Below are 57,792 nucleotides of genomic sequence, written 5' to 3' on the forward strand. Positions count from 1 at the left end.
TAAGTGTGCAAGGTTTGGTATCACTTTCTTAATTTATTTGGTGTGGTGCAGTGTTTGCCTAACTCGATCAAGGTTTTGGTGGAGAGTCAGCTTCACTGGGGAAGGTTTTTCACCAAGGCAAAATGGATTCTTTGGGATTTAGTTTCCTTTGCAGTATGTTGGTCGATGTGGAAGGAGAGAAATCGGCGCATCTTCGAGAATACAGCAAAGGAAGATCAGGATGTGGTTATGGAGGTCTTAGCGTTGCTATTTTTCTGGTGTAAAAGATTTAAAGAGTTTAGGGGTATTTTCTTTGAAGACGTCTTAGTTAGGTGGGAGTGGGAGAGGGTTTGTACATTGGATATGGGGTAATTTTTTCTGTTTTCTCGACAGCATGCCCATCCTCTCGACCTCCTTTTGTTTTATGAATTGAAATTATCTTTACCTATCAAAAAAATTTTGGAGATGCTATTCATTTTGCTACCTAACTACCTATACTATCGAACTTGAATTTTTAAAAACTCACCTGAGAGGGAAGTTGTAAGAGAACATGAAGTCTCTTTTCTAATATGAAGCAAAGGTGTATCCTCTGCAGTTCCATCAAGAACCAAGGTCTCCACAGCTGAACTTGGATGGTTGATATTCATTGGCTCTTCCAGGGAACCAACGGAATAATTGCCCATGTCGTTCTTAGTACCAGTGCTTGAACCCAAGAGTCCAACCAATATACTTGGTTGATGAGTTGACGCTTGTGTATTGGCATCAGAGGCAACCGTTGACCTTGATACACTAGACTTCTCAATAGGCATATCCTCACTAGAAATTGCATTGGTTTGAGGTTTCAAAAATGGAGATGGAATGTCGTGCACTAGAAAGTCACCCTCTAAATCAATAGCAATGGCATTCATATCCTTCTTGCAAGTGCTTACATCCAAAGCTTTGTGAAAGTCAGAGTCACTTGCTTTTGTAAACTGAAATGGATGATTGTTTGAGCTTGGCACAGGTTCAACAGAATGCTCCATTTGATCTTCTGATATACCTTTGGTACTTGCAATATAATTAGATTTGACACTATTCAAACCAACCCCCTCACCAGAAGTTTTTTTGGAAGCTTTCAAAGCCCTTAAGACTTTATTATCTTTTTCTTCAAGAGCCAACTCCAATTCGCGCACTCTTGTCTGAGACAGTCCATAAAAAAGAACACTTTTTGGATCAAATTGGGAATCAAAAAAATATAAGATACATTGAAGGAACTCAAAATGGACTAACCTTCAGTTTCTTCATCTTCTCTTTAGCCTTCTCGAGCTTTTTAAGAGAGCGGCTCTCCCCTCTTCCAAGAAGGTTGCACTGGGCCATCAATTCTTTGTAACTCCTGTGGAAAGCCATGCAAATAAAAATAATGCTACTGCCAGAATGCAATGCAACCAGGAGAGGGATGTGTATCAGTGTCTGAAATGGCTAAGAAGTATCTGTCATGGCAAGGTTAACACATATGTATACATGTATTATGATATAATAGTTTTCTGTATTAACTCAAAATGTTTGTTTTAAATAATAATACAAAAATAAATACATGGAAAGTAAAAGAAAACTATTTTCATACACCATAGCTTAATAAAAGTAGAGGCCAAATAATAAAGCATGGTTGTATTTAAGTACTTAACAAATCAGTGTGTTGGATGGATCACATTGACCCTCTTTCAGTCATTTTTTATGATTGAGGGTGAAACTACCTTACATGTTAGGAAGTGCTTGGATTTTTGAGCGCCATTCATGTTCCACAGCAAAATACCCAAAAGTATAGTGTCCTTATAAAGAAATAATGATTTCCTACAATGCTAGATATTTGTAACCAAGAAAAGCAACATGAAAAAATTAATCATAACTCAAAAATGAACTGAAACCTCAAATTAAATGAAAGCATGTCAACCTCTTCTCCCTCTTCAAATTGGGAATGGGTCTTGCCTTGATAGAGGACCAACAGTTTTCTAATAACTTGGAGAAAACGAACCCCTAAGACATTGTGATAACTTTGGAGGCTGGAGAAGATCAAATCTTGTACCCAGTTTCATCAAAGCAGATAAGGTTGCAGGTTATTCTTGTAAAATATCACATACAATTCAATTAGTAATCCTAATCTATCTCTAACTGTGGTCCTATACAACAGTACTTTGTACTAAAACTGGAATTTTAAGTAGCCTTATAAATGAGTGGATTAAGGAAGTATATCTCAATTAGGAGTGTGATCAATTTAATTTCCAAAGGATCTAATGGCTCCCTGGCACGGACATCCCTATCTAATAGTGTAGCTCTCATAATCCTCTAGACTCTATGATGGGTTTGAAGTCTAGGTGGCATTCTCTATTTAAAGAAAGTGAGGGACATCCCTCTCCTCACCCTCATACACTAAGTCTCATAAAATCAAATCAGGTCTGATTCGAAACTTTTATCAGATTCATTTGATGATTCAGAATACTCAAAAAGGTATGTAGTTTACATTTCTAACAGATTGATGGTTAGATTATGCTTTTTATTTAACATAAAAAATTTAAAAACTTTAGTCTAGGTGGCATTCTCTATTTAAAGGAAGTGAGGGACATCCCTCTCCTCACCCTCATACACTCAGTCTCATAAATTCAAATCAGATCTGATGCAAAACTTTGATCAGATTGATTTGAATACATTTCTAACAGATTGATGGTTAGATTATGTCTTTTTATTTAACATAAAAGCTTTAGATCTAAAGTATACATGTGATAAGAGTTGTAAAACAATTGGTATCAAAGCATAGGTTAGACCCTAGATCAAGTCAAATTGTTCATGAATGTGGATTAACATAATGGATTGGATTAAAATATGATGTTTATCATGTTTAGAACATATTATTGATCTTCATGTTTAGGGCCATTAAATTGGAAATCAATTGTGTATAATTCTAATAAAAAGAACTGAAGGGATGGTTAAGATCAATGTTATCAAACTGCACATGCTATATCAACGTATGCTTGTGCATAAGCAGTCACATATCAGAAAATCTATTTTTTTTTTTTAATAGAAAAAGAAAGATTTTGAGGACTTCATTGTCCGTTGGGATGGTATTTGTAACATTTTGGAGTAGTTGCTCTTTGTTTTTCTGTCTTTTCTTTTCTTGGGTTGGTCACCTCGACCTTTCCCTTTCTTTTGTATTTCCCTTTCCATTATCTATCCACACAAAAAAAAAGAGAGAATTTTTTTTAGTAAAGAGAAAATTCATTAGACAAGCTGGTTGAGATAATCAGCCAAAAATACAACCAAAGAAAGAAAGAAAAAACACTCACCCAACAAGCCAATCACTACCCATTAAATTACATGCCAAGTCCCACCTGAACATGAGACCCTCAAAGAAAATTCCTCTTGCTTCTTTAAACACTTGACACCAAAAGAACAGAAAAAATAAATTTGACATGATAAGATCTTCCGAGGATCAGGTTGACCACTATTATGATACATTCCCGAAACATTAAATGTTTTGCATCGGCCAATACATTCCAATATAATACAATATTATTATTATTATTTATTATTATTTATTTATTGGCATTTATAATGATTTTATGTTTAAATTTCAAGAAAAACCTTCCTTCACATTAAAAATCAATCAAACACAGAAGAAAAAAATATGCAACAATTGTTTCCTTCACATTCAAAGTAAATTGAAGCAAGCAATTAGAAAGCTTACTTGTTACGTAGGACGAGAGACTTCTTTAGAACATCTATAGTATCTTTGTTGTTATGTCCATTACCAAATGAAGCAAGCTTCAACATCTCTTCTTCCTCGAGATTCAAATCTGATACCCTACAACATTAGTCCCAATGACATAGTAAGCGTAAATCGAATAAAAATAAATAAAATTATGATATCATCACTCCCTATCACAATTTTTTCCTTACAGTTTGAGTGCAGCAAGTTCTTTAGCCAATGCCATACTCCTTTCTTGAAGTCTGGAGCATTCCAACGATGTTTTATTGAGTTCCTACAACACGTAATAAACTAAAACTAACTAACCAAAAAAAATTCCAATATTTTCAAATCAGCTAACATTCAGGGAAAAATTATTCACCTCGGATTTCAATCGAAGCAATTGTTGAGCTGATGCTTTCTGCTGCAATGCTGTGTCCTTCAACACTGCCTCTTTCTTCACATTCTCCTTGCAGAGACAAAGCTGAAATAAAAAATTCAAATAAAAGATTAATGCCCTAAAATTCCAAATAAAATCTTCGATTATTCTAGTAATTCGATTCCAAATCTAAGTACCTCTTCACTGAGATCCTTCAATTCCTTCTGTTGGTGCTCGAAGGAAGTACTCAGTCCTGAAATCTTCAGCTGTAACTTCCTCACTTCTTTACGCAAGACCACAGGGTTTTCTTCTTCATCATCTCCACCATCCGATTGCTTTTGCGAGAGATTAAACTCGTTCGGATCACCGATTGATTGAAAATAAAGTCTACAGATGTTCTCTTGAGAACATCTCTGCTTGCAAACAGGGCAAGTGCACTTCTTCTTCGTCTTCAAGCAACACTCGAGCCACTGTTGAAGACTATTCCACATAGAAACAAACCAGATTAAATTAAACATGGTTTTTTGATCGAAGAGAGAGAGACAGAGACAGACAAAGAGAGAGAGAGAGAGAGAGATGAACCAGAGCTCGTGCAAGACATGACCGCAAATGGAGATGGACTGCAGGTCTTCGATGAGAGGCTTCAGATCTTCATAGCAGATGGGGCAGATAGTCTTCCCGAAGGCGTTGCTCGCACTCATTCTTCTTCAGAGAGAAATCTCTCAGCGTTTCAGAGAGATATCCTCTCTTCTATTTCACCTCTAATTTGAGGTCATGGCGCCAATTTGAAAAAACAGAGGAGTGTTTCAGCGGGAGAGAACGAAAAGACGCACGAACGTGTGATATAAACGTGTTACCTAGTGATCCTCTACTCCAGTAGTTTCCTAACATTATTAGGTCCAAGTTCTCCTTGGTACACGTGGACATTCCTTTTGTGAGATTTACTGGGCAGACGTAGCCCCATCTGTCAAAATTTTATTACAAAAATTCCCTTACTTTATCAAGTTTGTTACGTAACAAACCTTCTTTTTATAAAAATCAGGCTAGCATGACTAACTTAATAAGATTATAAATATTACTAAGAATCTTTGGGCCCACATGAATTATCAAATTAGCAATTCAACACCACATCCTTCTAAATCTCATGAAAAAATTATATTAAACAAAAAAAAAAATTCAAAAAGAAATCATTTTTGAACTTGATATGTGATATTAAAAATGGATGGCTACCAAATTTCTAAATTTAAAATTAAAATTCAACCGTGAAAATTAACCCTTTTTTTCTTTTCCAAATTCTTGAATTTTGTCCTTTACAATACTATAGCATCAAATCATGTTTTTGGATGCCATAAATTGACGCACCTAATCCACTCCAAGGTAACAATTTAATCTCATCAATTTGAATTTTATGACGTGGATCCACACTCCAAGGTTTCATGATTAACAAACTTGATTAAGTAAGATTTGGAGGATCACAACCTCCTCGCCTAAGTCATAGAATAATTAGAAGATGAGAGGTGTGCCCATAATAATTTTTCGATTTTTAGAGTCGACCTTAAAAATTGGAGTGCCCTTAGAGTTTCTTCGAGTGTCAATAAAATTTTCCCTTGTTCTGTTCTTACTTTTTAAGCAGAACAAACCAATGAGCCAAGGACATTTGGTAAGAGGGAGAATACATGTTACTTAGATATATATATATTTTTTTATGGGCAAGTGAAATACTGGTCAGTAAATAGTGGGTGAAGGTTGGTTTTAAGCTTGGATCATGATATCAACCATCACAAATCTTACCCATTAAACAAGCTCAAAGCTTCAGTTCTTCTTATACAATCTCCCAACTGATGTACCTGAGATGATCAAATCAATCGTGATTTTTGCATAGTAACAGTAAGATTGTTGAGAATTACATATGTTTCTAAATTCAAATTTATCTCTTAATTGTTAGTTTCCTTTTAAATTACAAGTTTTGGATGTGTGCATGATCTCACTCTTGATTTTCAAGTGGGGTACGTTCTCGTTCTGAATTATATGACGATATTTGATCGGGATTGTAGGTTCGACCTGTCTTAGGAGTTGAGGTGATTTTTAACAGGGATGCCGGCCGATACAATCATTCAATAAGGATTATTGTACCCAGATTTGGGATTATTTTATCCTGCCCCTAAAACTCTAAATTAATAAATTCAAATCTTTGTATTGGGTTCTGTTAATGTCATCCCTAAACATATAAAGATGGATTTAATACACCTCCAAAATAATCTTTTAGGGGTATTTTAGGTAGTAAAGAAAACTTTTGAGGGTGATTTAGGTAGTAAATCAATTTTGGAGGTGCATTTAATTCATCTTAAAGTCTACCCTTAGGGCACAACCACGCAAGTTAACAACCCCCTTTTATATTAGATTTATTTTCTATATCTTTATTGATGTTTTCTAGACACTAATTATTATTCTTCAATTTTAATTTTCAACCTCAATGGTCAAGAAAAGTAAGTCCAAATGTGAGAGAAAATAGACAGAATAAATATCACCAAACCAATTTTAAACTAAGCGAAGAAAAGAGACCAAACAACTTAAGCTGAATGACAATAAACGAAGAGATGATACAAGAACAAAAGTGATGGTATTACATTTTTAAACCACATGCATGAGGATCTTTTACAAAAAAAAATATTTGGCAACAATAAACAAAGAAAGAACAGTAACATGAATTAGATGTGCACGAATTGCAATTCAAAAATATTCATTTTAAGGGAATCTATGCCGATAAATTACATGCATTTTAGGGTAGGGATTTGGGGTTAGAATTCTTTAATAGTAGAAATGTATGATAGAACTTGTGCAGAGTTCTCATTTCCCCCTTCCAGGCACATGTGGGCATGCGGTGGGGAAGGTTCTTCAGGCATTTCGGCTCCATTCTTGATCAATAACTGTTTGCAGATCAAACATGTTTTTTGGTTCGATCGGTAACAATTTCTGCTAAATTTGGTCGTTAGCGCCTGAAAGAATACTTAAGACAAACTGAAATGCAGAATGCAACAGTGTCATAATTCCTTCTGGTGAACTGCTTGCCACTTTTGCTGCTTGTGGTGAATCAATGGGGACATTAGATCGTGAAGTTGTCTCTCAGCACTATACTCTGAAGTGGCCTGCAATACAATATAATCTTTAAGTTCTTCTGCACTCTTAGTTTTGAGGATATTACAAGCGACAAGCTCTACTGATAACAAAAGTTTGGAGGTTATTTGGTCAAGTCAGGATTAACTTGAATCAGTTGGTTTCAATCCTGGTTGAGTAATCCTCTGAAATGGTGTCAAACGGTGTCTTTGAGAGCATATATTGCAACCGCAAAGAACATTTTTACCGTGTGTTACTCCAGAGTATTTCACCTCATAAGCCATACACTAGAAAGTCAACAACTCTCTACAACCATAGCTTTCTTTTTTAATAAGTGAAATATTATAGGACACGTCATTAATGTGCCAGAAGCATCCCTCTTGCACACTAATACTAGCAATCCTACATTTCCTACTAAGTATTGTAATCACAGATGCAACTATTGTTTGGGTTGTTCCAAAGCATATTTAATATCAAGAATCAAGGTGCATACAGCATTTCTTATTCGTCTATGCAAAAAAGGTCAGAGAAATTGATATTGGTAGGTGAAATTTGCAGAGCCCAAATATAAACTAAAACATATAATTAGATGCTAGACAAAACCATCACCAAGAACAATTATGACATACCCTTTTATTAAATGCGAACCGCAATGTTTGGACTTGAATTCCTGAGCAAACTCTCAAGTCAAAACCAAGGCAATCTACACCAATGAGTTTTGCCTCCTGTAAGAATATGAAAACAAAGATTAGAAATCAGATCTATCACCTAAGAAAGCTCACATACCTAAACAGGAGTAATAGGAAAAGTTTGAAAGATATAATAGACTTCCCATATGCAACTTTACCAGCGACGTACATGCCACACATGACTATGTACGCAAATACCAAAATTAGATTTCTTATTAATTAGTCCTGGTTCCCAAATGGATTCACAGCATATCATAGCATGATTATTCTTTTCATAGATTAAAGAAGTCAAATTGTTTGCATAGAGACACCATATTCCAAAACAGACAAGTTCTAAACCTCTCAAGATTAGAGAACAAATCATCTTTATATGTTTGGGAAGCAACATTTTATTACATGAATATCCACACACAAAAATTGGACAAAGAGGCCTCAAATGAAATAAAGTATGCATGTTTCATAATACATGCAACAAAAAGCATAATCAAAATCCTAATGATCTAGAAACAAATCGATTGAATTTTTGCTGCTTTCTGTCCTCGGGGAGAGGTCTCAACCTTCACAGTTGGCCCAAAATTGGCTTATGGCTCCTAGACTCTTCCATAAGAGTGATCACTAAGAGCACCGGCTGCACCGAAAATGCTTGCACGAACAAGCAAGATGACTCATAGAACATGCCTTGCAAGGCCCATGAAATTAAAATATTCCTGACCATGAAATATATTTGCATACAGTGATACAAATTTCAGGAACTAATAGCATATACCAACATACAAAAACCCAAGTAAACACGAACACCACCAAACAGCATAAGCAGGATCCAGGAATGATTTAATATCCAATCTGTAATAGAAGTCACATCATTTCCAACTTCCAAGAACTGCAAGGTGAGTTACACTTCAATGTTCCTTTGTTTTTTGTGTAAAATCATTCAGACTATTACAACAAGGGACACAAAAGCTTATTGACAAGTGTGATAGTGTATTACCTCTACTTGAATCCCCTTGACTCTACAACAGAGAGACTTGAGGGCTTGTGTGGTCTTCTCTCCTCCAGCTTTCAGGCGAGATATAATTTTGGCTGCCGAATGTGCAATGGCATCTGGTCGAGCTTTCTGAAAATCTTCTTCTTCCACAACAATCTGTAGATAATGGAAACATTAAAATAAAATAAAAATTAAAAACCAAAAAGCACAGCAGGAACCATAAGTGAATAGTGTGTGTGAAGAAGTGCTACTTGGCGAAGTAGTAAGACGTGTGGAGGGATCCTAGGTCCAAACCCCCTTGAATCCATACTTTTTATGCTAACCACTAGCTATATTACCTGTCCTAACCAAGCATTTACCTATCCAAAAAAATAAAAAATAAACAGTGTGTGTGTGACAAGACTAATAAATCCTGGTCCATGAATAAGCACTTCAGCTGCCACAAGAGTTGAGTTTCAGCTAGCCTCTAGGAAGGCTTTGCCTCATGTGGTGAGTGGAGATATCAGGCTTTAGGCCCATGAAAACCCATCCTTTCTCTGTTCTGGTATTGTGGAACTAATATTTTGTGCTTTTTCACTTATGCTACCACACACACACACATGAGGATGGCGAGGTAATATTTAACCCTCTGAGTCAGATGAAAATTAAAAAGGTTTCTGATGTTGAGGTTCTGGCCTCCTGAATGGAAGCAAACTTATTTCAATTTTTTTTTTTTTTTTTTTGGTGGAAAATAAGCTTATTTTAGTAGATCATCAGATCAAGGAGACTCCAACTTCCATCACATACTTAAAAGCTGGAACCTTGTCCCTTGGTAACTGCATTCAGAATTTTAGGAGATCTAGCAATTGCTTCCACAGTAACAAACTAACAATGGGAAAAGTGTTGGACATCAAGAAGCCAAACCTAGGGATTGGGTTTAATATTCTAATGATTCCAGATTGCTTTTCCAGATTCTATATAGGCGTTGGTAGATGTTAATTAATATATTTTTCCACCCAACCAGTCGAGATAATTTGAAAAGTTAAAGGAATGCACGTCACTACAAGTTTTTACTATTTTATAATTAGGAGATTTGTTTGGATGATGCAATTCAAATCCTAATTCAAGTGAAACTAACAATGCCATTTATGGACAAGTAGTTGCAAGATCGAAAGGTAGAAAAATTAAAAATAACACTGGCGTATTGAAAAGAGATCATTTCTATCATGCAAAGGTGTCAGATTGTTCCATTCCCTAGAAAAACAGGGAATTTCTAAAAGCCAAGCCTATCGCCTCCATTGGACCAACATAGATTAAGAAAGGATCAGGTCTGTTGTGAACTGGGCAGAATTATTTGTGAATTTAATATGAATGACTCACCAAGAAAGCCACAATACAAACCTAATGGAAGAGGAATACAATTAAAACAAGGTACACACTAATCATGGAAAGATAAGGTGTTCCAATGCCAAAGGAGTGGATGAAAGCAATCAGCTAATTTCACAAAAGAACTAAGAAAACTCAGAACATACCTGACTTCCGTGTGCAGAAACCAACTGAATCTTAATCATCTCTAGCTTGTAAAATGAAGTCACAGTTCTGCGGCTTTCGCCTTTATCCACTCCCTCTACCCATTTAGAACCATCTTTAGATGAGGCTCTGAAATCTGACTTATGTTCATGACCATTAATGCCAAGATCCTCAACATTGTCTTCCACAATTTTCCCAACCTGATTTGAGTCATCTTTACTGGACTGATGTTCTGATATATACTTCCGTATAACAGAATGCTCTTGAATAAAGGCAGGTCGTAAAAGGCCCAGGATTGCAAGGCCAGCCGAAGGTTGATCCATCGAATCCATAGGATCATCCGATGTGACCTGAACAATCAGAACTAAATTCAACCCAATAGCATGAACCATGAGAAAAGCATTGTTATATTGTTACTATGTTACCCAGGACGGCCATGATACTAATTGACCCGACATTTACACTTAAAAATGCAGTCTCCAGCACAGATACAACACTCATTTTAATTAAAGGGTAGAAGTGAAGATTACATAGTAAAAATGATATTTTTGTAATTTTAAAAACTAAAGGGAAATAGGATTGCAATTTTCTTGGTTTTTGACCCAAATGACCCTGAATATATTAAGTTTAAATGTTTAAGGAGAGGGCATCTTTGAAATCCAAATTTTGGTGTTGAACCACTTCTACTCCACCTTCTCTCATTGCAATAGTAAAGATGATGCATAATTTGATCAACATACCACAAGTTCATGCCATATTTCCAAGAACATTACTATCATGTAACCATTTACCTCAACCATTTTTTTGGCGAAGTACAATGGATGAGAAGAACGCATCGTCTCCAATTTTGCCCAATCCCCAACAGTATCATCAGAATCCACCTCATCTTCTTCATCTCCAAGAATGGCAACCCAGTCCTGCAAACAAATATGTAAAAATAAAATGTAGAATCCCCAAATACTTGAGGTCTCCCTCGTCTACAAAGTCTAAACGAGTTTTCCGCAAAATTTAATCAGACAAAAGAATCTACACCTCAATATCATCACCATCAATATCTTCATCTCCAATCTCTTCAATGCCGAAATCAATTTCAGATGGTCCTAGTTCCATCGCACTAAGCATTTCGGTAGTATTCAAGCCTATCATTACTTGCTGCATTTTATTTTATTTTTTTTTAAAACTATTATTATTAAAGCACAATCGAACCCCCAAGACAACAATAACAAGCTTTACCACATAGTTATTCCCAGAAGTTAGAGATTGCAGAATGTCTTGATCCTCCTTCACCTCGAAGTGAATATCTGAAAGAGAAGAGTATCAATTTCAATTTCAAATTTCCAATTTCCAATATCAGATAAAACCAAACATGAAGATCTGACTTACTTCCATGTTCATCAGTTATGTAAGGCAAATCTGGCCAAAATATGTTATCGTGAACTAGATCATCAATCAATCCAGAAAACATAAGCGTCGCTTTGCTGTTAACCTGTAAAAATTGCAACAAAAAAAAAATTATAATTTTCATCTATGGAGACGCTTAAACCTAGAATCAACGAAAGATGACTCTGATAGCTTTGGTACCTCGATTAAGGTTCTAGTTGTTTCCGCAGCAGTGAGTTTGGCATCTTTGTGGTCTAGCGTTGTAGATTCTCCAATCTCCTCAAAGGGATGGTAACTCGGTTTTCCACTCAGTCGAGGAGGATCTGCAGATGTAGCTGAAGCTCGAATTCTGCTTTTCAGGTTCTTGGATTTGGATTTTGTAGCTGAAGAACACTGGGAAGTGAAGAGGATGCCATTAGCATCGTTGGAGATCCACCATGGTTGATAACCTGCGATGATTTGTAGAAAAATGAAATAAAATCAGATTGTTAAAGAAATTTGAAGAAGTTAGATGAGAGAGATATAGTTACTTGTGACGAGGGAGGAAGATGAGCAACCAGCGTTGGTGTTGGTGGCGCGAAATCCGACGGCTAGAGCTGACTCGACCATCATCATCATTGTGAACCCTGAGAAGAACTTCGTGTATCAGTGGCGCGCGCGCGTCTCGTCCATTAACTTGAGCAGGCAATATGCCTTATCGGTATCGGATGGGGGAGCAACGAAAGATCCGAGTACTAATCTATTAAAATATTCCCACCATGGTTTTTAAACTCGGTATTTTGTCTCGTCTCGTTCACCTCTGATACCGAGTTGACTCGGACGATACGTCTCGTCTCGTCGAGTCGTCTCGTTCAACATTAAAACAATGGTTTTTAACCATTTAAAAAATCTGAAAAAATCAGGAAAAATTCAGAATTGATTCCTATTAAAAAAATGAACACCTCAAAAAATATAAAATTAAAAAAAAATTATAATATACCTATCAATCAAATTCAAGGTAATTAAATAAGGGTCCCGTTCAATGGCTAACTTTTTGGCAAAACATTTTTCAAAACATGAGTTAGAAGTTTTGGAATGGGCTGATTTTTGGTGAAGATGATCTCTACGGTGAGGAGATTATCATCACCAAAAATCAGTCCAATCCAAAACTTCTAACCCCATAAAAAATAGTTTACAAAAAATGGACGGTCCACGAATTTTCAACTTGTAAACATGGGTTAGAAGTTTTGGAATGGGCTGATTTTTTGTGAGGATGATCTCCTCACCATAGAGATCATCCTCACCAAAAATCAGCCCATTCCAAAACTTCTAACTCATGTTTTGAAAAATGTTTTGCCAAAAAGTTAGTCATTGAATGCTACCCATTAAATAAAACACATGTTTCCTAAAGATTAGTATAAATTTCTATTGAAATTTTCATCAAAAAATTTTTAAAGAAAAAATAAAACAAATTATCAAAAATACATTTAAGTATTTATCATAAGAAAGTAATAATATCACTCAATAGCTATTGCTTGTAAAAATAAAATAGAAATTTTCATTTTTAACTTTTTTTTTCACAAAACTCGGTTGTCTCGGTTAACTCGGACGAGATTTTGAAAATCTCGTCCGATACAACTCGTTTGTCTCGCGAGTTAATGTAAAATCTGTAATATCTCGGATATCTCGTTTGTCTCGGACGAGTTTTGCGAAAATATCGTCCGAGACGACTCGCATAACTCACGAGACGCGTTCGTCTCATAACTCATTGTGAGTTGGTCTCGTTCACCGCTGATACCGAGTTAACTCGGGCGATACGTCTCGGTCTCGGACGAGTTTTAAAACCATGATTCCCACCAATTAAATATACATAGGAAAATGCTTGAATGACACAAACGGAGACACCAAGGTGAAAAAAATAAAAAAAAATTTGATATGGTGGCGCACACATAATCGTAGATGCTTTTTACTCGTATCTCGCGGAAATGTATCTATGGCAATGTGCACGACACCACATCATTTTGTCTCCATTGTGTCTCCGTTTATGATTGCACATGGAAATGGAAATTCATTTTCCACCTTAACCAAAAAATCTACAAAAATATGGATTTCACTTTCCCACCCATATTTTTTATCTCCAATTTTTTCACACTCACATCTTCTTCTTCACCACTACCACCACCACCACCACCATCATTACACTAACATCGTCATCTTTACCATCACCGTTGCCGTTGCCTTTGCCGTCGTCGTCACCGTCATCACCATCTCCGACCACTTTTCCTTTCTCTCTCTCTCTCTTCTTCTCCTTCTCCATCTCTCACCTCCACCACTACCACCACCATGTTCTCCCCTCATCTTCTTTCCCATTTACCTCCTTAGTCATCGCCACCGCCACCATCACCGTCGTCACCACCATCGCCGCCACCGCTACTATCGCCACCGTCGCTATCGCCTCCGTCGCCACCACCACCGCCACTTATCTTCTTCCTCTCCCCCTTCTCTTATCTTTCTTTCTCCTCCTCCTCTCCTTTTTTTTTTTTTTTCTCATTTAATTTTCTCATGATTTTATCCAAGTAAAATCAAACAATAGAATTTGATTTTCCAACCCTACCTATTTTTCATCACAATTTTTCCATGGATTTCAAATTCCATGGAAAGTCACTTTCCATGCAATCAAACATACCCTAAGTTTCACGCGCTTGATTTTTCTAAGAAGGTTATTGCCGCGCCAATTTTTACTGATGCCATACCAACTGTGTGCACTTCTATGGTTGGGGCATTAGTAAAAGTTGGTAGGGGCAATAGTAGCTCTCTCTTTTTTCTTTTTTTTCAATGACAAGGTGTCCAAAGCATGGTTTTAAAACTCGTTTTGACGGATGGTCTTCTTGTTTATGAATGAGATCAAGTCATCTAATTTATTTGAGTCCTCGGGATGAGATTTGAAATAAGAATAATGCTGAAGTGACCTCAGATTGGACCTCACATCGCACACTCTAACGTGAAAGTGTATGAGAACCATATATACTTTTCTTGAGATGTGAGTGAAAAAGTATCTATGATTCCTATCCACTTTCACGTCAAGATGTGGGATATGAGGTCCAATCTTGAGGTCACTCCAGCATGATTCTTAAAATAATGTTGTGGAGGGAGAATAAACCATGCCTTCAAGATGACCCGTCAACCCGTCTTGTCAGCCCAATGTTTGACCACTTTAACATATCCTTTGTTAGGCCATCTCTTTTAAATTTAATTGTTGTCATTAGGAAGAAAATGTGGTACTGGAACTTTGTGGGTATTCGCACATTCTATGATTCCAATATACTTTTTGTGTTCCCCATAGAGTATATTCTGTTGTTTGCTTAGTCTAGGTTTTGTGACATAGAAGTGTTGGCTTATACTATGCTCTTGTTTGATTTTCATTTTTGTGGAAGCTGAGATTAATTCAGTATTATTATTGGGTTTCCTTTCCTCATGAGGTATCTTTTATCTTATGAAACTACTGTTCAAGTGGAGCGATTGTTGTCTGCCGAACAGAAGGCAACAAATTATCGATCACCAGATGATGGAAATGCTCCATACATCGGCCAACAAATGCCTGCAAAAGGTAAAATTGGTTTACCATGTCAGAACGTACATACATTATGATTATTTAAGGTAACCAGAGTAGTCGCTTACCTTTCCCGTGTACTTGAGGTTGCATTCACCGCACTGGAAGGTCTAAACAAACAAGCTTTTCTGACTGAATTGGTACAGTAGTTCATTTCTCTAGAATCTCTGATGTGGCTTTAAATGAATGTTTCTTTGACTGCCATTAATAAGACTCTCACTTAATTGCTCCTGGTAATGCGTGCATGGGCATATATTTGTAAATTGATGTGTGCTATGCATGTTCATATGCAAGTCTGCAAAGCTTCGGAGCTATTGTGGCATTTACACAGACAGACGTATGTTCCCACATATTTCCAATAAGAGATGAAGAATTTCGTTGTGCCAATGCACATGCAACTTTCACGACAGGCAAATATGCCCTATCCCATGTTATTGTAGAATGTTATGGATCTTTTATAATTGCAATCTTGTTTTGAGGAGTCTATATTGTATTTACTGCTTTCCCCATCCATATGTTGACACGTATGCTGTCTTATTTTTTTCACTGATAATGAGATTACCTCTCTTGTTCTAGGGAAACCGTTTGCACAAAGGGCTACTTAACCATTGGCAGAAGTACACCTTTAACCCCAGGTAACCATCCGTTCTCATGTTTCAGAGCTGTGTGGTTGGTCATGCTTTGAATTATTTATTCTCATGTCCTCTTGAGCTATTTTTTATTGTTCTTTTTTCCCCCTATAGCTGTACATTTTCCATGTTTGTTGATCTTGAAATTGTGTCTCTAATTCCAAAGTTTGACCTCCATCCATGATTCATCCATAATTAGTAGAAGCAGTAAGAAGCAATGATAGGTGCAAGCACGTGTTAAAAACTCATCTTTGGAGAAAATTTATTGGTACAGTGGTAGTAATTTTAGGATCCGCTGTGTCTACTAACAAAAAGATTTCATTCAGAACAGGACCTATGCATCTCTATTGTTTGTGTTTTAGTTGTTAGCTGGGCCATATCTTTTCTGGATAGTGAAAGACTTCAAGAGAAAATATTCATCGTTGAGCAGTTCTGTTCAGTAAGAAAAGTAGTTGTAAGACAAAAACGTTATAGGGTAGTTGGCTTTAGGAAAGTGAAGTATCTCAAGGAACGAGCTTTCCTTCTTGTTCTTGTTTTTGTTCACGTTCTCTTGCTAACTAAGCTTGATTTGCAATTTTTAACTTGCCTTCATCCTCAGTCTCCAAAAACTCATTGATTTACTGTTGAAATCTGCAAGGTTTAGCCAACCTCTCTGGACACCGACGTGGTATTCTTCTGTATCGCAGCTAAATTGAATAATAGCTCGACCTTTTCTTGTAAAGAATCAGTAGGCTTTACATTGCCTTGACCAAGTTAAATCCAGAAAATTGACAGACTAACTCCAGTAGCTTAAGCCAGCTTTCTGTGAAACAATTTGATAATGAGGGGATTTAAAGTTTCAAGGGTTGGAATTACATTCTGCATTAAGCAGAGTTTAATCATGTTAGTCTGCGTACAATGGTCTGGTAACATCCACGCTATTTTGTTTAATATCTTAACTAACAAACCCTCTTTATCAAGTTTATAACAATGCACTAGCTAAGATGAGTCCCGTAAACAACACCGTCTTAATTACCAAGTTAAGAAAAATTATCGAACAAAATTTCTTGCATTTTCTTCAACAATGATTAGTGGAGATTGGGTTTTTTCCATGTTCTGTTTTATGTACTTATCTGTGTTCTTTTCTACAGTGGTGGGCTGCGGCTGAAGCATGACATCACTGAGTATGGGGAGTTTGTATGCAGCTTTTATGCTCCTTCAATCGATGAGAATTTGAAATGTTGTGCATGTAAGTGGCAGGATATATGTATTGCTTCTTTATTCTTTCTTAATTATTTTATCGAATCTCAACTTTCTAGTGTTATACATGTTTCAGCATGGCCAATGTCTTTATTGTTGCACGTAAAAGCCTTTCCTCTTCATTCGAGGGAACCTCGAGTATCCAAAAAGATGCACAGAAGTATAAATGATTATATTATTTGGGTGTTTTTTGTTTTTTATGGTTTTTTTTTTTACTTCTTACACAAGTTCTTTTGTGATAAATAATTGATTCAAATTGGCCTCCAATTCAGGTTTATTCAACTTAGAGAAGATTACAAATCTGCAAAGCTTGCAGCCACACTCAGCTCTTTGTGGCCAAGTTCCAGTTAATAAGAACCACTGACACAAGTAAAGAAGATAATACACCATTCTCTTGGTTATCTGAGTACTCGGAGAATCAAGGAGTTACAGAGTTGAGCAAGCTTCCCTTATTGTCTGAAGAAGATTTTGATGGGCACGAGACCAAAGTATGTAGCTTTTTCCTATTTTAAATTGGACAGAAAACCATGTAGTGTTCTTTCTTCATTTGAGTGTATATGTTTAGCAAGTACAAATCGATAACCGACAGATCTATACCTTTAATGCTTTGATTTATACTCTGAGATTCTTATTGTTGCTTCAGTTACAACCAAAAAATGATTTAGTCATTGTGTGTGTAGAGAGAAAGACAAGTCCCATGTGAATTATTGACGATATCAATGGGGGTGTTTGATGTATGTGTCAATTGTTTATCTTCAAGAAGAAATTTTCTTTGATGATCTTTTCCCAAATGGATCGAGGAATACTCAATCCCCAGAAGTTTTCTTTGTTTAAGTACGCGATGATCAACTTGAAACCATTCATGTCAGCAGGGGCAGATTTAGAGTGGGGGCACTTGCCCCCACAAGAGTTTTCAAATTTTATGGATTAATGTGCTATTGAGACAGATTTTAGTGGCGGATAAAGAAATCTGTCACTATTGCCCCCCACATATTTTTTTTTCCACTTGTAGTTGCCCCCACAACTATTTTTTTCACTCTTAATTGTCCCCACAAAATTTTTTCTACTCTTGGTTACCCCACAAGAGCAAAATCCTGGCTCCGCTCTTGCATGTCAGAATTTGTTCTTCAATCTTTTATTAAAAAGTGAGAAGCAAAGCTTGGGTTGGTAGAATATCAAAATCTGGAAATATAAGGGCCTGCGATGCCACAGTTTACCTTCTCGGCCAACGTAAAAAATCAAGTGTCATTCGAGAACTAAAATTTAACTATTGTATGATTAGAAGTATTGGATTTGTCAAGAGTGAAAACAGAGCCATTTCAATCAAAATTACCTTTTTACCCTTTGATGAGAACTTGTTGTTTTCATTAAGCTTGTGTTATGATAGATAAGCTCAAATCCAATTCATATTCATGAGTGTGCTCACTAAGAGAGAAGGCAAAGTTTTCTTGGGCCGACGGGTAGGGGAGTGGGGCATTGAATCATCCTCCCATGCAACAAATGAAAGGTGATGAGACCCCAATTGGTTTAAGAGATCCCATCAAGAATGATTCTGTTGTGCTGAGAACCAACTTGATTGGATTCCCATAATCACTGCATCATGATGAATGCATACCTCTCATATGAAGAAACATCAAAGTTTTACAATAAAATCACTTATAATATTTGTTTATAACATAATGGTGTGCTAATATTAAAGCCCTTATAAAATAAATAAATCTATTAGGGGGCGATTGATTGCGCTTCTAAACGCAGATTTATCTGCGTTTGCGTCAAAAAACGGCGGTTTGCAATTTTTTGTGTGTTTGATAGAGCTTTTAAAATTTGCGTTTCGCGCGTTTTAACGCAATTTACCAATTTTTACCGCTGTTTTGAAAAGCGGACGAGAGACGCTTCGCGCAACAGCGTTTAAACGCAATTAAGTGAAATGACTATTATACCCTTCGACATTATTAAAAATTCCATCGTCTGTCCGCGATAATAACTTCGTTCACCGAATGGGTTTCCTCAACCATCGATTTCGACAGCACCAGCCGACTGAACTCATCGACGACGACCACCACCACAGCACCGATCTAACCTATCGACGACGACGACGCTAACTTCGTTCAAGCAAAACTCATCGACGGCGACGCGCGGTAAACCCATTTGAAATGCAAAAACCCATCGATTGACACCCTTCATCGTTGAACTTAACCCCGATCAAGACATCGACGAAGATCGCTGCCATTGACGACCCCGTTTGCGATCGACGACATTGAAGACGACGATTCGAAGTCCGATTGAAATCAGAAACTTCGTTTGACCCCTTTTTCGATCGACTCATTTTTCCCATCTCTGTGAGCTCTCTCTCTTTCTCTCTCCAATTGATTTCAATTTTTGTGCATTATTCTTGACGAAATTGCTGGGAATTTGTTGGATTAACAGAAATTGCATATTTCTGTTGGATTAACAGAAATTTTATTCTGTTAGGGTTGATTGTAATTTCTTGGTATATTTTTATTTAAATAAAATCATAGAAGAAATTTCTATAGAACTTGAACAATTGTGAATGATTCTTGATGAAATTGTTGGGAATTTGTTGGATTAACATAATTTTTTTTTTATGTTAGGGTCGATAAGTGTTCTTCGCTAAGTACGCTATAATTCGAACCTACCATCTCTTAATTTCCTATTTTTTAAAGACTCATTTCATTAATTCATTCAGATCTTATTTAGTCTGTAATTCATTCTTTTTTTTTTCTTTTTTGATAAAAAAAAGAGGGCATTTTTGTTGGTTTTGTTTTGAATTTGGATTTGGATTTGACTAATGATATGGGTTGGGTCAATTTGATTTTATTGGTTTGGAATTGCAATTTGAAGAATATAGAAGAATGTTGCCATCTACTACAACATTGCAATTTGAAAGGGACAATAAGGCCCCATTGTTGCTAATGATCATCCACATTCTATGATCACTTTGTCTTATTTTGGATCCCTACCATAAACTTGTTTTTCACTGTCATGTAGAAAGTGCCTTCTTTGATGCATTACAATATGCATTCTTCGGTAAGGATGTTTCTAATATTACAATCTAGTGGGGGATTGTAAGATGTATAATAATATTTGAAAGTGACATTTTTTGTTTCAAATGTTGTGTACCATATTGAAGAGTTGCAATAATTACCTTTTGAAAAGTTGTGATCCAAAAAACATTGAAAAATTGTTAGTTCAATAGTAATTGAAATGAGCAGTCCTAGGTCAATGACTACCGTGAGACTAAAAACACACACACACACACACAACACACATACAACAATTATCTATATTTAGTGTAATTATATATTTATAAGGGTATTTTAGTAATTTTTGATGCATTCTGCGTACATTATGTTGGATTGTGTATTATGCAGGTATTTTGTTTATCAGGAAAATTTTATATGTCTATTTTTAAGAGCAGATGCTGCCGAAATTTCTATAGAATTATAAATTTTTCTATAATTTTTTTTAGAATTATAAACATTTTAAAATTAAAATAATTATTTTTTTAATTTTTTATATAATTTTATTATATTTATATATATTTAGTGTAATTATATATGTATAGGGGTATTCTGATAATTTTTATGCGTTCTAGTTGCATTATCAACCTTAAGGGCATTCTGGTCATTTTACCCTACTACAGCAGATTTTAGAAACTGTATCAAACAGTAATTACCAGATTCTAGTCAACAGCACAGCAGTTTTAAAAAGCTCTATCAAACAAGTTTTTCAGCTTTTCAGATTCTGACAGTAGATTCTGACAGCAGAAGCTGACAACAGTTTTAAGAAGCTGAATCAATCAGCACCTTAGTAATTTTATTTTGAGTGGGGATAATCTGACTCCTCCCAACACAAAACCGTAGATCAGTTGCCTCAGGATACCAAGAAAAAGATTAATGATTCTACATATCCCAAGGCAAATGAGATACGATTATGTGGGGTGGGGTCAGAATATCAATTTTAGAGTAGCGTTCAATGGCCAACAGTTTGACAAACATTTTGGCAAACACATTTTTCAAAACATGGGTTAGAGGTCTTGGAATGGGCTGATTTTTGGTGAGGATGATCTCTATGGTGAGGAGATCATCATCACCAAAAATCAGCCCATTCCAAAACTTCTAACCTCATCAAAAATGGTTTACAAAAAATGGACGGTTCACGATTTTTCAACTTGTAAAATGGGGCTAGAAGTTTTGGAATGGGCTGATTTTTGGTGAGGATGATCTCCTCACCGTAGAGATCATCCTCACCAAAAATCAGCCTATTCCAAGACCTCTAACCCATGTTTTGAAAAAGTGTTTGCCAAACTGTTGGCCACGGATAGGGACCCCATTTTTATTATAGATTCAAATTATATAAAATGAAATTTTTATAACAAAACAACATTTTGGATTTATTTATATTAATTGGTGTGGTACCAATAAAATACAAATGAGGCTGATGAATAGAGTATTTTTAATGATTTTGAATAAATCGTTAGTCTCTAGTCAAAGGGTTATGTAATCAGTTTGAAAATTATAAAGGGGTTCGTAAAATTTGCTATTGAAGCAGACAATAGAAAGATTAGACACGTGGCGTTTTAATACAGGGAGATTGAATTTCAATGACCTCAAAAACATAGCTTCTAATTATTTAGAGATTTAGAGAGAGAGAGAGAGAGAGAGAGTGAGAGGTCCACCAGCACTGTAAGTCTGTAATCCGTCTTCCCCTCCTCTCTCTCATGTAAGCCTAACCATGGCGGCCTCAGCTGCAAAGTCTCATCACCATAACGACAGCCGAAACATCTCTCGTTTCATGCAATCTTCTTCATCGAATTTCTTCTCTCTGTTAACAACCCTAAACCACAACAACAACAACAAAACCTCCTTCTCTATCTCTTCTCCTCCATCCATCGATGTTCCACCACCAATACTTCCCCTTTCAACCTCTGTTTCATCGTCTCCCTTCTCCTCATCAAAGCAGCCGAACCAGAGCGACTCATTATCCTCGGAATCTGCAATTAAGAATATGTCCTCGAGATCTGGACCAGGATTCCCTTCGACGGTGAGGATTGCTGGTCTCAATTCTAGCCCCAAAGGGGGTGGACCTGCTTTTGTAGGGCAAGTCTTTAGCATGTGTGATCTTTCTGGAACTGGTCTCATGGCGGTCTCTACTCACATTGAAATCCCCTTTCTTACCAAAAGGTCATTTCCACCTTTTTTTTTGTACCAAAGATTTATCTCTCTATTTGGTTGATGAATTACTGTTCTTAAGTTTCAAATTGTGGATAAACATCAGTTGTTCGAGGTTTAAATCGATTGCTTATGTTGTTTCTTGATTGACCACATTCTGCATCGTTTTAGGTGTTTGGCTTATTTAATTCCATAAACCCTAGAAGCACATCTCCACTTTAGAAATCAATTCGAATTGGAGAGCCATTTTAGGCAGTTATGGTGGTCGTCCATTTTTTTATTCAGTTATCGTGGATTTTAGAGACGAGTTTCAGATGATCTGTTTAATGTTGCACTAGATGTTGTCTTATTTTGGAGATTTTTTTTTTTTTTTTTGCTGATAATTGAATTTGCAGATTTTAAAATGACTACTTTAATTTTTCAAAAAGAGGGGAAAAAACACATTCACGAGCTATGTTGGACTAGATATTGAATATGATATGGAGTGTTTTATTTGGAAAAATTTGAAAAAAATGGGATTCTTGGCTTCATCAGAATATATTTAATAATTTAAAACAAATAAATTATCGTTGTATAAAAATAAGCATAATGTCATCTTTTGATTAAAGATGCAATCCAGAGATGTTATACTGGAAACCATGGGCTGTCAAAATCTGATGTGTCTAACTTGGATACTTCAGTAGTTTATTAGAATCCATGCATCATAGGCAATCGTCTTCACCATCATCATCATTTTGATCTCTGATCAAATCACTGAGTTAAATTCTTCTTCTCCCATCTTTACGTTTCTGCCTCCCCCATTATCCTCCTTTTCTTTGGGAGTATCATCTGTCCTTTCTCATGTGCAGTCTTTAATTTAAAATAAGGACCTAATTTTTAGCAAATGGGATTTACGTATTTTAGTTAACAATAACCTCAACTTCTCAAGGTATTTGTTTAGTGAAATTCGTCATATTGATTTGAATAAAGCTTACCAAAAGTTTCTTTCTGAACTTTGATGTGTTATATTGAGATTATTGTCCATAATACCTCTCAAAACATAAAAAACAAGGAAACATCTTACAATAACAGCCACCCAAGGATAATAGTTGATGAAACATTAATCAGATGTTGAGTGTAAGTACTGTGCATGCAATGTCATTTGTCCACTTTTTATTTTATTTTATACTTTTGAGATATTCTATGTTGAACCGATTCTCTCTCTCTTTTTTCTTCTTCTTTAGAACACCTGAGTGGATTAAAAAGATGTTTGCAATGGTCACCAAGAGTGATAAGAATGGCCCTGTATTTCGGTTTTTCATGGATCTAGGTGATGCAGGTATGTTATCACAAAACCTTTGTCACCTCTTATTTTGAGCCTTTGTATAGTCAGAGTAACCAAGTTTGGATTGGGGGCTGAGGGTGTTAATTTGAATAAATCTGGGAAAATTTCAGAATTTTTTTGGGCAGAGAGGTAGGTCAAAGAAATCGGCCATTTTTTAGGCTGATTTTGGTGATTTTTTTTCTGAGTACAGATTTTTGACAGAGTGTATAGCTAGGATATAACTCCATCAGGCTCAAATGCCTTTATGTACATCTGGGAGACAACTGGTTTCTAGTGGTTTGGTCAAACTAGATGTATATAAATGCCCTTAATGGGATATTGCAATTTCCACAGATGCTGCCCAAACCATAGTCCTTGCTCTTCGAATATGATTTTAACTCTCTCTCTCGTTTTCTTATTCTTTTTTTGGATCAATAAAGCAATTTATGAGAAAAAAGGGTGACTGGATAAAATCATCTCCTATGTACAATACCTGCCTAAGATTGCCCAAGATATCCACTCTTATCATTAGTGCTTCACTGATACTAACGTTTTGGACTTGATTTAAACTTTTTACTATTATTCTTTCAGATAGAATTCTTCATAGCAAGATAGACTGCATTCTAATGTATTGTGGGGTTTGAGGCAGGGGGATCCGTTATCACCATTTTTATTTCTTATAGTGACTGAGGCGTTGGGAAAATTGTTTAGGAGGGGGGTTGAGATAGGGAGGTTATCTGGTTTTAGAGTTAACAGTGAGGGTCCTCTGATTTCGTACTTGCAATTTGCAGATGACACAATAGTGTTCCTAGATCCCTCTAGAGATCAAGTGAGAGTTCTTCGGATTTTGTTATGCTGCTTTGAGGCAATTTCAGGTTTACATGTCAATCTGCAGAAAAGTAAGTTGTTTGGGGTAGGCGAGGTGACGAATCTTCCAATTTTAGCCGCTACTTTGGGGTGTCGTAGTGATACGCTTCCCTCTTCCTATTTGGGTTTACCTTTAGGGGCGCCATATTGTTGTAAAAACATTTGGGAGGGAGTTATCGAGAAAATGGAGAAGAAACTGAGTACTTGGAAGGCAAAATATCTCTCCAAAGGGGGTAAGGTAACGTTGATTAAAAGTACTTTAACGAGTATCCCGATTTACTTATTATCCTTGTTCACGTTGCCTAAATCGGTAGAGGTTAAGATTGAAAGACTCATGAAGAATTTTCTGTGGAATGATAATACTGGTGGTAGAAAATATCATTTGGTGAATTGGAAGTTAGTTTGCACTCCTAAGAAGAATGGAGGCCTGGGGATTAGAGGGCTAAGACTTACGAATAAAGCTCTCTTGGGTAAGTGGCTCTGGAGATTCGGGGAAGAAAGAGACCATTTGTGGAGGAAAGTGATCCAGGCGAAATATGGAGAGAAGGGATTTGGCTGGTATAGTGGTGAAGCTAGAGGAACTTATGGGTGTAGCGTGTGGAGAGGTATCCTAAAAGGTGTTGACAAGTTTGCCAGGGGGATTAGATTCAAAGTTGGTTTGGGGGATAAGGTTAGATTTTGGGAGGACATCTGGTGCGGGACTTCTTCTCTGTCAATCCAATACCCATCCTTGTACGCTTGCTCGTTGAAAAAAAATAATTCGGTAAGGCAATGTCTGATCAGAGACGGGAACACAGATTCTTGGGATTTGGGATTTAGGAGGAATTTCAATGATTGGGAATTGACGGAGGTTACATCTCTTCTAGATCTCCTTAACTTAATCCAATTCAGAGATATTGATCAGGACAGGTGGGAATGGTTCAAGGCTAAGGATAAGAAGTTCTCTGTCAAGTCTTTCTACTTTTGTTTGCTCCCATCGCGTGAGGTTTCTTTCTCTCCTATTATTTGGTCCACTATTGTCCCTTCTAAGGTCTCGTTCTTTATTTGGCTTGCCTCATTGGGTAGAATTCTCACCTTGGATAATTTGATTACTCGGGGGTGGATTACCCCAAATTTTTGCTATCTTTGCTCAAAGGATGGGGAGTCTGTCAATCACATCCTTATTCATTGCTCCTTCGCTCGGGCTATTTGGACTTCCTTTTTACTCCGTTTCCAGATGGATTGGGTTTTTCCTTTATCTTGGTTTGCTCTTTTAAAGGGGTGGAGTTTGAATACCTTCTCTTCTAGGAAGAGTCTTCTTTGGACTATCCTGCCCTCCGCCATTGCTTGGGGTATCTGGAGAGAGCGCAATAACAGAGTATTCCACAGTAAAGAGAGCTCATTTCACAAAGTGATCTTAGAGATTTTGGGGTTACTGTTTCTTTGGTCTAAGATGAGTAAGGACTTTGATGGAGTTTGTTTTCAAGATTTTGTGCTTAATTGGGACGTTGTATGTGATCCTTAGTTTCATGTCGTCTTTGTTTTTTTGTTTTGCTTTTCTTTCTTGTTGTTTTTCTTGCTTTGATGTATGGGGGGCTATCTCAGCCTCCTCTTTCCTTTTTCTTCATTAATAGAATTTATACTTATCAAAAAAAAAAAATGTATTGTGTTCTTCCAGTTTCATATGTTAAACAGCTGAACATTCCAACTGGTGTGGTGGGTGCTTGTCGTCTTGATCTTGCATATGAACATTTCAAGGTATGGTAATCATGTAGATGATGTATATTTCTGATGTTTTTCTAATTTGAGTTTCTAGTAGGATTACTGAGTTTCCTGTATCTATTTTTGAGAAGTTCAGGTCAATTGTTTTATTGGTTTTCATTTTTATTTCACTCTTTTCCTTGCTATAGTGGCATAGATCATCTATGTGGAAGCCATGATAATTATTCAATTAATTTGATGTCTTCTTTTTCTTTCCATTGATGGCTGTCTTGATGCCATTTTGTTTAATCTCTAACCATAGTATGCTTTGCGGATCAGTTGCCGTGTATTTATACAACTCTTCACACTGTATTGCCCATTTTTTGGATATTTTTCTCTGCATCTATAAACAATGTTCCGCATGTTCATAACTCTTTTTGCTATCTATTCGTGATTTGAGAATCACAAATCAAGCTATTTTAATAATCACTTGCTTTTGCAAAAAAGGGTTTATGAGACTGTCAAGATGACACTAGAGAAGAGTAAAGTTGATTCTAGTTTAATAAGTTCCCTCCGTTTAAAGAATTTTAAACCATGTACCACTTTAGGTCATATATTACTTTTTCACTAGCCTTTCAAACTTGGGAAAACTCTTTTGGTAGATGAAGACTTTTGTCCATTTGTATCTTCGGACAGGTTATTGTTATCATGATTATTATAATGGGATTTTCTAAATGCGGGAAAATATTGTCACCTTGTTTAATTGCGTAACTTTTTTCTGCCCTACTTTTGTCTATATTTAATCATTGATGGCTTTCTTTATTGGTGTAGTTTCAACATTGTTCAATGTTTTCTGTGCAGGAAAAACCACATATGTTCCAATTTGTTCCAAATGAGAAACAAGTGAGATACAGTGATTCCCATTTTTTATTTGTTAGCATTTCTTTGTAATGACCAACTTTTCATGCAGGTCAGGGCAGCCAATAAACTTCTTAAGACAATTCCTCATAATAGTGGAAGGTCAAAAGTGGATGGTGTTCCCGTTTTCACTGCTCAAAACTTAGATATTGCTATAGCTACAAGTGATGGAATTAAGTGGTATGCCTTTTTTGTATTTTGTGTTATTCCATAATCTTATTTATAAGACTTAGAAGTTGCTTGCCTACTTTTTCTCCATACATCCAACATAAGATATTGTTCATAATATGTTTTATTTTATTTTATGGGTAAGCTGGATTGAACCCACAACCTCAAAGTTGTTTTGCAATGTGTCAAATGAACTGAGCTATGGGTTGCCCATAATATGTATTAAAATATATTATTTAACTATGAAGGTTTAGTCCTGCATTTAGTTAAATTTTTGTACAGGTCTCTTCAATTTAAAAGAGGCTGGCTTAGGGTTTATTCGTCATATAGGCTGTTGTGCCTCTAAGCGCTGGATGACCTATCTTTCATGCATCTATAGCTTGCATGTACGTTGTTTTTACTGTCCTTAATTCTATTCATTTTTCAATATATTTCCTGTTTCCCGTTTCATCTCAATGTTTCTTCACCTGGTTGAACTCTCATATTTAGCTCCAAAAATGGTTATTTTTATGTGAATGTTATGTTTTGAGAACATTTGGATCTTATTCCAGTGCCTATTTCTTTCTTCAGGTACACACCATACTTCTTTGATAAAAACATGTTAGACAACATACTTGAAGAATCTGTTGACCAGCATTTCCACTCATTAATTCAGAGTCGGCACATGCAACGACGAAGGGATGTGATTGATGACAACCTGGCAGCAGAAGTGGTTGAAGAAAACACAGAGAGCCTATGGGAACCTCCAGAGGTACAAACAAGTTATCATGATAAGTTGGAGACATTGTTGTTTATTGGTGCATTATCCTTTTCTGACAGGTTCAAGAAGTGCTGGATGAGATGGGTCATCCTGGAATACCATTCAGTGTCATATCCAAGGCTGCTGAAATGCAGCTCCTGTATGCCGTTGACAAAGTACTCTTAGGAAACAGGTGGTTACGGAAAGCCACCGGTATTCAACCAAAATTTCCTTATATGGTTGACTCATTTGAGAAAAGGTATACATCCAACACTGTTCAATATGTAGAAGGAATGCTTGGGTTGGGACATCTGTATGGTGACAATTTATCTCCAATCAGATGTTCTAAGCACTAATATATTGCATTCTTCAGAATGGTTTGGAAAAAAAATGGCTAATTTTCTAAGAAAAAAAATATGTATTTTTATGATCATTCACTCAGGCCAATTTTAAGTTTGGAAGCACTTGGTTGGGGCTTATCAAACAGTGTCTCCTACTGAATAGAGGTCCGCTCCTCTTGACATGCCTCATGTATAACATGGGTGTCTAGTGGGAGGCATGAAGTGCAAACTTGCAGTCGTGCTTACCCAAGTAGTCATCTTAGAATAATACATTTTCTGTGCTGTTGAGTTCTGGAGAACACATCAACAAATACACTTAAATAATGGCAAAAAAAAGGAAAAAGTTCGCCAGTCATCTCATCGACACGATAAATTTTAAATATCAGTTATTAATTACTTCAAACTTTTAAGTAAAACAGTCACAGAAGGATCATCAACAATCCACTAATAGCTGCTGACTGCGAACTGAAGTAATTATGGATAGTATTACTAGCGAAATCACCTGAACTCATGATTCTGTTCGAGTTCTTCAAGCTCAGATTATATTTGATACTTTTCATATCCTTTATGTTCTACTCCCTTTCTTCTAATATCCTTTATGTGGTTACAATTTCTTTTTTTACCAAAATCGGAACTTATTCTAAATCACAAAAAGGAAATTGTAAACCATATTACTCATAAAAAAATGGTAACCCATATTATGATAAAACCATTGATGAACGAAAATACTATCAACCGGGCATCCTCCAATTGTCTCATATCTACAATTTTCTTTTCTTTTCATGGTATATGGGTTAGTCTGTGCACTTCCTACATCATGTTCACATGGAAGTGCAATGATGCAGGAGTGCGGCTTCTATTATGAAGGCTGCTGAGTTGACCAGGACTGCTGCCAGCTCAGAAGCAGGCTTCAATAACCTTAGGCAGGAATTGCAGCCTCGCTCTTCAGAACTCAGATTAGAGGAGAGAGCCCAAGGTAGTGAAGCAGAGAGAACAGATTCCTCAGATTTTCGGTTTCCCTTTGGAGACTGGTTTTCAAACCCATGGTCAAAACAACAGCGAAAACCAGATAACAAGATCAGGTCAGATATAAGGCAGAGTCCGATCCTTGATTTGTATGTTATGACATTATATGAATACTTAAATATGTGTGTGTGTATATATATATATATATATAAACAATGTAATAATAATAAATTTTCAAAATATGGATTAGAGGTTTTGGATTGAGCTGATTTTTTGTGGGGATAATCTTCTCATCATAGAGACCATACTCACAAAAAATCAGCTCAACCTCTAACCCATATTTTGAAAAACCATTGTTTTTACATGTGTTTTTACCCATGATAGGTCCCCATATATATATAGGGAAATGTTCAGCACCCTAAGTTTTACCACACACTTTAACAAACGTTTTTTGTCCTACATGGGTTAGAAGTTTTGGAATGGGCTGATTTTTGGTGAGGATGATCTCTATGATTAGAAGATCATCCTCCCCAAAAATCAGCCCATTCCGAAATGTTTAGCCCCATGTTTACAAGTTGAAAAATTGTGGACCGTCCATTTTTTGTAAATCATTTTTGATGGGGTTAGAAGTTTTGGAATGAGCTGATTTTTGGTGAGGATGATCTCCTCACCATAGAGATCATCCTCACCAAAAATCAGCCCATTCCGAAACTTCTAACCCATGTAGGACAAAACGCGTTTGTTAAAGTGTGTGGTAAAACTTAGGGTGCCGAACGGGACCCATATAGGGAAATGTTCATATATATATGTATGTATGTATTCTTCTTTGTTTGAAACTAATTATTCTTTTTGTTCAGACTGAATGACACAAGTGAGCAATGCATCAAACATTTACCACTTAGCCCTCTTCTTCCAAAGATAACCATGGTTGGAATCTCAACGGGTGAGGCAGGGCAGATGAACAGAGCCAGCTTAAAGAAGACCATGGAGGATCTGACACGGGAGTTGGAGCAGGCGAGTCATAGTAGTGATTGTGGTAGCAGTGAACTCAGAAACGATGATAGGGATCCTCTATTTGTAGCAAATGTGGGTGATTATCACTCCAACATGGCGAAGACAGGCTCTGCTCGATGGGTGCGTGCGGGAAACAATTGAACGCACCTTCGATCACATCACCATCCTCTGCTGAAGGTGAAGGATGTAAATTAACGTAGCATGGATGGGTATCCTTTGATGAAGATGAAGGATGTAAATTAACCTAGCATGGATGATGGGCATCAGACCCATTTTGATGGCGGTGATGCCCCTTTCCTAGATAAATTATCGGGTGTACAGGTTCCTATGATGTATGCTTCATATAGGGCCATCGGATCAAAATGGTTTGAAGGAAGGTCCATCAATATGATGGGTAGGAGTGTTTAATAGAGCTGGTTTCTTCTTGTTCTCAAGTGCCAAATACTGAAAAAAAAAAAGACTCGACATCATGTTGTACTGATCAGATTTCAAATATATTCATGGCTGGTCAAATCTAAACTTTAGCATCAAGAAGCATCTTAAGTGCAGAATTTGTGTACGTGTCATGTCTACACTTAATAATCCCATCTGTTTGAGTTCTTTTTACAGTGATCATCATAATCATGGTGGATGGTGTAAAGGTGATTTTGTGTTACCTCTGACTACTCATCTCCTTTACCTCACCCTACGCTCCATGCTTCCTCTGTTGCAGTGATACCGGTGTAGTACCTGTCAAAATCTTCCAATGATCAAGTTAGTTATCTTATTAAACAATAATGGACTCCCTTTTCTCGAACACCTTCCCTCAATTTCCTTTTCTATTTATAGTTCTTCCCAGAAATCTTTTTGAATAAGGGATCTCCAAGAAGGATTGATTTCCAACAAAGATCCTTAACTTCTAGGGGAAGTTACCGAAAGGGGAAGAGATTTGCGTTGACTTCATTATCTGTTTCTTTAATTCTTGGGATCTTCCTTGGAATTAAGGGATCTGGGCTAATTTGGAGACAACCAATGATTCTACCTCGCTTGGATATTGAGCAGAGCTAATGTTTGAGCTCTGACCTTCTAGTGAGTTGGGTGCCCTAGTTACCACTTAAAAGAATTAACATAACTCAGCTCTGGTCTCCTAGTTTCACTCTTGGACATGTGCAGGGTCTAGATATTTACTGTTTTATTCCTCTACAAATGATATCATGCTAAAAAAGTCAAAATCCTAAAGATGTTTGCATTCATGTGATCAGGTTGATCATTGATCAATTTGGATTCTAAAATCTGAGTCTTACCTACAATACGATGTTTACGGTTTGGTTTGGAGTATGAAACTGATTCTCCAATAATTAGAATCTGAAATCAAATAATAACACAGAAACAATGAAGGATCCCTTTCTCATGAGTTGGAATATGTTTACGGTTTGGTTTGGAGTATGAAACTGATTCTCCAATAATTAGAATCTGAAATCAAATAAAAAAACAGAAACAATGAAGAATCCCTTTCTCATGAATTGGAATACGTTATTTTCCTTGTTTTCACAAAAATCGAGTCGCCCAACAAGATTCTGTGTTCTGGGAATCAGTTTCCAAAATCTGATTCTAACAATTGAATATCAGAATTTAACAATACAAACCAAACACCCCTTTGATTTTTTTTGCTTTGTGGGGCTGTCTAACTTGTTCAAATACAGATGAATCTATTGTCACATAATAACTAACATTATGTAACAAAAATGCTAATTCCATCATTTTTATACTTTTGGAGCCTAAAAAGTAACTGTATCTTTTTGCCTCCAATGCCACGATAAGCCATAATGATGGAGATAGCACAAACGAAGGTCGAAAATGTCGAAGGGATTGCTACAACTTCACAATAATAATAATAATAATAATAGATAAGAAAGAAAAAAAAAACAACCAAACAAAAAAGTGAACCTAAGTGATTGAGACACACGTTGTGGTGGTTCTAGTGCTAGTGTGGGTGCTCTCTATTCCTCCCCACCTCCTCTGCCCACTAAAAAGTAAAATTTGGTGGTCTCTCTCTCATACACATAAGTGGGTTTGAGTTTGGATTTGGATTTGGATTTGATGGATGGGATGATAAAATCAAAAAAGAAAAAGTAAGAGAAGTTGCAATCTTTTCTATGATCGTAAACGTATCAACGAAGGACATGTTGTTCTATCCAATTAAGGGTGTCAATTGATGCATTCTGATTCAAGTATCAATGTACCTAGACCATACTGAAATAATTGGCTTCTTTATTTTTTTGATGCTTTTTCTCAATTTGATGTCAACCATGTGATATTAGGTATCCGTCTGTGTAAATGTTTTCTCAAAAGAAACTTGACATCATTAGGGTATCGCCGACAAATTTCATTTCTATTGATTACAATTTTACTATTTAACTACTTATTCCTTTAATCTAACTAATGTGTATTTGATAATTAGTAACTCATTGAGCCTAAGCCCATGATTGCCCTTCAACTAGCAAATCAAATTCTCTCTCTTTCTCAAATTTATAAATGTGAAATTTAAAAGTCGAAACCTTTCGTTGAGTTGAGTTAGAATCGAATCAAAGTTTATTGGGAGAATTGTGATTCGTATCCATATGTTGGAGTTAAGAGTAATGTTGTTAAAGTGCATCTCATTAGATAATTTTGTTAGATCTATTTATTTGATTGTGAGAATTATGGGTATCATGTGTGGGGGTAAGATAATGGATAGTTTTAAGTTAGTTTTTCTATTTAAATCCTAAACAGTATGAATGAAATTTATGGAGATAAAAAAAAAATATTAAATCCTTAATTGGATTGGAGATTCACCATCTTGAATTAATGGTTTAGAATATTGGATCTCCCTCAAATGAGATTAATCTCAATTTTTTTCATCTTTTATTTTTTTACTTTTTAAGATCCAATCTACAAATTGAAACATTATTTTTAGAGTTCATAACGAGCCGAGCTGACAATGTTGAGTTTTGAGTCGACCCGATGAGTTTTAGAGAAAGAATAAATAGTCGGTTGTGATCCCTACAATAGAACCACCCCACGACTTCGATTATTGGCGTCTCATATCTCTATATTTTATGCTTCTACGAATCACATCAAACAATCAAAAGTGTGGCGTCATGTGTAGATAATATATATATATATATATATATATGGAAATGTTCAGCACCCTAAGTTTTACCACACATTTTAACAAACGTTTTTTGTCCTACATGGGTTAGAAGTTTTGGAATGAGCTGATTTTTGGTGAGGATGATCTCTATGATTAGAAGATCATCCTCCCCAAAAATCAGCTCATTCCGAAATGTTTAGCCCCATGTTTACATGTTGAAAAATCGTGGACCGTCCATTTTTTGTAAATCAATTTTGATGGGGTTAGAAGTTTTGGAATGAGCTGATTTTTGGTGAGGATGATCTCCTCACCATAGAGATCATCCTCACCAAAAATCAGCTCATTCCGAAACTTCTAACCCATGTAAGACAAAACGCGTTTGTTAAAGTGTGTGGTAAAACTAAGGGTGGCGAACGGGACCCATATATATATATATATATATTTAGTAATCTTAACTAAATACAAAAAAAAAAAAAAAAAAACATTAAGAGAGAGAGAAAGAGAGAAAAGTTTTAAGAGTGAAAATTTTGACTGACCGACTTGAACTGAATTTTCAAAAGGCTTCCACCTAAGAACAATGATGAATCAAGAAAGATCTCACCCATACCATATGTCTATCTATCTTTCAATCCAAACTAGTGGAGAAAGATAGATAGCTAAGCCCCTCCCTACACGTCTACATAAGATGGTCTCTCTCTCTCTCTCTCCACATGTCCACATGTGTAGCCGAAAGAAAAGAATAAAAAGAAAGAAAGGAAGGTAGAGAGCAAAGTTGGTGATGGTGGTGGTCCCATTCTCTCTGTCTATCTATTTTTTTTTCTTCTTTGCTTCCTTTAACGTAACGGTCTCTTCTTCATCCTTTTTTCATAATCATCATCATCATCTTCGTCACTCGTGAAACTTCCATGGGTTTGAGACTTTGAGTTTCTCACACTTAAATGGACAAAATTCAAAGTCGATATAACATCAAAAGTCACTAGATTAGACGGTCACTAGTCACTACAATCCAGATTCCTACACGAGTTGATGGTCTTTTGATTAATCCCTGTTCATGCGCCACTTTTGTTATTCAATTTCAAATCCCATTTTCTGTCTCCTCTTGACCGAGTTAACTCGGATAAATACACATTTTGTATTTATTTATTATTTATATATTATTGTAACCTGGATTCATGGATGTTGATTGTTGAAGCGGAAGTTAGGGAAGTGAAACCAACACCTCATAATGAAATGTGCGTTGTTCCTGATTATCCCAATGAGTCAAATGTCGAAGTCTAAGTCTAGAATATGGGCACTCACACGCACTCATATAATATGCAAAATGTGATATAGGGAAACAACATGTGATCGGATGATTAGATGATCAATTGAAGTCGTCACAATTAGATAACAACGATAGGTGCCCAACATGAAAAGAAGAGTTGCACAAAGTTTTGCAAATGTCACATGTTGTTCAATGTGATACAGGCTTGACAAAGCATGATGCAATCAAGACTTTTTTTATTGGAAGACACGCATATGCAATATTCACTATAAAAAGCCTTGTTAATATATTCAGATATTAGCAAACTTGATTATTAAAATTTTCGATGCAATTTCTTGCATTATTTTGAGATTTTCACAAACTGTTTGATCTTTGCAACATTCGAATTTCTAGGTGTGCCTGTAACACAACTTCTCCAACGTCTAAGTCAAGTTTAGTGTAAGAAATGACAGAATAACAATAAAGAAAAAAGAACGTACCTTTTGATGTGTTTGGACATGTATTTATAAGGGTGGATCGTTAGGGTCCTCTACGATCAGGTTTTCTTAATCCATGGCAATATGATTTTAGAAAATAGGTCTTGATTGGAATGTATCCAATCACGATCCTATCCTTATTCACTTCTTACTTTAGGAACTTTCCCTTATCAAAATTGTATCCAATTTTAAGGGATTATAGATGGATTTTTACCCTTTCAAAATCTATGATTTTTAGGGATTTAGATCTCTATCTCGTATCCTTGGATTTGTCCCTCCCGACCATTTGAGGTCCCGTTCTATCGATGAATCTCTTCCAATTGTTCTAAGGAAATATATACTATCGAACTCGGATACACATTTTCAAAACTAGCCTAATTGCAAAAATCCAAATATGCCATGTGTCACTACCTGGTTCCTTATAAAAAATATCCTCCACAAAAATGTAGTCGCACGAGGGTCAACAAAATTATAGAATATAAATTCATAAAATTTAAAAATTAATATATATGAAGAATACTCGTTCATTTGGCGCACTTTCCAAAATATCAATAAATTTTTTTAAAAAATCATTCATTTAGAATGGTCTTCGATAGGGTTGTCAATGTGTGGATTCAGTCTAGAATTAGCCTAGTCCCAACCAAACGTTAAAGAGATGGGTTCCCTTCCCTTAGACTAGACCTAAACTTTTATAGGATATGAATTGGCCAAACCCAAACGAGCTAGAGCCTACATTTTTGAGCTTTCTAAAATTGATTAATTTTTTGAGGAAAAAAAATAGGAGCAGATCCTCTGTAGCCCGTCTTTCGTGTAGCTCTCTGTAACCACAATCAACGGTTAAGGATGTGCTACATCATCATGACAGTTACAAAGAATCGTTTAAATTTAAGAGTCGACTGACCATCCATTTTCTAAACACTTGATCCAACCAAAAAACATGTAAATTTTTTATATATATATATATATATTTTCAAATCTAATCTAAACCATAACTAGAAGAGGACTGTATTGTTATTTTTGATTAATGTGATGTTCTATAGTCAATAGAATAGGAGTTATAAAGAGCAAAAAATATGGGCTACCGAGGATCCGCTCCCAAAAAAAACACAAACCTTTTTATTGAATAAAAAATTATACATTACAAATTATCCCCAAAGAATGAACTTAAAAAAAAAAAAAATTATTCCTATTTTTCTAGGACACTCCAGTAATTTTTTACCAAATGAATATATATATATATATATTATATATATATATATATATATATATATATATATATATAGTAATGGGCCAGATTGGACCCGGCACAATTAAACCGTAGCCCATCCCGAATTTAATGGGCTGAAAATTAATGAACCCGTAAACCCCTATTTTCGAACGGGCTGGGTTGGTGGGTCCAATTGATAGTCCTAGTATTTAGTGTTTTTCATAAAACTATAGTGCCCCGTGTTATGACATTGTTCTCTTTGTGTAATACGTGTTGATGACACATAGATTACCACGCCAGAGTTACAACTGTGTAACACGTGAGCGCTTCCACGTGTCTCTCTTCTTGTTTCATTTCCACCAATTTCGTTCTAGCTGTCCAAGCTGTGCCGTTTTGCTTGAAAAAATCAAAGCATGATTCCACACGCTTGAATTTAATGCGTAGTCGCATCCACATCTACATCTTATAACAAGACGTTTATTATCCAATGATACTATGACACGTGGAAATAGAATGGGTAACCTAGGGAATCAATTTCCCCAATATGAAAAACATAAAAAAAGAAAGAAAGGAACGAAACCGCTTGCCTAAGTAACAGGTACTTACTTACCATATTTCACTGTCTATCTAACAAATATGGAATTTTCCTTAAAAATATTACAGCATAGTCAAAGACAGCCTGTCTGACATAAAGGTATCTATTGCACGTTAGTTACTTAATCAACTACCGTTGAATAAGTCAAAAATACCTTTGACTTTATACATCAACGACGTCTGATTCTTTAATCTGTATGGCTAAATTCACCCAAACAAAACCTCATCATTAAAGGAAAATTAGATACTCGAGACTCGGTGCATGCAAGTTGGGTGGTTTTTGTTCTTCAGTTAATTTCTTAGAGGAGTGGTGGGGTCCACTGAATTTGCCTCGTGTATTTGCCACGTGGACTTATCTCCTATTTGCCATTACCACGCGGTTTAACCGTGGGAACTCTTGCAACCGTCCATCACCCACCGGTTAACGTGCCGCACACAAGTGGCTTTTTTTTTTCTTTAAATTTATAAAATTGTGGTCCCTACTTCCTACTCTAGCAAACCCTCCTTTCACACGCGCACGTATTGGCGATAGAGCGATAGCGACGCTCTTCACGTCTGTGCAGGCGCAGCGATTGGCGCTCTGTAGCTGTTGCAGCCTTTAATTTCAATTATTTTTTTAGAGTTCGTGATCCTGTACTACATTATACCATTTATTAGCCTTACGTGGCACCCATTCGAGCTACTTAACAAGGAATTTTTAACTCATTTTCATCAATGCATCAAATCAGATAATTTTAGCCGTTTGATTTGAGAATATAAATGGTATATCTGCACAGAGAATAGACGCGAAGATGGATATCTACCAAACTCATCGAGTACAAGTTCCGTACTTTTATCAGTAATTTTGTAAACCTCCTTTAAGTTTTAATAAATATTTAAGACACCCTTTGTCTTCAAACAGATGACATGCCTCTCCAGTGTCCACCATGTCTCCTCCAAGATTTTAAAAAACTAAAATAAATAAAAACCAATACAGCCAATCTTCAACTTCTTAGCAAAAACCCTTTATTTTTCTCTAAAAAAATGTCACCATCTTCTACCTCGAGATTTATTTATAAGATCACAACTTGGTTTTTACTCGATTTCTTTATTGTTTAGTTTGTAAATTATTGAGAAGAAAATGAATTAAGATTTAAGTTTGCCTTGCAAAATAAATTAATGGCTAAAGAACATGATCAATCAAAATTTCATAAAATTATATGAATAAGGGACTAGTCAATTAATTCGATGAACTGATGAATAGAAATCAAAATAATGAGATTTTTTAGGGGGTTGAAGATGTTGCATTTTGATAAAAATCCAAAACCATCATTTTGTATTTCTAAAAATTCTTGTGATCTTTTCCCAAAACTTTCATAAATTTATTCGAATTATTCAAAATAAAAATCTCGCTGAATAATTATCTAATCTAAATTTTATTACTATGCTGAAGATGATATTTGATTGTTTGGGAGATAAATGTTAAGCGTTATTATCAATAGGCTAAAGATGTGATGTTTTGCTTATTTTCTATAAGTCTTCGATTGATGACAACGGTCAAGGGGTATGTCGAGTGTTTAAAAGGGGCATATCAAATATTTACGGAAATCCGAAGGGGGGTATAAAAAGACCCAAATTTTTATTTTAATAATTTCTCTCGACATAATGGTCAGAGTCGACTCAACCGACGCAGGACTGAGGCGTGTGGACTTTTTCTAAGGACTGTCGATTGTCCTGACCTTACAAAACCGCTATTTGACATTTGTAAAAGTCAATGGAAAACCATAAGCGGTTTCTTTCGAGAGAGACTCTTAGAAAGAGATAAAAAGCAGTTTTTGGACCAGATCTCTCTCCTACATATATAAATAATAAAACCAGGCTTAGCTTCCTCTTATCTCTCTCTATCTTAATACCCCAAAGTCAGCGCCGTCCTTTGTCTCCATTTGTCTCGCTTTCTCTTTCTCTTTCTCCCTCGGATGCTTAAACAGGAGTTGTTGCAGCAAAAACAGATACAGAAACAGAGGTTTTGCTTTGGGTTTTTGCAAAGTTTGAAGATAGCCCGTAAATTTCGCGTCTGATTTGTCTAAAAATGGAGGAAGATTGGGATCTACAAGCGGTGGTGAGGGGTTGTTGCAGCTCTAGCCCTACTACCACAACTACCATGGCTACTACTACAAACATTGAAGATCCTTTCTCCTTCTTTGCTCCTTTTGATTTTAAACAAGAAGATGGTCTTCTCTGTTTTCCAGATCTCTTTGAAACAAGTACTGTTATTGAAGAACTCGAACAACTCTACAAACCCTTCTTCCCCAATTTCCAGCCCATCTCTCCTCAGAACATACCCACACCCATTCCTCCAATAATCCTACCTCAACAACAACAACAACAACAACAACAGCAGCAGCAGCAACAGAGACAACAACAACAACACCAACAACCGAATCGTTCTCTTGTGGGGTCTTTTACTGCTTCTTCTAGCTCCCATCCTCAAACCCCTAGACCAAAAAGAAGGTCAGTTGTTTGCCGATTTGTTTTTATTGAAACAAATAATAAATTTTATCGACACCAATGTCTTACAATCTCTTTAATTTTTACAGGAAGAACCAACAAAAGAAGGTTGTGTGCCAAGTACCTGCAGAGGGTCTCTCTTCTGATATGTGGGCTTGGCGTAAATACGGACAGAAACCCATCAAGGGCTCTCCCTACCCAAGGTGGGTTCATTAGGGTTTTATTCGATTTTTCTGATTAGGGTTTTTGTTTTTCATTTTGTCTGTTATATTTGTTCTGTTATTGAATCTAATTGAGCAATTGATTTGAAACAGAGGCTATTACAGATGCAGTAGTTCAAAGGGTTGTTTAGCGAGGAAACAAGTGGAGCGAAACCGATCAGATCCTGCGATGTTCATCGTAACCTACACAGCAGAACACAACCATCCAGTCCCCACTCATCGAAACTCTCTCGCTGGAAGCACTCGTCAGAAATTCACTACATCTCCAAAAACTACAACCAACACCAAACCCTCTTGTTCATCTTCTTCTCCAACTTCAACAACAGATCTCTCTCCAACAACCCCTTTAACAACATCAATGGATGATGAGCTTATACAACAAAGCAAGCAAGAAAGCAGAGAAGACGAAGAAGGAGAAATTGTAGAAGACGAAGAAGATGAGCTTCTCATCCCTGACACAGTAATGAGTGACGATTTGTTTATGGGTTTAGATGAACTCGCCGGACCCACCACCACCGGCGTCTCCTCTCCTTTCGACGCGTCGGCGTTCGATGACTGCTTGTCCGACCATTTTCCGACGAGTTTTCCCTCTTCTTGGTTCCCTAACGCCACCGCCGCCGGTGGAAACTGACTCGCCTGAAAAGTCGGCCATTAAGATGTCGCAACTTTCCTTTTTTTTTTTTTTTTTTTTCTTTTTGTCCGAAAAACAGAGCGAAAGATCTGAGAGAGAGAGAGAGAATCTCTCTCCACCCACACTTGTTTTATAAACACCACCGTTACAAAGCTTAGAGAAGAAGAGTTATTCCATGTTTCTGGTCTCATATTAATAAGATAGGCTCAGTGTATCTATCTCCTAGAATTTATGAAATGAAATTTCTTGATCGTTTATTTGATCGATTCTGTATTAAAAGAGTTATCGTTTTTGGGATATTTTATTGTGCATATATTATATTTAAAAGTTATCATCTACACAACTCTCATTTGCAGCCACATGGCACATTGTTTGGGATCTACCGACATTTGATATTTACTTGGTCCATCCACTCTTTGGTGGACCCACCCACTCAAAATTATTGTAATTGGTGATTTGTTCTACCCATGGTTCAAAAGAATTTCATCAATGATCTCACAATAAACCCACCCCATGAAACCAAAAATGGAAAAAAATGCTTGATTGCAATGGTTATAGATTACCAATTTAGCTCTATTAGGACTACCAAAATGGTGTGTATGTACCCATTCGGGGTTAATTGAGATGGTGGAAAGCGATTGGGTGTGCTCCCTAGGTCATGACTTCGGGGTCTCTATATGCCCTTTCACAGAAATGTGGCTACTTAAATGTCGTAACATGTGACAATGTGGACCCATGTTATAATGAGGAATGGTCCGTACGGCCTCAAGGAGATTAGTCTCACAAAAGGTAGGATGCTCCATTGATTATTAAAAAGAGTCGTGATAATTTATACTCCCTCTGACATACGCCCCCATTACAGAACCATAGATCATTTGCTTCTGGATACATAAAAAAAGATTTATGGTTCTACGATCCCAAGGCAATGATCTATGATTTTGTGATGAGGGCATATGTCCGAGGGTGACATCAGAAAATCATTATTCTTTGAAAAATGCTTCTAACTATGAAAAGTTTTTATTTATTTATTTATTTATTTGTTTTGTTCAAAAGGGTATTTGGCAAACTTTTTAGGAGCGTTGCATAAGTAAAAAAAAAAAAATGGACAAAAGCTAGAAGCAGATTAGGCATATTTCAGAATGGTAATTACCTTATTGATGCCTGATAACTAAAATATTCCAAATGATGCTATTAAGATTTTAAAATTTTTGGGTTGAGCAAGTGAAATTAAAAATAAGAAAATAAAACTTATGATATAACATTATATTTAAAAAAATTATTTCCCCCAAAACAATTACATCAAACAACAATTTTATAATCTCCATACCACTAATTTTGCTTTTAAATCTTTTGCTTATGTGATTCTTCAAAGTAGAATAAGCTCACAACAAATCCTTATGGGGACTCTGGCTTGAGGAGCCTAATAATCTTTTAAAGTACAACTCAATAGACCAAAACCTAAGCTTTGGTTCTTAAGATAAAATAATAATTAGCTTCGGTAACTCTTATTGCACTTCGATAATTAAGTAGATATAAATCTTGATTATAGTAAGAAAATGAGGATTGATTTTGTAATTCAACTTGAGAGGGTAACTCAAAAACTCATTGTCATGACAAGTGCAAGAATCGTAGATTTTTTCCCTTGGGATTCACAATTGCACATGTTTTATGGAGATGTACAGTTGTGTATCACGAGGGAAAAAATTACGATTTTTGCAGGGTACACATCAGTTGAGTCACCTTGTCAGGTTGAGTTACAAAATCATTACACTAAGAAAATTTGTTAGAGTGAATTGCATATTTTTTCAATATCTATTATATTTATATATTTTTCAAGGTTCTTTAGTGTATGCATACATTATGATGGGGTTTCGGAGCCGTAAACTTGATTAGCAACTGACCTCTTAGAACATCATATCTTGCCCAAATCGCTCAAATCCTAAATCCCTATGAATAGTCAACGTGGGGACTAAGACTCAAGACCTCTCCCTCTTTAGAGGGATACCTTGGTCACTAAGCCCAACTCTATATATCATGTTTTGTTATGCTTATATCATATTTGTCAAGGATTGTAACAAGTGACATCCTTCTTAAACTTTACATAAGCTTCTTTACACATTATAAACACATATCAGTGTTTGGTTGTAGTATCTTCAATTCATCAAACTCATTACATGAAATGATTCAACGGATTCTAAAACAAACTTTGAGATTGAGATCATGGGTTCAAATCCAACTTACCCATAAAAATAAAGAATAATGCTGAAGTGACTGATAGATTGGATCTCACATTGCACACCTTACTCTAAAAGTGTATGGGAACCATATATGCTTTCCTCGAGACACGAGTGAAAAAACATCCATTGTTTCTATTCATTTTCACATCAAGATGTGTGATATGAGGTCCAATCTTGAGGTCACTCCAACACGACTAAAAGAAAACATCAATTTAAAAATAAAACAACCACTTATTCCTCTTATACTCGTGGTTTAGATCAGATTTGAAAGAAAGAAAAAAAAATTGAAAAAAAGCATTTTTCTTTCTCAAATGAGGTGTTTGAAAGTCGAGGGTTACTAAACTCTTAAATTTTAAACGATTGGATGTAAGTGGCACACCATCAACGGTTGTTTTTAGTAGGAGAAAAGAGAATCTACTCCCCAATTCTTGATCTCAAAATGTTTTCTTTCTTATTCTCATTGGAGAATTTCTTATATTCCTACCGTTCCTACTTAAAAGTACCTAAGATCCAACAAATCACTCAAACATAAACAACGATCAATTTTTGGTGGGTAGGTCCAGGCCATTGGATCATGGGATTAGTGGGCCCAAAAAGTATGCCACTCACAAGGCATTTTAGAGAGGGATCGACATAAATGTTCTTTTTTCACGGAGGACATCAAAATTTAAGTTCCCAACATTTTATATATGATTGACAGCTGTCGAACTGCATCTCGAAGAATCGTGAACACCATTGTCACGATGTACCTCCATAGACACAAGATCCATGCCCCCGACTCTGTAGCCTGGATTACATGCAGTACTGTACTGTTCATGTGAGAGATAGTCAAATCTATTTTATTGGGTCAACTTTAAAATATTCCTACTAGCATCTCGCACCGTTCAAGAAAATTGAGATCATTAAATGCATAGTTTATGTAATTTAATACAAATTATTATCTTATCTTAGTGAAAGATATATCTTTGAATTTAATTAATGTCACATGGCCGACGTTTGGTGACAAATATATTAAGTTACAACTTGTGCTAGCACACGAAAATGTAATAAATACGATCCGAGATTGAGACAACTCGTCCGATACATCTCAATATCATCCACCAATAAGATGGATAAACAAGTAAAAAGTACTGGACAAGATTTAAAATCAAGATTCATTTTTCTCATTGTTAAACGAGATGACTCAAATGTATTAGAAAACTCGTTCGAGATGACTCGGTCTTGTTTATGGATGAGACGAGACGAGACGACAGAATGAGTTTTAAAACTATGGTTTCAACATGATTTACTAAATATTACAATAGTTGAAGTAGGTAAAGATTTGAAGATGATTAGCTCTTTTTTATAGATAATAAGTGTAATAATTGAGTATTAGATGGATGATAATTTACCTTCCATGACAGCTAAAAGCAAGGCAAGCTCATTATTAGGGGATGCATCTTATTATACCACATTGTCTGTCATCTTTTACTTCCTTATTCTCTCCTTAAATGCAAAGATCTTTACTATATCGGGATTTGTGGAGTTACAACATGAAAAGAGTGATAGTGAGGTTGGTCTAGAAAATGTTAATTTGACGCGGGGATCTCTCATGAGAAAAGTTAAGTAATATTATTTATTTGTATCTTTTATCCCAACCAAGCGTAGAAAAGAACTTTATTTTAATGGTAATTAGAATATTTTTTTAAAGGGATATTTATGAAAAAGTGATCAACTTTTGATGAATTTACGATTCTGGCTCACTATTCATTTTAATTACCAAAACGTGAATACTAACGAATTCAGAGGCTTTTGAAACGACTATTTCACAGGTTTAAAGTAACAATTTTGTTGGTTTAAAATGACTAACTGGAAACAAACTTTAAACTTGCAAAATGAACAATTAGCCAGAATCATAAATAACTCATTTTCAGCTCATGAAAAGGTAATTCACCCTTTTTGAAAATTTATATTATAAATAGTAATGCCATGGGACAATTTCCAAAATTTATGTTATTTTTTCAAGGTTTTGAGGGAGATAGGAAGAGGGGTAACAAGGGTTTCAAGGCTTCGATTTGGAATTAAAACTCGAGTGTTTCTTTTTATCTTGTTATGATATTGTTATTGAATCACGTAAATCATGGTGTTCTTTACTTTCTTTGTAATTGTTTTGAACATGTACATCTAGAATCACAAAAGACAATGCACACAAAGAAAAATGGATACCTGTGATTTTATTGTATTTGTATCATAAATATAATATATTTGATGTTCATCTAGCAAATATATATATTGTTGCCTATTTTATTAGGCGTATTAATCATAATAGTTTTAAAATTTGAAGATGAATGTCTAACTTGATTTCATAAATTTTTAGAGATCAAGATGATTTGTTTGAGTCATCTTAGTATTCTTCATGAGATAGTGAGATTCCCAATGTGATTCCATCACATTGACTCATTTGAGATTTGATTGATGTTTTTATAATATCGACCGATTTAATTTCAACCAAGTCAACTAGTTTATATATATATATATATATATATATATTATATATATATATATAATATATATATATATATAAACAAGTAATTTCAAATTATTTAAATATTTATTATATGAATAAAAACATAATTGAGACCATTCATCTTCTAATATACCTTATTTATATATATAAAAAATATAATTATTGAAATATATATATATACTATCACAGGCATCCTCTTTAGGGTTAAAGGAGTAAAATAGGAAATATAGTAAAGTTTTAGGAGAGTAAATAAGGAAAGATAGAAAAATTATAAGGATATTATTTAAAAAGGGTGGGGAGAGTAAAGACAATAATGTGGGATAGTGTGGACCCCACTCCACTGTAGTTGGAGTGGGAGACACTAATGTGTTTTATTCTATATAATTATAAATCAAGTTAAATGGTTTATATTGTCCAAGACAAGGTGACTTCGTTGTGTCAACTCAGTATTAATGGTTCTAGAAAATGTTAATTTGATACCACATCTCTCACAAGAAAAGTTCAATAATATTATTTATTTGTATCTTTTATCCCAACTACCGTTGGATGGGAATTTACTCTAATGATAATTAAGATATTTTTTTAAAACTTATAAATAGCAATGTCATGGGACAATTTTCATAATTATGTTATTTTTTCGACGTTTTGAGAGAGATATGAAGAGGGATAACAAGGGTTTCATGGCTTCGATTTGAAATTAAAACTCAAGTGTTTCTTTTTATACTTTTATTCTTTGATTCTCATATTGAAGAAGATTTACTTTACATGTGAATTGAATGTATCGTTATCAAATTACATAAATCATGGTGTTCTTTGCTTTCTCTGTAATTATGTTGAACATGTATCTCTAGAATCGCAACAGACAATGCACACAAAGAAAAATAGATACTTGTGATTTTATTGTATTTGTGTCATAAATATAATATATTTGATGTTCTTCTAACAAATATATTATTGTTGCCTATTTTAAAAGGTGTGTTAATCATAATAGTTAAACCGATCTTATATCGATAAACAGGAAAAAAAAAACTATATAAATCATAGCTTTAAAATTTGAAGACTCGAATCAAAAGTCTAACTTGATTTCATAAATTTTTAGAGACCAAGATGATTTGTTTGAGTCATCTTAGTATTCTTCGTGAGATACTGAGATTCTTCACATTGACTCGTTTGAGATTCAATTGATGTTTTTATAATATCGACCAATTTAATATCAACCGAGTCAACCGGTTTAAAAGAAGAAAGATAGAAAAGTTTAAGGGTGGTAAATAAGTAAAATTAGTAAAATTAGAGATCTATTATTTAAAAGGGACAGTGAGGATAAAGATAATAAAATGGAATATTGTGGACCTCACTCCCTTGTAACTGGAGTGGGATCCATCTTTGTGTTTTATTATATATAATTATAAATCAAGTTAAATGATTTATATTGTCCAAGACAAGATAACTTCATTGAGTCAACCCAATATCAATGGGGGACAAGACAAGACAGAGTATGAGGTTTTAAAACCACAATGTTTGTTGAATCAAATCAAGTCGATGACTCACAACTTGACTCAAATGAGTTAAATAAAAATTTATTAATCCCCTTACATTCTTCATGGAGTCTCTTTTCATCCTCCTTTTCCTGATAGTGTTACCCTCTTGTGGATCACGGGAATCACCGACACTGGTTGGGGTGCAACTACACTTTCTATTCTCTCTACTCTTACTAAATCTTTCAAGTTCCTTAGTGCCTAGCATTAGTTGGTCAAGTGCACATTAACGTTGTCCTGGTGATAGTTGTAATATAGTTATTTTTATTTCACGTTTCCTTCTTTGGGGACTTGGTTACTTGAAATATGATTCCTATTTTAATCTTGGAGAATATTCTTGAAGTCAGAATTTTTTAAGTAACCAAATTCCCTCTTTTGCTACTTCTCGTCAATTCTCGGGAGTTGGTTCAGTCTTCTCTTTCCCGACTCGACTGTAGACCATATGGCTGGTGTTTCCATAGTGTGAACCCCCCCAAAACACACACACACACACACACACACACACACTAAAACTCCTCTTTCCTTAATCCTTATAACACATACATGTATTTCTTAAGCTTTGGGTACTTTTCTGCTCGATAGATCAAATTGTCCGTGTTCTTGAGCCTGTTTTGTATTTGTGATTCATGTAATGGGGATTTAAGTGGTGGGGCATTAAGAAGCCAATGATGGTCATTTGGTTGTCACAATTTTTATAGCCACTTATTAGAATTGTTAGACATAATCATGAAGGGGCTCTTTGGGACCTTATCTACTACATGAGGTTGAAAAGTGATTTGAAATTCTTTCAATCGTTCCCATTTTCCATCACATATGTACTATAACAAGAATCTTGTGCATTACTCCTTGAAGTTGGCAATGGAGGCATTTTTTGAATTGGTGAAACCGCTTCAAGATTTTGTGATTTAAATATTTATCACTTAAATAAAATAGGATTTTCTGAGTAAGTATCTAGCCCTCCATCCTATAAAATAAAATTTTATAAATAATTTTACATCGATTTAAATGGTTTGACTCATGCAAAACAAGATGATTTGGGCGAGTCAACTCAGTATGCATGCAGTGAGATCAAATACCGTGTTTTCAAACTTATGTTGGGATGTAGGATTGCAACTTGGGCGGGTTGGATGGTACACCAAGCTCAACTCAAGTAGTAAAGTCCTCGACTCGAGCCCAAGCTCACTGAGCTTGAGCTTCTAACCTCGAGTTGAGCTCAGATTAGAACGAGCTAAATAATTTTGGGCAACTTGACAATCCTAATTTTGTTTTGATTAACAAATAATATTATATCATAAACAAGAAATACAACATCATCAATACATACATAGCAATAGACCTAAGACAACAAATTGAAACAAAAGTAATGTTAAAAAAAGAATTTTTTCCTAACAAGAAACAATTAAAATATACTTTTACCTTAAAAATAAATAAAAATATATAATTAATATGAAATATTATTATATAGCAAGTTTGGGTTGAGATAGGTTGATCAACCCTCAACCCAAGCTCAAATTAGGGTGGGATGAGCTCGGGTCATGTTCTATATAACTCAGCCTAGCCTAGGCTTGCTCATCAATTGGGTTGAGCTTGGGCCAGTCCACCCAAATTACAGCCCAATTAGGAAGTGGGAATGACACGTTAATGTAAAAGAATAAAAGCATCCCAAAGAGATGGGGAATAGATTCTGAGAGAGAAGATGAATCCTTAGTAGGTCCACTCGGCCATCAGCAGCAAAGGTGTGGGAATGAGTGTGGTCAGTGGTCCCAGATGCTCTTGAGGTGTTCGACTCACTCTACACAAAAGACCCTATAAGAAGAAGCGAAGCTAAGCTTGAGTTCAAGCTCATCACCAAGATTATTGGATAGTACCTTCTCCATCTCTCAATTTTAATTGATGGTGATGCCATAGTTGAACTTCTATTCTATTAGGTAATTCGATGTTTAAGAATCGAATACAGGAAAAAGTACAAACTTTTAGTTCCAATTTATTGAATTTGAGTCCCTAAAGTTCTAATTTGAGTGATTGTTTTTTTCTTTATTATTACATTACCACTTATTGTAATAATGACAGAGTCTGATCACAAATTTGCCTCTCTTTCACAATCACAAAGGAACCTTAGAACGGAAAATGATTGTGAAGATCGAATGTTATTGAAATTCCTCTTATGGTTTCAATATCGGTTCATATTGGATGATTTACAAAAGCATGACAACATGTTTTGTTAAGAGCCAAGCCAAGTTACTTCTCAAATAACTCAAAGTTGGGTCAATCTTGTCTCATCAAAAACCCCTCTCTTGCCACTAACATTGGTATAGATTTGGGTTTTCAAATTCGAAACCAATCTGGGGCTCCAATTGAACAATTTCATGTATGAGTTGAGTGATAAGTCCAATGCAATTCATGTAGAATATATATATATGTTGAATGAAAGAGTTCTATGTTTGTGAAGATGAATTGTATTAACTTTAACATTAAACAATTGATCATATAATTGATTAGAAAATCATGATGATGTTAGAATTCCTTATACTCTCTTCCATTTAACTTATCATTAAAAAAAAATTATGGTATTTATCGTCTAGTTGGTTACAATGAATCACCTTAAATTTTAATGATGAAAGTACAAGACTTCCACTTTCACATATGTAAATATACAAGATTCATGACACATTTCGTTATATAGAAGATTCCATTTTCCTTAATTTGGATAATCAAATTTTCTTACAAAATTTATCTTCATCAATTTCCTCCAATATTTCAATTTTCTGCAGTTAAAAATCATTTTAACGAACAAATATAAATAAGAATTTATTTCTTATAATTAATTAAATTCTATTTATACAAAATTGAAATCATTATATTTAAATGTTAGTATTTTGCAATATAGTGTGACCTATTTCATATGACAAGCATGTGCGTGGAATAATAGATGCATGAAAAATACCATGGGACAAGTTTTAAAGAAATAACCGTGATGTTGTCCTATTAAATGAGAGATTTACCGGTTTGAGGATAAATTTGACTTATTTAAAAGAGTAAAATTGTAAAGTGGAGAAAAGGAAAAAATATATTTCCTTATTACAAATATATATAAAAATAAAAATAAATAAGAGTTGAGAGTTTAGTTAAATTTTAATATATAAGAATAAAAATAAATAAGAGTTGGATTTTCAGGGAAAATTAATAAAAGAGGGATGAATATTTTAATATTTACAAAAAAGAATGCATTTTTTTTAAATTTACCAAAATCAAATTAAATTGCTAGACAGTCCAGCGTTTTAGTAACTCATCGGACTGTCCAACCTTTTAAATGAAGGCTAAATTGCTAAGGTGTTAAAGCAAACTATTAAAACATTGGACAGTCGAGCGAGTTACAAGACATTGGACTATCTATTGACTTAATTCGTTTTTGATAATTTTTGAAAAAATAGGTTTTTTTAATATTAAAATATTTAACCCTTTTTCTTAATTTTTAATAAATAAGAAATTTCTTTTTTAGAAAGAAAGGTTTTCTAAACTTTCTTATAGAGCCTAAAGGGTAAAAAGTAGCATGAATTTCATCACTATTTCTCAAGGTTGTTGGACATTTGACTGACAGGAATCCAGTGGAATCATGGGAAAATTTCATTTTCCAGGCAAATCAATTTATCAACAAATAACATATCAAAAACTAGAAAAAACTTATTTTCCAGAAAATCAATTTTCTAACATAAAAAATTGAATGACTTGACATCATCTACTCCAGGTAACACATGTTATGTACGAACAGGGGGGAATTGAAACAATTGGCACTTTTTGTTCCAACACACTAAAATAATATTAGGGATTTAAAGTCTCATTCATGAAGTATAATCTCTTAAAAAATAAAAATAAAATCTTGCAGCTAAAAATCAATGCAAGACAAACCCAGAATTAAATGAAACTTCAAATTATAATTTACAGAATTGTCCTTAACTACCAAACTAGCCTACCTAAATGCAATGAATAGCTTTCTCGGATGTGGGTGTTTTCAAGGTGATTAAAAGCAACTCGGCGACATTGTTTCTCCATGGGTTTCATCAAAGCCGTATCACAAGGATTTGGATTCGATTAAACCAATCCCATTCATTCAATTTTGTTCAGAACCACATCTTTTATTAATGAAAGTGTGTCATATCCGCTTTCTTCATCGTCATCCACACTACCTTGTTATAGGTATTTTCGACCTCCAAACAATGTTCCTCTACACATACAAAAAGGTTCGGCTTTCTGTTTTTTTTCTTCTCTATTTTGGTGTCTTCTCTGCCTGCACCTTGTAGTGCCCGTAAAAAATTGTGTCTTATTGATGGAAAGTGAGAATAATAATTGAAAGAAGATAATTATTCTAAATGCTCGAAACCAAAATCTTGTTTCCTTCCACAAAACTTCTCAATCTGGCTGTCTCACCAACTGAAGAAAGCCACTCAGTGAGGATCTCCATGGTTACATAATCTGGATTACAAGCCTCTTCATTCATCTTATCCATCAGTTCAAACACTTTACTCAACCAATTCCTCTCCTGAAGACCTTTGAATATGGTATTATATGTGATGACATTTGGGAACACTCCTTTGACTTGCATCTCATCCATTAGAGAAACTGCAGCTTCAATTTCATTCCTCTTGCAAAGTGAATCGATCAGAATATTGTATATCACAGTATTGGGTGGGACCTTTGAAGTAGAACCCATATCTCTAAAAATCTTCAGGGCTTCATCGAGATTGCCAGCAATGCAGTACCCGTGGATTAGTGCACCATACGTAACCACAGTGGGCACAAGACCTTCTTCAATCATTTTTTTCATCATTCGATAAGCGGTGGTGAAATCCCCAGATTTGCTCAAACTGGCAATTAGGGTGTTGTATGTGACCTCATCAGGTCGAATCCCTGATATCTCCATATCCTTGAGAATATCATACACCTTGTCGAATCTCTTCTTCTTGCAAAACCCACAAATCAGAACATTGTAACTCAAAGTGTCAAGGCCGAACCCCGCGTCCTGCATCTTTGATGCAACAAAGCATGCATCATCCAACCTCCCAGCCTGGCTTAATCCCGAAATCAAAGAGTAATAAACAATTGAATCAGGAGCACATTGGCCCCTCACCATCTCATCATACAATTCCATTGCCTTACTGATGTTGTTTACATTGCAGAAAGCACTTATCAACGAAGTGTACGTAACAGCATTCCCTTTCAGACCCTTCGCTTGCATGTCGTTAAAGAATTCGAGGGCACTACTGATCCTACCATGCTTGCACATCCCATCAACCAAGGTGTTAAGCGTGATCACATTCGGAAGGACCCCCTCTTCATACATCTGATCAAACAATTCACGTGCCCCCTCGATCTCACCAGACTTACAAAATCCATCCATCAAACAGTTGTAGGTAATGACATTGGGAGTGCAACCATGCTGCGATCTCATGCGGTCCATCAAATCCAAACCTTCTTTCTGCCTCCCTACCTTGCAGAGTCCATCAATCAATGTGTTATAAGTAATTACATCTGGTAGAACTGAAACCTCTTCATTCTCTCCTTTATCAGTCATTCCATCGAGCACCTGCAATGCTTCGTCAACTCTTCGGGATTTACAAAGATGATTAATAAGAATTCCGAAAGTTACAACACTGGGTTTAATACCCATTTCCTTCATCTCAGACATAACCAAGTTCATCCTCCTAAAATCCCGAACTCGGCCCAGCCCGGCCAAAAGGGCATTGCAAGATGGAGCCTCCACGGGACCCTTCATCTTCATCACTACGTGTAGAACCTCCCAAGCCTGCTCGATGTTACTAAGCCTACAAAGCTTAGTGATCAATTGGGTAAGCAGCATTGCATCGGGAAAGACCCCATGTTCACCCAATTTTGAAACCAACCCAATTATTTCTTCTCCATGGGCAGTTCGTCCTGGTTGGTTTCTCCTCGATAACGCGGAGAAAACAATCGAACCACTGAGATCATTAGGACAGGAATTCGAATTGGGTTGAAGCATATAATCAAGAAGGGCTCGTGCATCGTTTATACGATCTGATTTGAAGAGAACATCAAGGACAGTGTTGCAGAGATGGGTGGTTCGGATAGAAGGGTCAACTTCATTGAAGACTCGGAGTGACTCGGTGACCATTTGGGCTCTAGCGAAACGGGTAATGAGGAGGAGTGCAGACTCGACAGTGAGAGGAACGTTATGAGCTTTGGAAGTTTGGAGAAGCTCAGATAACTTGAGGAGCGAATTGGGTTCTCTGTTTGCAAGCTCGAAGATGGCTTGGTATGCAAATGAGGAGGATTTTGGCGTTGATGGTAAATTGGAATGAATCCATTTGAAGAATTTGAGGGCTTTAGCGCTGTTGCCCAATTTACGAATGATTTGAAGTAAGAGACGAGTTGTTGTGGAGGATAGAAGGCGACGAAGCTCTTCTTCGTTCCAGTTATCATCATTGGTTTGAAGTAGATCTACTATTTCGGATAGAGGAACTGTTGTTGTTGGAGATGGTTGTGAAGGAGATGGAGATGGTTCAGTTGGAGAAACATTGTTACAGAAATGGCGAAGAAGTGCTGAGGGTCTTCGGTGTTGCAGAAGATGAAGTATTTTCGCTTGTTGTGAAGATGAACTAATCATTTTTATGGAAGAAAATTGTCGAATTAACAATAAATTTCGTTTTTTTCCCCCAAACTCTGCAAGAACAAGTTTAAACGAAGTAGAGAAATAAAAAGGTACGAGATGGTGAACTAGGGTTTATCTAAGGAGTTACGTATTTTATTTAACTATGTCGGACACTGAAACCATCGAGCTGTATTAACATCTGCGTACTTTAACTTTAACTTATTACACTCCAATTAAAAATAAAGAAAAAAAGTGAATCATCATTTGATGCGTTAAATATGACGAAATTCCATACCCAATTCATCGTTCATTTTAATTTCTAAAACATCTTTTTTAATAAATTTATCTCTTTTATAATCAACGAATTCATTAATAAAAAAGCCAATGATTTTGTCATAGTAGCAATATCGCTTGTACTTTATCAACGAATTCCTTAATTATAAAAATGACGAATTCACTTGAAAAAGTATATTTTGAGAATTAAAATGAACAATATATCAGAATCAAATTATTATCATAAGTTGTGCATATTTAAAAAAATAAATACCTTTGAAGAAAATATGTAAATGATTGATGTAAATACGTGATTTTCGAATCTAAAAATCACTTCTACATTGATTTGGAGTCATTACCATTCTTTTTATAAAATAATGTGAATGATCATCCAGAATGGTTTTTTTTTTTTTTTAAATGATTGTGTTTAGCATTATAGTGACTCTTGTATGGATTAGGACACCGATCCACCTAAAGTCTAGGTAAGGGTTTTGTTAGAGAGAAGGGTAAGTGTAAGGCATCCCTTCTCTCCATCAAATGATGGTAACCTTAAAAATGTGATCATTTTTAATAAATATAGAAAAGAAAATGAAATCGAAAAACAATTGTTTTGTGCCCTTAAACATAAGGGACTTTAATGTCAGTTTGTCCCATGAGGATCATCTCATTAGGAGAGATGATCACAACCACATCTTGCCTTAGATCACATAATTCAGACAAGTGTTGGCCTATGGATATGAGCCCATTCTCATTGATTGAGAAGGACCCAATCACCGATGACCTTAATACAAGTTGTGTGGTGTGTATGCAAATTGTGTTTAGCATTTAAAATGATTTTCTTTTGACAATAACTACAACCCCAACACTTTTGGCCAAAATCGAAATTTGATTTACCTGAGGTAGGGGAGGGTGGACATCATATCCTAAGATTTTCTAAACGAAATTAAAGAAGTGAGGGAGGGGGTAAAAGAGGAAAATGGAGAGGGGAGAGAGGGGGGTGCAATATTTCTAACTTTAACCCACCTTGAGACTTAATCCGTTCATTTTCTTCTTACTTCTTTTGGGTCCTTAATATGGTTATATGAGTTTCTTTTTAGAGGAGAAGAAGTTAACAAGAGATAATGAGAGTTGAGTAGAGTGAGATTGAGATTGAGAGATTTTTGAATTTTTCAAGTGGGTTTGATCTTTCAACTTGTAGATACATGATTTTTGAATTTGAATACTACCACCACGTGGATTTGGAGTTGTTATCATTCTTTTTTAGAAAATGGTATGAATGGTCACTTGAGAGGTATTTTTTTAAAAATTATCGTTTTAGCATCGTAGTGACTTTTGTACGAATAAAGTATCAAACTACCTAAGATCTAGGTAAGTGATTCAATTAAAGATCGAGAAAGATGTTAGGCACCACTCTCTCTTTACCAAAATGTGGTAACATTTAAAAATGTGACCATTTTAAAAAAATGTAATAAATAAAAAAAATTGGAAAAACAGTTTTGTGCCCTTACATGTAAGGGACTTTTAATGTGGACTTGAACTAAAAAGATCATTTGAGAGAAAAAAGACATACCATGTCTTGCCTCAAACTCATATTTATAGGTTTTGTGATTATGGGTCCATTTTCATAAAATGAGAAAGGCCTAACTATTGATAGTCATAAAATGATTTTTTTGTGGTGTGTGCAAATTGTGGATGGGGATTAAAAATGACAAGATTTTATTTTGAAAAAAAGGGATTTCAACCCCTACATTTTTTACTGAAATGAATTCCGATTTACTGGAGATAGGGAATGGTAGGCATTACATCTTAGAGAATTTCTAACGATAAAATTAAAAAAGTGAGGGAGAGGGATAAAAGAGGAAAATGAAGAGGGGAGAAAGGGGGAATTTACGTAAATTAAAACCTCATTCTAAACCCACTTTTAGGCTTAAACTTTCTTTCTTCTTCTTCTTCTCTTTCTCATTTCTTCTTCTTCTTCTTATATGTTTAGTAGAATTATAAAAGTCTTTCTTAATGAAGAGAAAGTGAGAGAGAGGGAAAGAGAGAATTAAGTAGAGGTTAAAGAGTTTTTTTTTTTTCTTTCTTAAAGGCTTGAAAATATTAAAGATTGAGATAAATGACTTGAGAGAGGGAATTCAAGCATGAGATTTTTGAGATGGAGAGGGGGGTTTTCTAGGTGTTGAGGGTTACTTTTAAGGACGAAATGAGGTGAACAAATAAAAAAGGTGGAGAATAACATGAGGTTTATGGGTGAGATGTGAGAAATTTAGAATTGGGAGAAATGGTATTTATGAAAGGAGATGTAAGTGGATAGATTTTGATCCAAATGGGTTGGATCTCTCAACCCATTTGGTTGAGTATTAAGTGAGTTGGAAGGAGTGGATTTTGGTTAGAAGAATGATGGTATAAGAGGGTAATTGTTGATATTTTTAGGAAGGTGAAAGAGATGGTGATATGTGTCTAATGGTCTGGGGTGAATGAGTTAGGTGAGTTGATTAATGAAATTGAAGTGTGGGAGGTATGAAATGACTTATGGAGTATTTTGAGGAGAATGTAATGGGATTAGGTTATGACACGGGGTGTGGGTTGTGGTATGAGTTGTGTAGCTTTCAGAGGATGATGATGGAGTTGGTTAAGAGAATTTGTGAGGTAAGTAGTGGTAGTGATAAGTATCCCCCTTGATGATCAAGGTTGCATGGACCTTAATTGGTGGTGATCATGGGTATAAGTACAGACTTTAGGTTTGGGCTTGATTGAGTTGACCTTTTGACTTGCTAAGGGTTCAGGTCTTAGAATTGACTTGGGTCTAGAGTTTGGATTTGAGTTGGATTTTATTGGCTTAGGATTATGATAGATTAAGACATTGACTTGGGTTAGGCTTGTTTTATCGTAAGGCGAAAATATAATTTAATGGATTGAAGATTGATGGGCCTTAGGTAGATTTAGAATGTGCTTAAGTTTTGAGTTATAAGGGTGAAAGGTTAAGAAGGTGGTGAGTGTAGAAGGCATTATTACGGCTCTATGAGGCCTTTAGGGACCTTAGGACTTTTTTTATTTTATCAAAATGTCGAATTTAAAATATTTGAGTTTTTTAAATCCGTTAACAGATTTTGCTAGAAAATCAATTTTCTAGATCCTTTCGAATGAGAACCTGTTTAAATTGGGGTGTCTACACAACCCATATAGGTTGAGTGTTAGATGGAGTTAAGGGGTGTCGGTTGATTAGCTTTTGAGAGAATAATGACATGGGTGTGGGTTGGTTAGTTTTTTGACAATGATGATTGACTTGGGTAGAAGAATTTGGGAAGTGAGTGGTGGTAATGACAAGTGTCCCCCTTGATGATTAATGGTTGCATGGACCTTGATTGGCTATGATCACAGGTATGTGTATGGATAGGGACATAGATTTGAGTTTGGACTTGGGTAGTTTTTATTAGAATGGATTTTTGACTTGGTGAGGGCTAATGTTTTAGAATTGGTTTGAGTCTAGGGTTAAGATTAAGGTTAAAGTTGAGTAGTATTGGCTTAGGGTTAGGTTAGGTTAAGATATTGGCTAGGGTTAGACGATGCTAAAATAGGATATAGGGGATTGAAGATTGGTGGGCCTTTGGTAGGTTTAAAATATGTCCGAGATTTGATAGAAGGTTCAAGGTTATAACGGTGAAAGGTCGAGAAGGTGGTGGGCTTAGAAGGCCTTATTGTGGGTCTATGAGACTTTTAGGGGTTTTAGGATTTTTTATTTGAAAAAAATATTAAATTTTGAAGATTTTGACTCTTAGGTTTGTTAATGAGGTTTTTTTTTTTTTTTTTTAATAAAATACATATTTTTTAAGTCATTTTCGAGTAAGACCCGTTCAAATTTAGGTGTCTACAATTGATAATAAGTGAAAGTTGGGATGGCAACAGAAGTTCTCTCATTTTTTTTTTCAATTAAATTTTTATTTTTTGGGTTTAAGATTTTATATGAACATAATCTTAACTGCAAACAACTACTGAAATTGAATGAGTCTTATAATATTGAGATAATAATTTAAGCCAAAACTTTGTAGTTTGTAATGTTTGAAAAGTGTGTTTTAATCTTTAAATGTTGTGTGATAAATAATTTAAGAAATTGGAGTGTAATAAGTAAAAGTTGTATTTAATGTATCTTAACGTATGCCCTTTAAAAGCATGTTAACAAAACGAAAAATGCTAAAGTGACCTAATGAAACGCAATGAATTTCAAGGTC

At 35.5% G+C, this 57,792-nt stretch overlaps 5 protein-coding genes across 8 annotated transcripts in view; 2 read left to right on the top strand and 3 right to left on the bottom strand.

Annotated features, from left to right (window-relative positions):
• Positions 1–4,902, bottom strand: part of LOC147389859 (uncharacterized) — a 6,471-nt gene extending 1,569 nt beyond the window's left edge. Inside the window, exons 1-7 of the mRNA XM_086419482.1 lie at positions 4,659–4,902; positions 4,274–4,556; positions 4,080–4,181; positions 3,910–3,992; positions 3,698–3,814; positions 1,249–1,351; positions 506–1,157 (exon numbers count right to left, since the gene is read on the bottom strand). Coding sequence (XP_086275608.1) covers positions 506–1,157; positions 1,249–1,351; positions 3,698–3,814; positions 3,910–3,992; positions 4,080–4,181; positions 4,274–4,556; positions 4,659–4,777 — 1,459 coding nt within the window. The 5' untranslated portion in view covers positions 4,778–4,902. The remainder of the gene's footprint in view (positions 1–505; positions 1,158–1,248; positions 1,352–3,697; positions 3,815–3,909; positions 3,993–4,079; positions 4,182–4,273; positions 4,557–4,658) is intronic.
• A 2,134-nt stretch (positions 4,903–7,036) lies between these two features.
• On the bottom strand, positions 7,037–12,482 carry LOC147389860 (uncharacterized protein At3g49140-like). 3 transcript variants are annotated; one of them, XM_086419485.1, is made up of 10 exons: positions 12,311–12,482; positions 11,955–12,202; positions 11,757–11,859; positions 11,607–11,674; positions 11,406–11,525; positions 11,165–11,290; positions 10,376–10,723; positions 8,868–9,020; positions 7,820–7,915; positions 7,037–7,222 (listed from the first exon to the last, which is right to left on the bottom strand). In XM_086419485.1, exons 1-10 carry the CDS (start codon positions 12,369–12,371, stop codon positions 7,118–7,120), a joined length of 1,428 nt encoding a protein of 475 aa, XP_086275611.1. In that variant the 5' UTR covers positions 12,372–12,482; the 3' UTR covers positions 7,037–7,117. The 3 variants fall into 3 exon arrangements, with proteins under 3 accessions (XP_086275611.1, XP_086275609.1, XP_086275612.1); XM_086419483.1 differs by having other exon boundaries at positions 12,284–12,481; XM_086419486.1 differs by lacking the exon at positions 11,406–11,525 and having other exon boundaries at positions 12,284–12,481.
• Positions 12,483–21,873: 9,391 nt separating this feature from the next.
• On the top strand, positions 21,874–31,053 carry LOC147389861 (uncharacterized). Of its 2 annotated transcripts, XM_086418060.1 has the most exons (9): positions 21,874–22,414; positions 23,626–23,720; positions 26,230–26,309; positions 27,114–27,155; positions 27,223–27,350; positions 27,909–28,089; positions 28,158–28,336; positions 29,264–29,500; positions 30,242–31,053. In XM_086418060.1, the coding sequence occupies exons 1-9, from the start codon at positions 21,966–21,968 to the stop codon at positions 30,537–30,539; spliced, it is 1,689 nt and encodes a 562-aa protein (XP_086274186.1). In that variant the 5' UTR covers positions 21,874–21,965; the 3' UTR covers positions 30,540–31,053. The 2 variants fall into 2 exon arrangements, with proteins under 2 accessions (XP_086274186.1, XP_086274187.1); XM_086418061.1 differs by lacking the exon at positions 27,114–27,155.
• A 7,830-nt stretch (positions 31,054–38,883) lies between these two features.
• On the top strand, positions 38,884–40,669 carry WRKY22 (WRKY family transcription factor). The gene is made up of 3 exons (XM_086419541.1): positions 38,884–39,541; positions 39,628–39,741; positions 39,853–40,669. The coding sequence occupies exons 1-3, from the start codon at positions 39,120–39,122 to the stop codon at positions 40,388–40,390; spliced, it is 1,074 nt and encodes a 357-aa protein (XP_086275667.1). The 5' UTR covers positions 38,884–39,119; the 3' UTR covers positions 40,391–40,669.
• A 9,738-nt stretch (positions 40,670–50,407) lies between these two features.
• LOC147389863 (uncharacterized) lies at positions 50,408–53,469 on the bottom strand. The gene has a single exon (XM_086419542.1). It carries the CDS (start codon positions 53,303–53,305, stop codon positions 51,032–51,034), a length of 2,274 nt encoding a protein of 757 aa, XP_086275668.1. The 5' UTR covers positions 53,306–53,469; the 3' UTR covers positions 50,408–51,031.
• Positions 53,470–57,792: the final 4,323 nt, after the last annotated feature.

The sequence above is a fragment of the Akebia trifoliata genome, chromosome 12, assembly GCF_017979445.1.
Source record: "Akebia trifoliata isolate Shusen 1 chromosome 12, ASM1797944v1, whole genome shotgun sequence".
In the NCBI taxonomy this organism is placed as follows: Eukaryota; Viridiplantae; Streptophyta; class Magnoliopsida; order Ranunculales; family Lardizabalaceae; genus Akebia; species Akebia trifoliata.

Excerpts from the sequence above, each read along its gene's own strand:
- LOC147389860 (XM_086419483.1), bottom strand. The coding sequence starts at position 12,371 with ATGATGATGATGGTCGAGTCAGCTCTAGCCGTCGGATTTCGCGCCACC. Across the intron at positions 11,860-11,954 it reads CAACTAGAACCTTAATCGAG|GTTAACAGCAAAGCGACGCT; the intron begins GTACCAAAGCTA and ends CAATTTTTACAG. Across the intron at positions 11,526-11,606 it reads CTTCTGGGAATAACTATGTG|CAAGTAATGATAGGCTTGAA; the intron begins GTAAAGCTTGTT and ends AATAAAATGCAG.
- LOC147389861 (XM_086418060.1), top strand. The coding sequence starts at position 21,966 with ATGGCGGCCTCAGCTGCAAAGTCTCATCACCATAACGACAGCCGAAAC. Across the intron at positions 23,721-26,229 it reads CATGGATCTAGGTGATGCAG|TTTCATATGTTAAACAGCTG; the intron begins GTATGTTATCAC and ends GTGTTCTTCCAG. Across the intron at positions 28,090-28,157 it reads GCCTATGGGAACCTCCAGAG|GTTCAAGAAGTGCTGGATGA; the intron begins GTACAAACAAGT and ends CTTTTCTGACAG.
- WRKY22 (XM_086419541.1), top strand. The coding sequence starts at position 39,120 with ATGGAGGAAGATTGGGATCTACAAGCGGTGGTGAGGGGTTGTTGCAGC. Across the intron at positions 39,542-39,627 it reads ACCCCTAGACCAAAAAGAAG|GAAGAACCAACAAAAGAAGG; the intron begins GTCAGTTGTTTG and ends TAATTTTTACAG. Across the intron at positions 39,742-39,852 it reads AAGGGCTCTCCCTACCCAAG|AGGCTATTACAGATGCAGTA; the intron begins GTGGGTTCATTA and ends GATTTGAAACAG.
- LOC147389863 (XM_086419542.1), bottom strand. The coding sequence starts at position 53,305 with ATGATTAGTTCATCTTCACAACAAGCGAAAATACTTCATCTTCTGCAA.